The sequence below is a fragment of the Egretta garzetta genome, unplaced genomic scaffold (genome assembly GCF_000687185.1).
Source record: "Egretta garzetta isolate BGI_Z169 unplaced genomic scaffold, ASM68718v1 scaffold56, whole genome shotgun sequence".
NCBI lineage: Eukaryota > Metazoa > Chordata > Aves > Pelecaniformes > Ardeidae > Egretta > Egretta garzetta.
Genome location: NW_009260182.1, coordinates 10,549,525 through 10,621,613, shown reverse-complemented (window position 1 = coordinate 10,621,613; position 72,089 = coordinate 10,549,525).

Genomic DNA, 72,089 nt, shown 5'->3' with positions numbered 1-72,089 from the left:
ACCAAGACAGGACGATCTAGACCAATATGCTGAAAACTATTATTACAGAAGAATTCATACAAAACACTTTGGCGTTGTTTAATATATTATACCCATGTGGGAGGCTACTGGGAAAATATCAAATACAATCTAAACCACAGCTACTAAAAAGCAACTATAGAAGTGGGGTAAAATTCAGCAAATATTTTCATGATTCCGCTGTGCCACAACTTCAAATATTTAATTAAATTAAATTGCTTATGTTGAATATTCAATTTGTACTTCCATTTACTAGGTCTTGGAAGCATTTAAGTAGATATTAACTTTGCATTAAGCCAATGTATCGAGTAGAAATGTCACTGGCACAACAGAGATAATTTTCCTCTTTAACTTTGCCAGGACTACTTTTATCTGGACAGAGAGGAAGAGAGATTCATGGTAATGAATATCTGCCTGAGATTTGTATCTTAGTTTAGAGACTCTCACCAAAGCAAACAAGCGAAACCCAAAGCTAAATCAGTATCTTTTTTTGGTCATCTAAAGAGGGCAATTAATTCCTTATATTCCTTATCAGATAGTTAAGGCTATACAAATCTGCAAGTCCAAGTACTGCCCAGTTAGCCTACCATGTTCCACCTGTTAATTGAGTTTAATCAATTTGTTTACATATACTTAAATTCCTTCACTTTGAAGATGCAATTCTGTCATTCTTGCTTGAATGGAATATTAGATGGTTTTTTGAAACTACTTATTGTGCAGTCACACCTGCTTTCTAAAATGAATGTACAAAAAAAAAGTCAGTATTGGTTGGGATGCTCCATCCTAGATCAATACTCATTTAATCATTAATTTAACAGCATTATACAATGTAAACTTACTGGTGGGCTACCTGCAGCCTTAAACCCCATGAAACCGGCACATGATCCAACAGAGCTCTTGTTAACAAAAACCAAATGAGTGCAAATGCCCCCCTTCATTTCACTTCACTAGATCTTGGTAACTTCTCCTCTGCAAAGATCTTAACAGACAGGGATGCCAGCTTTTCAGGTACCAGTTCTGCTGCCCTCCGTGCCATGAGGAGGGCATGGGTTGATAGACACAGAGAACAGAACACTCGTACATTGACATCTGCACATGCAGCCTCTTAGTGGAAGAACAAAGGAGGGTCTGTTGTTAGTGGGTTTCAGCTGCTTTGTAAAACATGGGCTTACTGGATTGCCCTCCCAAAATCATAGAATCATAGAATGTTTTGGGTTGGAAGGGACCCCTAGAGGTCATCTAGTCCAACCCCCCTGCAGTGAGCAGGGACACCGCTAACCAGATCAGGTTGCTCAGAGCCCCGTCCAACCTGGTCTTGAATGTTTCCAGGGATGGGGCCTCCACTACCCCTCTGGGCAACCCGTTCCAGTGTTTCACCACCCTCATTGTAAAGAATTTCTTCCCTATATCTAGTCTAAACCTACCCTGGTTTAGTTTAAAGTCATTACCTTGACTTGTCACAGCTGTCCCTACAAACCAGAAAAAAAATCCCAAAGATCAAAGCAAAGTGAACAAATCCCCCAAAATCAACAAGAGAGGCAAAAGAACTCCCCCACCTCATTCTGAGCTTTCCCCTCCTCCCCTGGAGGCGGGCAGAGCAGCAGTATGCTTTGTCCTTGGGCTTCTGCGCTCCTTCGCTTTTATGCCACTGCTAACAGTGTGGGAATATACAGTCTGCATGGGACCCAGATACACAATCTAATTGAAAAGAATATCACTAGTGGCCACACTTTTCTTTTACAGAGAAACTGGTATTGAAGAGAGATTAATATACTGAACATCTGTGGGAGATTTAATCCACTCAGCCTGTTATTCTAAAGGGAGATTTATCCATGATTTATGATTTCTTTTTTAAACAAGCCTTATAAATATGCATAATAAAGCAAAGAAGAATTCAAAGTCTTTCTAGCAGCAAAAGTACGATTAGAAATAGATTTGTTGTTCAGAGATTCAAAAATACTGTTATAAATATTTTTTCAAATTTCAGAGCTTTCATAGCTGTGCAGAGAACAGTCTTGCCTCAAAACAGATTCCCAGGACCTGCGAAAGCTCTCAATAGATGGATAAATATTTTGAAACCTTGTATAAAAAGAACACATACACTCCTTTCAGTATTTAATAAGAATAAAAACACCCCACAAAACCAAAACCCAAACAAAACCCTAAGAATTTCAAGATGCAAAGAACTCCGCACTATTGTAGGTCTAAGCTGTTCTGGAGATCAAAGCTTAAAATAAACTAAATTATTTTACTGAGACACAGGGCACCAAAAATTCCCATCATAGCATGTAGGTAATGAAATCAGATCAACAATCTTAAGTAGGTATTAGCACTTGGTAGTATATTTAGTTTGGTTTAATATAGATATAAGAAAAAGTAAAATCTGCTGATTCAATAAAATGCCTTTAATATTGGTCATCCCAAAGTCTTTGAGTACAGAGAATTCCTCATTGCATGAAGTAGCTTCTACATAGTCTTTAAGAAAAAAGTTGAAGTAGGAAAAAAACCAAACCCAAACTAGACTTCCCAACCATCACGAAGCACAACTGCCCTATCCCGCCCATCAAAACTGGGTTTGAAAATCTGCTATAGAGCGAGTACAGAAGAGAATGGGGAACCACCAGTAAGATGCTTAAGAAAAATAGCTGAAATCATGATATTGTTCCATTATACACGAACGCATATGAGATCATTCACCCTGTAAATACATGAGCTCATGCCTGTAAATCATTAGCCATCTATTTGTACGAGGCAGGAAAGAAAGGGGAAAACCCATGGTATGATTTAGGTAACCATGTTATGGCTGGCAAATTATGAATAGCAAACACTTCAAGCAATAAACAGTGATTAGTTGCTGAGCAATTCAGAATTTGAAATATAGTGCTGCAGAACACAACATGAATATGAACTAGGAGAAAGCAAATAGTGGACTTGGGTACAGGAACAGATTAGCCCCATGCAAATCTGTAAAGTCAACCTTCTTTCCACCTGTCCTTGGCAAGGCTTCAATAGAAGCATCTTGTTGAATTTCAAGTACTACTTTCTAGGAAAGATTTGGACCAAGGATAGAAGAGCAGTAAGCGATCGGAGGCGCTAACCCCATGACCCATGAGAGGCAGTTGCCCAAACAATGCCTATGAAATCGGGGACAGACAAAACTAGATGCAGGGATAAGTTTTATCCTCCTTGAGATACTGCAACAAAGAAAAGGGAAATTAAAAGTTCTGAAAAGCAGTTGTAGATCAGTTCTGTTGTGAATGTAGAAGAAACAGCTGTATACGGCAGCAAGAAAAGCTTATGTTAAGTACAAACAGAACTTTTTAGCTGTAGTTAAATATAGAAAGAGGTTACCTAGGAGCTTTGTTAAGACCAGCTTGGACAAACATCTGTCAGAAGCAGTTTAGACTTCGCTGGTCTCCACCCTGGGGTAAGCAGGTGAACTAGCCAACTTTGACATCTGTCTTCTAAATTTATTTCATGACTTGCATGCAAAACCAGCAAGAATATTTAAAACACCTAGAAGTCATTATTCAGGTCAATCTATTCACAGGAATTTACAAGCTTGCTTTTATTTGAGTCAGACAAACAAATAGGTACAACTACAGAACTCCACTCCCTTCGTGGTGAACACGATTACTGTATGTAATGGTTCTCCAGATATTAGCATCAGACTGCTCTGAAAGTGCTTAGCTGTTGGCGACTGCATGTCAGGCAGAGGAATACACAAACTGCAATATGAACAATCCCTCAAAATCAGTTTTACAAACACTGTGGGTGTGACAGCAGCATGACGGGGAATCAAGGCAGAATTTTGACTGCGGCCAGATCTCGTATTTAATTCTGCGTCAGCAACACCGCTATGTGCAATTAAAATACTACATGCTGCCTGAAAAAAGAATCCTGCCTCCTTGTTGCTGTATCACCTCAGACAATAAATCACCATTTTAAGGCAAATAAACCACAGAATTATACTACAGCTACTTAAAAATACTTCTGCATGAATGTTTGTGAACCTAGATACTGTTGTTTCTGAGGACGATCGCTATGGTCTGTCTGTTGGTTAAGTGTATGATTACATGAATATCTGTTGTTTCTGAGGACGATCGCTATGGTCTGTCAGGCAGAAGTTGTTGGTTAAGTGTATGATTACATGAATACTGTATTTTAGGGTTGAGCCCGTGGGACATTTGTTTGCTGCTCCTGAGAAATCAGACTACGGGTGGTAGATGTAATGGGTATTGACATTAAATTACCATCATATGTAAACATTTTTAACTCTGTAAAAATAAGACAACATCATTAAGAACAGCTGGCCTTCTGAAAAATACGGTTTCAGCTATTCTCCTCTAGAAATATATAGAGTTTTAAGGATTAGCTTACCATAAAATAGACTTAAACTTTGATTTTTAAGTTATAATTATCCCTTTTCTATTCTACTATCTAAAAATCAGAGAATCTCAGAAGCATATTGTATATAACACTTTTATAGAGAATATTTACAGCACAGATACAAGGGAGTAGTAGAGTTACAGCTTATCCGTAGAACTGAGTCCAGGCCTCAGACTATTTGGATTCTACTCTAATGTGACTGATTAAATTGCTTATTCACATCAACTAATAAAAATCAGAGGAAGGTAACACCAGAATAATCAGATAAGCAGAAATATGAGGTAATCAAGCACCAGACTGAGTATTACACTTCAGTTCTAATTAAGTGCCAAAATCTTTCCTAACCAGACTGTCTGTTAATGTGATATTTTATACAAACTTTAAACTCATTTACCTGTTAATAATTAACACTTACTGCCAAGACATATGTTCTATTGCCTGAAATACAAACTTTAAACTCATTTACCTGTTAAGAATTAACACTTACTGCCAAGACATATGTTCTATTGCCTGAAATATTGTTTCCTTCTAGACCTAATATTTATTAGTATTTGTTATTTTTGACAGTTACTGAAATCTCATTAAAAGCATTTGAAAAGAAATGCTCTAAGCATTAGCAGGTTGCTATTTTAAGGCAGGAAATACTTAGTACTGTCTTACTTTTGTTCGGGATTACAAGATGCTTACTTCAGTTTTAACAATTACCCAAAGCATCTTGGTCCAGATTCTTGAAGATAAGGGCTTTTTTTTTTTTTTCTTTGCCAGTGAGGATAAACATCCATCAGGGGTCTATTCTTCTTTGCAAGATAGCATCATTTGATGTTCTTAAGCAACTGGAGTGCTTTATGCAAATTGAGATATTAACGGCTATTTTAAGGAGAACTTCCATCTACTATTTGTTTAATATTTATACTGTTTAAGTGCCCATCTCCCTGGATCATTAGCTGTACATGCTGCCTATCTATGAGACTTGGGAAAACATGAGTTTGGGCAAAAAATTTCAGGGAAAGTTTTGGGGGGTGGTTCTGTTCATTCTACATCCATTGAACTGCTTCTTCAAAACTTTGTCTTAGGAACTAGCTTACCAGGAAAGAATTGTATCCAAATAGCATCAATGCTGCAAACTTCAATATCGGCATTTTAACACAACCTGGTAGAGAGAAAAAAAATAAAGCAAGCCTAAACCACAACCTCTAGGAAAGGACAGAGGGTTTGGGGCAACATGTGGCTAAAGAGAGCGCTTTCTAATTTGTAGTTGATTAGAAGAGTTTTACATGTATTACCGTATTTTGATATTTACTCAAACAACAAATTACTCACCAAGCTTGTCCTTAAAAAGAAAAATGCAAGACAAATTAAGGTTTCTGGTTTATACCCTTAACTACTATTGGAATAAGTCTATTTCTTCAAGTTGAAAAGAAGTATTTCAATATTTTCACAGTTATTTATACATCTGCTTTTGCTTGATAAGAGATACACACATCAGTAAGAGGAAAGGCTATCCATTTGGCCCAGAAAGAACCATATCCTGCAATCCTTAAGAATCAGGTAGCACCACTCTTCAAAGTTAACTGTCCTACCTCAGACTTTCCAAAGGCTGCTCTCTAAAAAACTCCAAGTTAGAATGAAGAATGTGCCACTGTTTGACCCAAAATTCACCTTTTAGCATCATTTTGACACCAGCTTTCAGAATAAAGGGAAAGAAGAGGCGGCAGTATTTTCTCAGTTAAAAATAAGCTCTTTTAAGGATTTAAGTCCCTTAAAGTCACTATAGCTAAATATTTGGAACAGAAAAGTGTTTTGTTATAAGTGGTCCTTGCTATTACTTCCTCCTACCACAGGAGACGCTACTTTCCAGAGCCAGCGGGAATGATAGCCGTCCCCAAACCAGGCTCTGTGAGCATCACTGGTTTACTGCTACACAGCTACAAATGGTAAACATGCTCATGGCTAACTTATGAAACATATTAAATAATCACCGTAAACAAACATTTGAAGCCTCTTTCTAGTAACACTGCAATGACACTCTGTAAAAATAAGACAACATCATTAAGAACAGCTGGCCTTCTGAAAAATACGGTTTCAGCTATTCTCCTCTAGAAATATATAGAGTTTTAAGGATTAGCTTACCATAAAATAGACTTAAACTTTGATTTTTAAGTTATAATTATCCCTTTTCTATTCTACTATCTAAAAATCAGAGAATCTCAGAAGCATATAGTATATAACACTTTTATAGAGAATATTTACAGCACAGATACAAGGGAGTAGTAGAGTTACAGCTTATCCGTAGAACTGAGTCCAGGCCTCAGACTATTTGGATTCTGCTCTAATGTGACTGATTAGATTGCTTATTCACATCAACTAATAAAAATCAGAGGAAGGTAACACCAGAATAATCAGATAAGCAGAAATATGAGGTAATCAAGCACCAGACTGAGTATTACACTTCAGTTCTAATTAAGTGCTAAAATCTTTCCTAACCAGACTGTCTGTTAATGTGATATTTTATACAAACTTTAAACTCATTTACCTGTTAATAATTAACACTTACTGCCAAGACATATGTTCTATTGCCTGAAATATTGTTTCCTTCTAGACCTAATATTTATTAGTATTTGTTATTTTTGACAGTTACTGAAATCTCATTAAAAGCATTTGAAAAGAAATGCTCTAAGCATTAGCAGGTTGCTGTTTTAAGGCAGGAAATACTTAGTACTGTCTTACTTTTGTTCGGGATTACAAGATGCTTACTTCAGTTTTAACAATTACCCAAAGCATCTTGGTCCAGATTCTTGAAGATAAGGGCTTTTTTTTTATTATTTTGCCAGTGAGGATAAACATCCAGCAGGGGTCTATTCTTCTTTGCAAGATAGCATCTTTTGATGTTCTTAAGCAACTGCTTTATGCAAATTGAGATATTAATGGTCCAGATTCTTGAAGATAAGGGCTTTTTTTTTTTTTTCTTTGCCAGTGAGGATAAACATCCATCAGGGGTCTATTCTTCTTTGCAAGATAGCATCATTTGATGTTCTTAAGCAACTGGAGTGCTTTATGCAAATTGAGATATTAACGGCTATTTTAAGGAGAACTTCCATCTACTATTTGTTTAATATTTATACTGTTTAAGTGCCCATCTCCCTGGATCATTAGCTGTACATGCTGCCTATCTATGAGACTTGGGAAAACATGAGTTTGGGCAAAAAATTTCAGGGAAAGTTTTGGGGGGTGGTTCTGTTCATTCTACATCCATTGAACTGCTTCTTCAAAACTTTGTCTTAGGAACTAGCTTACCAGGAAAGAATTGTATCCAAATAGCATCAATGCTGCAAACTTCAATATCGGCATTTTAACACAACCTGGTAGAGAGAAAAAAAATAAAGCAAGCCTAAACCACAACCTCTAGGAAAGGACAGAGGGTTTGGGGCAACATGTGGCTAAAGAGAGCGCTTTCTAATTTGTAGTTGATTAGAAGAGTTTTACATGTATTACCGTATTTTGATATTTACTCAAACAACAAATTACTCACCAAGCTTGTCCTTAAAAAGAAAAATGCAAGACAAATTAAGGTTTCTGGTTTATACCCTTAACTACTATTGGAATAAGTCTATTTCTTCAAGTTGAAAAGAAGTATTTCAATATTTTCACAGTTATTTATACATCTGCTTTTGCTTGATAAGAGATACACACATCAGTAAGAGGAAAGGCTATCCATTTGGCCCAGAAAGAACCATATCCTGCAATCCTTAAGAATCAGGTAGCACCACTCTTCAAAGTTAACTGTCCTACCTCAGACTTTCCAAAGGCTGCTCTCTAAAAAACTCCAAGTTAGAATGAAGAATGTGCCACTGTTTGACCCAAAATTCACCTTTTAGCATCATTTTGACACCAGCTTTCAGAATAAAGGGAAAGAAGAGGCGGCAGTATTTTCTCAGTTAAAAATAAGCTCTTTTAAGGATTTAAGTCCCTTAAAGTCACTATAGCTAAATATTTGGAACAGAAAAGTGTTTTGTTATAAGTGGTCCTTGCTATTACTTCCTCCTACCACAGGAGACGCTACTTTCCAGAGCCAGCGGGAATGATAGCCGTCCCCAAACCAGGCTCTGTGAGCATCACTGGTTTACTGCTACACAGCTACAAATGGTAAACATGCTCATGGCTAACTTATGAAACATATTAAATAATCACCGTAAACAAACATTTGAAGCCTCTTTCTAGTAACACTGCAATGACAAATCACACGAGTGAAGTTAACATCTTTGACCTTTGAGACTCTGGTTCAGCAAGATATTTAAAGGAAGGTTACTGAAGGCTAGATTACATCATTAATTTTAACCTACTCACTGATATCAGCGGTGCTAACCCTAAATCCATGTGTTTATGATTAAATTACTTTCCCTTAGGCATATATAAAGTTTGCTATACTTAATGTTTTGCTAGCTGATGATAAATTCCTAGGAGCAAGAACTGCATGTGGATCCAAACAGTGCCCCCTGTGATGATGATCTCATCCTGCATGAACATTTGCCTTTTATTCTCTATGGTTTTCTAGCAAAAATTTTTAACAATATAAATTAAGAATGAAAGCACTCAAATGAGAAAAATCACTACTTTCTTTCATCCATACGCAAAATACACAACATTTTCCAGGAAAATACCCTTCACTAGCCTAAAAATAATGATGGCATTCTAGGATAAATTAATGACTCTCAAAAATATGAAGCAAATCTTTTGGGTTTGAGTTCTTGACTCCAATCATTTTGCAGGGCTTCAAAACTACCTCCCACTAATTTACTTAAAATAAGAGCTGACAAACAGGCAGGTTGGAAACCAAGAGAATCAGGTTTAACCCTAGACACTGAAGAACAAGCAGCAAAATAATTAAATAAAAAACCTAGAACACATTGTTTTAAAATAAAGCTGAGTCTCTTATTCTTTCCCCCCATTTATAAGTATTGTGAGACAAAGCACAGGAATCCTTTTTACCTAAAACAAGCCAAACGAGGCTTGCTGAGAAAGCAGCACCATTCGCAAGAGTGAAATCAGCACTGTAACCAGTGCTCCTTTAGAAGATGCTGCTGCTGAAGTCTCCAGCAGCGGTATTTCGTATAGAAAGCACTGCTAGAAAATCATGTGGTTCTGCTCAGCATTTGCCCAGAAAACCCTATGCCAGTTTAGAACAAGAGAAGTAAGTACGCATGAGTATTATCTCTTTAGGACCCCACATTCAGAAAATAGAAGTTTTTACATCTGAAGGACAATTTTTTTTCCCCTTTTTGCTTTCTTTGTGCTCTTCAAGTCTAGTAGGCTCCAGTCCCATTGTGCGTGATGGCAGCTACACTGAGCAGATGCAGGTGTCGACTTTCCTTCCAGAAAGATTCAGGTTGTAAAGGAGTAGGTTATCATCAGCACTGCTGTTCTCTGCCAGCTCTGCAACTTGAAGGGACATCAGTGAACCTTGCCAGTGCCTGCTCTTTGGAGCCATGATGATCAGCTGTCGTTCCCGCCATACTACCTTCTCAGTTTCTCAGCGATTCAGTAGCTCCCTTCTGGTAGAGACGAAAGCAGAGGCACCTCCCAGCACCACAATTGAGCCCTATATGAGGAAACCTACTTGGTCAAATCTACAGTAATGCATAGCTGAATTCATTCCAAGACCTGTTTCGAAAATAGGCAGAAGCACTGAGTGCATCTATTCATGAAGCACCTTCAGAGTAATCGGCAGGATTTATCTTTAGTGCTCAGGATCAGGAATTCACCTCTGTCTGCTCCAGGGACCTATTTATTGGCTTTGCTGTGCACCTGCTGCAGCTTTTGGGCCATTAGATCAGATATTTTTTCACTTCATTTCTTTCCTCAATTAAGCTAATAGCAAGTTTTGCTTAGAACTGCTGGCAGAAGGTATAATTACGATGACAAAACAATTTTAGAAAGTTACAGTAGCTGTACTGTATGTGGTTTGCAAATTAGTTATCTTGTACATCAGAGTGCCCATCAAGTGTTTCTGGATTGCCTACAGTGATTACCATTTTGTTCTTGCAGCGATTTTTTCTAAATATAAACTTTTGTCACTAGTGTTCTAATTATTAACATTGGGGGGTAAAACACGTGTTTTCTCCCAATTTATCATAGGAAATAACGAGTACTGAAAGTGTGAAAAGAAATAACTACTGGTAACAGCAACTATAGAGCCATAACAGCTTTCACTGGCTTCACAGCAAAACCAGAAATATTCTTTGGGACATTCTTAATTCAGTCCTCTGAATGTGATGTATTTAATGTTCAATTATACTTGCACAAAAATATCATAGTCCCAAGGAACCAACTGTGTCGTAAATATTCACAGACCAAGTCTCATCTGGAGCAAAGCAAAATCATTAACAGATTTCCAGTCTAATTTCTATTTTGTCTTTTCACTACTTGAAATTCTGTGGACTATGGAAACCAGTGAGGAGGAACTGAGCAGCAGATACAGCTCTGGTGCTCAATAGGTTAATTTATGAAAGGCATTCTCCTCTTCTAAACCAAAAATGTGTGCATTTCTTACAGACAAAGTGAAATCCTTGTCGGTGTGCTCATCATCCGTGAGCAGATCTAACAACATCCTTTCTGATGCTCATCCTAGATTATTATATAGATATACAGATTCTTTATTTGCCTCAGGATGCAGACAATGTATGCAGCTGAAGATTTGTGCTATGGAAGTCCATTGCCAACAGGATATTCAGGAGTCCCTCAACAGGGAGAATGCTAAAGTCTGAGGCAATTTTAGGGCCTGTTTTTGACAAAAGCGGTTGATCTTTCTTAGAATAATTTAGCTATTGAAAGATGAGAAACAAATTGCCTTTTGAAGAACAGTAGGATGAAGTCCTAAGAACAGGGGCTGTTTTCTTTCTGTATTTAGGGAGTGCCTGCATTCAAAGGATGCTATTACAAATAGCCAGAATTATAACAGTTGCAGAAAACTGCATTGGAATAGCTTTGTGATAGAAAACTTAATGCAAAAATCACATATCCTGGACCAGAAAAATTTCTATTTGCTGTCAAAACACACCCCCCAATTTACATTTTGGAGAGAAATTAAATGAATGGTTTAATGTATCTTGTCCCCTGGGAAGGGAAAAAAAAAAAAAAAAAAATCTTTCGAGGAAGTTGGTTGGGTTGTTTTATTTGTTGCTTGGTTTGTTTAGATTTAAAAACCAGACACACAACCACACCACCCGACAAAACACAAGCCTCTGTTCCAATTCAGAGGGGACAAAACTATTTTTTCAGCAAGAGTTTTCCCTTTTCTGGCCAGTTCCTACAGTCATCCAGTTACCTGTTTTATGAGGAAATTGAAAAGCAAAGTATCTAGTATTTCCATTCTTGGATTTCTTGACCATGGCAAGACACAGGAATCACATCAAGAACAAAAAGCTTTTGACTCTAACTTGCCCATCTACCCTAGTATAACCATGAAAACAAAAAGGAAAATTTATCCCTGTTATTTCCAAATACAGACCCAAATGCTCACAGAGTTTCTAACAGCTCAGCCAATCAGAAACAGCATTAGATTTCTTTCCAAGTTTATTCATTTAAAAATATTTCTTAGTGAGTTCAATACTCTGATTCTATTCAAATATCATCATTTGCAATCCACTAAAAGCCCTATTTAACTTTTAGTTAATCATTTGGAATACAATTCTTAAACAAAAATGTGCCCTTCATTTGAAAAAACTATTGTAGCTTTGAAAACAGAAGTTTGGAGTTCTGTGATAAAAGACAACCAATATGTAAGTTCTAGTCCATTAACCTCTTTAGGCCTATCTTGCTTGAAATAACTGGTATTCTTGAAGATAAACAAGCATAGAGAGAAAAACGTTTATTAGCAGAGGCTGAAATTAAAAATAAAATCTTCTATTATGAATCTAGATTGCATGTCAGCAAAATATTTATATATTTCATAATAACAGATATATCCCTGTCATAAAATGATCACCGTACAGTAAGAATTGCTGTGCAATAGCTGAAAGATTCAGTTCTTCCTTAGATGCAGATGGTGACTTCAAATAAGCTGCTTCAAACATAGTGCATCACTCAACCTGCTAGAAGTTATCCAAAATCCGTAACAGTGTTCCATGGCACAAAAGAAATTAATATTTACTGGTACTCTATTTTCTCTTAATGGTTTGCAAGTCTGATGGATCTCTGCTTATGGACCGAGTTCTCCAACACAGAATGGAAAAGAGGTTTTAATCAGATCATTTATTGTCCTTGGGTTTACTGTAGATGTCAAAGCCATCTATTATAAGGTTATTTAAAATAAATTGCCTATTTATTCTGTGGCAACGATATTCCATTGTTCTTTGATGTTACATATGTAAAACAAACCAACCAACGAGCCATACAGAATCTACAGAAAGACTTTTGTTGGTAGAAGAAAAAAAAATTGTTTCTAAAAACCAAAAAATTACTTCTTTACTTAACATTAGGAACCTCACATAATCTCTCAATAGTGCATCTAAATCTCTATTCTTCAATAGCTTTTCAGCAGCAGAATATATGTATATGTACATATATAAAGGTATTATATAAATAGAATTAGATGCATGTATATCTATCTAGGATATACGTGCATGTACACATGGATGTGTGTGTATGTCTGTACATACGATTGGATTTTCACCCCCAGGAAGTTCTTGCGTGCCCTTCCAGTGGTTCAAATCAAGCTCATGAGTAGCTCACACAGTCGAGCAGTAGCTTCCCAGCCCAGCATCAGCACAGGATACGCACAGCCCAAGCCAGGCTGAAACACTGGGCTGGTGTAGCTCATGTGTTGGAAAGGGGGTAGCAAAGATGCTGCCTGTACTGCAGTGTTACACGGCAACCTTTGTCATAGCTTTGGAAAGTTCCAGAGACAAATTTAAGGTAGATCGTCATAGAACTATTCTAATTTAGTACAAGACTGGCTATAGGTGTCGTTAAAGCTTGTCACACTCATTTCCACACAAAACTGTAGGTGAGGTCTGTAAAGCTGAGCTGCACTGCGTGTGCAGCTACACACGCACTGTTCATTCTGTAGTACACTGTCCATAACAAAACCTGCTCTTTAAGACTAACAATAATAGCTCTGTATTTAATGCCTTCATAATTATTCTCAATTAACCTAGTCAGGCCCAAACACTTACATACCTGCTGCTGGGAATGGCGAGTGCCAGAGAATTGGCTTAGTGGCATAGTAGAGGATTTCTTCCTTTAACATGCCTGACTATTTCAAGCCGTTCTTTGCCTCAGCAGATAACATTAGCAAATTCAACAGAAAATTCTCTAACACTGTCAAGGGGAAAAAAAAACTAATTATAACAGCAAAAGGGGTCAGAACAGATCTTGTACAAAGAGCAAGAATGCCTCTCCTTGTTCCTCCCCCAGGGAGCCCTAAGACCTATCAGTATCTGAAAGAACATGATTTTGGGCAAAGCAAATTGCAGCCAACTGGCTATCAGAGCCAGCCCCCCTCCCTCTGCTTCATTCTCTGAAATTCCCATTTTTCCTAGGGGGGAACAGACATAGAAACTCAAACCCCCAAAAAATCTGCATGCCAAGAAGAACTGAGTGTAATCTCAACACAAAAACCACATTTTGTTAAGACTGCAGTAGGACTGCAAACCACATCTCAAAGTGATATGATCAATAATGACATCATACAGTAAGTGTATTACAGTAATTGGCACAGCTCCCTCGGCAGTTTGAATTCGCAACCTTTTCAAGACATTGGCAGGTTGGCCAAAGCCCTCCCCCATCATTCTGCAGCAGACACCATTAAACTGATACCCTGCGGCTGTTTTCGGCCAGCTCTTATCTGACTGCTACACCAGGGCGCACGTCTCTGAGGATTTTTTTCATAGCTCTGATGCTAAGACACTCTCTAACTAATGCAGCGCTGCATCAGACTGCTCCCTTTTCAGCATTCCAGTTTTCAGGCATCTGGTGGGACACTGCAGGTTTTGTTTTATATTGGTAGGTCTAGGATGCGTGCTGCGCTTGGCATACCTGCCACATCTAGGGGACTTCAACCCACTTTCATTGTGCAGGTCCACAGGGACATTCCCTGCTCACGGTACACAACTGCTTTGCTACGGCTCATCAGATATGATACATATTTTGCAAAGAACATACTATACAAGTGCTTACTGATTTAGCACATCGCACACTTGCAGATTATTAATTCTGCTGATATGCCCATTCCTTCATAACTGCTTTCTTCCATTTTCACCACACTGAAGTTATTTTCACTTACTTTGAGATGTTAACCTGCCTGGTCTTTTTCCACCTCTGTAGGAGACAGAAAATTGTATCTCCTTCATAAAGGAGAAATCAATACTGCTGTGCCATTCCAGATGGGTGCATGGTGGCAATCTTCAAGAAGGTGTTACACCGTAGTGATTGAACAGTCTCCCTTGGCAGGTTATTGCAGCACCTTCCTCTTGTTCCTTAGAGCTTTTCCTGATGCCTAATAAACTATTTTATTTTTTTTTTTTTTTTTTAAAATGGAGAGGGAAGAGTTTAATCCTTCCTACCTTTCACTGAGAACTGTAGTGCCATGGTCTGAATTGTCCAGAGTCAAAAAGACAAATTCAGCATCAATTCCTGCAACCTTTCCTCATAGGGCAGTTTTTAGAAGTGGTGGTTCTCAACATCAGTCTGCTCAGGTCCCCTCTATTTGGTTCCTGTATTACCTAGTCTTATGGGACACAGACAACACCTTGAGCCCTATAACAGGAGAGCAGGAGAAATAATTCGGACGTCTTCTTAACAGTATTGCAGCGTCTATGCAGCCTTTGCCTGTCCCAACAGCACAACAGTGTAGATTCCCATTCAACTCATTATCCACTGTAAGCCTCAGCCCCTCTGCACCGGTACCATCAACCGGCCAGTTATTCTTCTCCCATAGCTGTGCAGCCACTTATTCCTGCTTATGGGCTCGGGGTGGGGAGGCAAAAGAGGCTGACCAGAACAGTTCATGAAATTGGTTCTATGCCAAATTTAGACTGCACATGTACAGATTTTTTGTCAAAGCTATTCTGAAAGTTTACCCAACAGAAACAAGAGATTTACTCACTGTCTTAACCTATTGAACAGCTTTTGCCTGATCATACCAGAAATTACATCTGAGCAAACAGAAATGAAGTTTTCACCCCAAAACATTTCTTGAACTATGATCACAGAAAGGTGGCACATCAGTAAAAGTCATTTTACACTTGCAGCATAGCAGTCACACCCGTTCCCTCAAGCTACTAAGGAAAGCAGCTTGTAAGGTACTGGTCTTTTTTCAAAAATGAATATTTGGCGAGTCAGTCAAGACAAGAATTTCACAGTGACTGCATGGCACATTATGAAGCTCTCTTGCCAGCTGTGGTTTGACAGTACTAAGCAATGGACAACAATTTCTCAAATCTGTATCCCTATTATTCATTCTCCTTTCCTACAGTACTAGCTCTTCAGTGGTGCTGATGCATCCATTCGCATGGATACAGCTTAAACTGGCAGAAGCTCAGGTAGGTATAAAAATAGGTTTATTTTTTTAAGCCAGAATGATTTCACAGTCCAGATGCTAGATGTGGCAGTAACAAAGGGCAGTATTACTGCCAAACCCTGTGCAACATCAAACCACAGCCACAGAGGGACACTGGCACCACTGATGGAGATGCTCCCAACCTGCCTTACCCTCACCAGCAGCAGGAGCAACACTGTTTGTCGGACTGGACCATGAATGCAAAACTGAAACAACCTATGGTAGAAATATGCTTCTCCCTAGTTTTAGAAATATTCACTAATTCTGTAGAAGGGAGAAGGAATGTTTAGGGATTTGTTTTTAAACCAAAGGTCATTCCAGTGATACCATTTTCATTGCAGCTCTGCGGCTCTACTGGCATAATTGAAGGTTGGTAGCCTGTGGCTCCAGGATGGAAGCCAGCTGTCAAGAGAAGGAACATCTGGAAGGCCCACAGCTAGCAGATGCACCCCGTGGTGCTGCACCCCAGCACTGGAGTGCACCATCCTCAGGCCCGCAGGGCTCAGCACCATCTCCACATGGGCTGCCATGACAATCCATCGAGTTAGTGTGAACAACCTTTGAAGTCAGAGTACAGACAATAACTTTTAGGTCTTGTTTCATACAACACTGAAAGTCTCAACCTTCACAGAAGAGTACAAGCTATAATAAATAAAGAACAGGCATTAGACTAACTCAAAACCAATCTACCTTTGTTGTGGACATCACCAGTGTGTCAGTCTTGCCTGTTTTCACTCAGCTTGGCCCGAGTATTCCTTCACAAGTTACAACTGTTGTTGATAATATCTGATATTACTTTCTAACATTTTGACTAACGCCGTGATTTCACTGTAGCGTGCTTGGCTCAATGTCCCTGTGTCATGACATTTAGGGACACATTTACACTGGCACCCTACTGCTGTCCACTAACACATTCCTAGCATTATCATCTCTTAAAACTTCAGCTACATACTTTCATTTATTAATCCAAGATTAGCAGTTCTTTTACCTATGACAATAATCTATGGTATAAGTTTGGTCTCTTTAGACTGATTGTAGGGGACAGGAGGAGATCAATTATAAATCAGTCAGGCAGAGACAATTCAAGAGTGCATTTTCAGCCACGCTGTATGATTAGGCTGAAAAAAAAAATCACTAGGAAGAAATAAACTGTAAAGAAAAAAAGAAATAACACCACCACCCCCTCCCCCCCAAAAAAATCAAGCTTGCTAATTAATGGCAAATAAGGAAACAACCGCAGATAAATGCTTAAGAGCAACCTCTGTTATTCTTCAAAATATCATAAAACAGTTATTTTGGCAATACTCAGTCCTCATGAGGATGAAGAAAACATTATTTCAAGACATTGTATGAACTCAAACAAACATACCCTGAACCATGGCACAGGGCAAAAAAGGATTTCAGATACAATGGTGGGAGCCAGGAAAACGTTTCACGGTGGTCTGAAAAGGTCCAGACCATTTGTTCACTGCCCGTCCTAACCTCTCAGTAGGAACAGCGTGCGAGGGCAAGGCAACAGGCAGTGCAGCAAAGGGAAGAGGGAAACACATGGATCCTATATGTTACAAGGTATTAGATGCTGTCCCTAGATTGTTCCTTTTAGCCCAGCTGTGTTTAGACAGTTTGTACACATTGCTTTCCAAGAAACTTCATTTTAGGCACCTACAGAATGGGGTGCTCAAAGTACACTTGGGACACACTAGAGAGTGAGAAAGCAGGTTTGTGTTCCAAGGAATATACAATACACTTCACACACACAAACCTCAAGAATATTAAAGTACAAAATAGAGAAAGCATTCAGGTACCTTACCTTGTAACTGAATAAACAAAAATAGGCATTTTCCAAGAAAAATATATGTTGTGAATATGATTTCAGAAACTAACTGAAGTGTAATGCAATTCTCAGGAAGAGAACTGTGAGATCTGCAGGCTCCCTGGCTACAGAAGGATTTTACCTATGAAAGGAAAGAGAATTGCACGTGCTCTGCTAAAGCATGGGGCATCTGTCATGGGCGTTTAGATTTTTCCTAATGAAACCCCTGTCACTTCCTCCTCCAGAATCAATAGACTGGAATGAAACAACTTGACCAAGAACACACAAAGAAAGCTTTCAGATCAGTTTAGAAGTGAACCAGGTCTCCTGAGCTCCAGAGGACCAGCTTCCCTGTAAAATGCTGCAGATTGAGCTTTGTAGGAAGTAGTAGCATGTGCCCTCGGCTTTGATGGCATTAATAAAATGCTGCAGATTGAGCTTTGTAGGAAGTAGCATGTGCCCTCGGCTTTGATGGCATTAGTGTTATAGACATTCAGCATTTGGCACAATCAAACTCCACCCAAGTTTTGCCAACTTATGCTTCTGAAAGATACACCCTGGAAAGGAAAATGTTCTTTGTTTCTTATCTGACAGCACACTGCATCATATGTCCCATTAAGCCTGACGAAAAAGAGTCTGTAATACTATCTGTGCTTCATATTATTGAAAAAGGGATGCTTCCTTAACATTTTAAAGTGAAAATCTAAGTTTAATGGAAAATTTACTGGTTGACAAAAAATAATCTCTAGCTACTTCAAGAGAAAAAAGTTGCACCCTCTGCATGCCTTAGAAAAATCTTTCTTGAGATTTAAGCACACTTTTACAATTGTTGCACTTTTTAGCCTTTGAGGCAGGGAGCGCAGTTAGCCTTCTCAGAAACACCGCACCTGACGGAAGTCATGGAACTTGCTAAGCTCACCATTTACTCGCGTTCTACTATGATTAAACTCCTCGCACATGCAAGGTGGAATGGGATTCCCCCCCCCCAAAGAAAATGCAAGAGACCATTACATCTGTGCCATTTGTGTGACACTGTTCTGGTCAGTGTGGGATCCAGTGGAAAAGAAAATGGGAGTGTGACTGGATCTCTGAACTGGACTGTGATATACATTCATTGGCAGTACACGTAATTATTACACTTAAGGGGATATTCTCTTCCCTGTGCACTGTGCCTACCACGGCTGTGTCTGGCTGTCAGCTACAAGGGCAATTACTGGGGTCACTGCCATTTGCAGAACATCATTTTCCCTTGTCTCCCAGAGTGTCTTTATATGTTTATTTCAATAAGAGTCATCTAGGATGAAAGTAAACAGCATTTTCTGTTTTATGTAGCGAAAACAGAGCAATTACAAGAATGAAACTGTCATAAATCAAAGTGTTTAGTAGCAAAGCAGCAGCTGGGGAAATATGCATATGCACACACACACAAATATTCCATTCCAAATACAAAAAGGTTCTTTAGCAAGGGAGAAAATGCTGAGCTATATTGAACTGATCAGCAGGAGTTGATATTGAATTGATCCGAGCAGAAGTTTTCTGCAAATTGGAGATACTGAAAATATTGAATTAGAAGTGTTGGGGTGAGAATACATTTTGCTTAATTATACTGAGACACTTTTGTAACAAAAAAAATTTTTTGACGGATAAATCTTAGAGCACGGAGTTCAAGGACATAAGGGAGAAACAGTCTCAAGAGATTCTTTTGCTAGCCAAAACCAAACAACTATCTTTATTTCTTCCTATTTTATAGGCACATATCAGGACAGATCTTGACAAAAAAGCATCCCAAAGAAATTTGATCAAGTGTACTAAAGCAAAGGGACACTGCAGGGTGCAAATGTGTTGCATTGCCCAGCACAGGGATCCCTTTTTGTCTTGTTTTTCAATCAGCTGCAGAAACTGTTAACCAAAAATGCTGCCCAAGCCTGTCAGATGTCACCCAGAGGAGAAAAGGATGTCTCAAGAGAGAGTCACTAATGCCTGCAGCCTTTTGTTTAGTCAAACAGCTGAATTCTTCCGAGATAAGTATCAGCGAGAGAGGCTTTGGCAATTTATCCCTCACATGCTCATATTGTGCTAGAAACTGTGCTGAAAATTCGGTAAAAGCTACAAAACCCCTCTGCACATGGTTTCAGCTTTGCACTGATAATAGTTATTAACTCCCCAGGCTACACAGCATCTGACAGAGTGATGCTCACCACTGCCTCACTGCCTTATATATCGATACATGCTTCATAAGGCAACATCTGCTATGCCCCATGGCTATACCATACATGCATTTATATTGAGGGTTTAAGGTATATAGCCTGGCTTGAAAATGCAATCAATTTACCACTCAAATCACAAGTACGTCTCATCATTTCAATCCTCTTCCTAAGTGCAACCCCTAAACAGTTTTTCTTTAGAGAGAAGAACAAAAGAGTCTTATACGGATCAATGCAAATTTATCAAACAGATAAAGAAACACTTCAGCCAAAAAGGTTATACCATGTTTCTAAAGTACATTGGCTATTAAATATTTCAATGATTGTTGATGTTCATTTCTGCAATATAAACTAGTCAGGAAATCCCTTACTTTTACACCAAAGCCTAGATACTTCTAGGCACTTGCCTAGATAGTTCTATACAAAAATCCCTATTTTTTCCTATATATTTTCTCCTGAATATATCTAAAGTTATAGTCTGATTGAAAGACCACTAGGAAGAGAATAATGACAAGAGGAAATGTTTTCACATGCCAGACATGTTCATAGGTTAACCTAATCAGTATTTCCCCAGTAGCGGGACACTTCAGCTTGCCCTCGTTAGGTTACCCTGGGCACACAGAGTTCACACTCAATACTGCGTGTCAAAAGAATAACTCTTAAGAAGCATCCACATCACACACCACATCGTTACTGGTTCTTGAACATCCAGTGACTCGCTTCACCACTTGCCATTTTTTATGCTTTCGGAGGCAGTGGTAAGTTCAGATAATGGAGAACAAGCCAAGGTACACACCTCCTGGCACTGAGCAGCTACTCTTTAAAAATAGCTCGTAAAACATAAAAGTGTAGTGTTTAGAATAAAGCCTGCATCATGCTTTTCTTATTCTTCCTCCTGTCAGCCTTTCAACTTGAAAACAGTTTCCAAAAGCATCTCCAAAACCACTTTAAAAGACCAGAATGCTGTAAAAGTGTTCAGTAAGCTGAGGGTCAATTATGTTCATCATCTCTCACTGAACACGTTGCATCCAACTCAATTTACATTGCATGCTGAAAACCAACTATTTTGGAAGGTGCTGCAGTGAGGAAAAATGCAAACAGCAAGTATAAACAGAGGAAGTTGAAGAGCTGTAGGAAGAAGAAAACCATAAGGGTATTTCAGAAAGCAGGCAGGCTTCCGCTCTCTGTTTTGCTATGGGCACACACATGGACAGATGAGGAGACTGACACATCCAGCCAACAAGTTCCAGATGAAGCCAAACACAGAGTCATAATCACAAGGACTGACACCCACACATCTGAAGAGTATTTTCAGTTGTCATAGTAAAACATTATTTGGATCTGGATTTTACAAATATTCTTCCACCACTAAACTCTGGAATATCGTTGGAGTAGCTACGAGGTTGGATGTTCTACTGAGGTTAGAGAAATACTTCAAAATGGACACAGGGAAACAAACCAGTGGAATACCTGGGGATTGAAACACAATCCAGAGCTCATGCAGATGCCGAGTTTTGCCTTCATAGTTTTCACAGTTTTAAGTTACTCTTATGAACTAACTCCTTCCTTTATTTACCTTTCACAGCTTTCCTCAACTACCAGACATCTTGCATTAGAACTTGCATATTAAAAAGTCTGAAAAACAACGGTGCTTTCAACATTACATCATAATATGTTGAAAAGTATATGTTAGTTGCACTTCTATAATCAAAGTCTTACCTTCTAGATAATTCTTAAGCTAGATCAAAACTAGCAATAAATTTAAAATTCTAGAAGTCCTATACAGTTGTATAAATGAACCTTAAGGAAGTTTCAGGTTTCGTTCCATGAATAACAAAGCACATACTTTTTTCTGCCCATTAAAAATATTACCAAACTATCGGAAAAACCCAAGATGCCCCCTTTCTTCTACACAGTGCTAGCATATTGATGCTGTTTCCAGGGCATTATAGAGCTGTTACATTTTCTTCTTTCTCCCGCAGAGGGAGAAGGGAGCACTGAAGAAATCTTTTTTTGCCTGCCTGCGTATCTTGGCCAGAATACCCAGCAGCACCATGAGCACCACCACTGAACTCCCCATGGACTTCTGTTTGCCAAAACACCTGTGGAAGAAGACCATAACTGCATGAAGCACTCTCCTTACCCAATCAGAACAACTGACACTTACCCTAGGTCTGGGAAAATTACTCTACGCTCTTATTTCACCAACAATTATTTGATTTTTAATACTTTAAGCTCACAACCATCAGTGTTGTTAGCACAGCTTCAGTCAGCTTCTCCTGAGATACACATCGTTTCCACACAAAGCAACTGTTTGTAGGAACAAGACCTTTGCTTGTATGAAGAACCCAAAGATAAACAGCTTGTTTAAAGCATACACGTAATGGTGTAGGATAACACTATAAAACTACCTCAGCCAGAGCCAGGGCTCCCCCAAGAGCCCTAAAAGCTTAAAATAAGAAGGATTTTGGTGCTTGGATCCTGAGAAGAGGACTTAGGGCTTCAGTTTTCACAGCTCCCTGTCGGTTTGCCAGACAGGCCTGTAAGAAATCAGCCAGGCCATGCTTTCTCTCATTATGCTAAAAGACTGCCAAGCAGGGGAGGGAAACGACAGCAAACCAGAGCTACCACCGCGATTTACACATTTCTACAGAACATGTAGAATTATAATAATTATCACAAACATTTTCATAATTAAAAAACATCCATAGAAAATATTTCACCTGGACAAATGGAATAATGGAGCTCAGCATTATCTTTTTTAAAATGTGAAGGTCAGTTGCAATAACCTTAGGAAATGTAAATCAGCTCTACACGTATGTCAGCTTATACAGCCTCAGATCCTCCCACTTTTCCTAAGCAACTAGAAAAATACAGTTATCTAAAGTATAAAAAAAGTTACTATTAGCATTAACTGTCCCCTGATGAAAAGTTTTCAAAAAATTTGATTTTACAATAGGATTGTTTGATAGAGAATTTATTCTGATGTTGTAGTCTAATTCATTTATATCATAGGATTTATTTAATACCTTGAAATAAACTGTGGAGAAACATTTTAAAAGATAACAGTAATAGAAAAATTTGCCTTACTTTTCTAGATATGTTGCCATAGATGCATATTTCATAAACACCAATTTGGTTCTTTTGAAGACATTTGGATAATATCACAGAATCACAGAATGGCAAGGGTTGAAAGGGACCTCCGGAGATCATCTAGTCCAACCCTCCACAAAAACTATACCATATTTTTAATACCCTTAAAAACAATATCTTCAGCTAAAAATAACAAACTAGAGGATGTCTACCACAACCTACTCTTGGAATTCTTAAATACCAAGGCATAACATTTAAAAATGGCATGTATTAAATTTTTTTTTTTTTTTAGAAAATTACTAATACAAATCTAGACCCCTGCATCATTAAATAGTGCACCTCAAATATAGCTGTATTTTACAAGAACCATTCATATTTATGTTTCTGTTTAAGTATATGCAGCCATCATAATTCTTTATAAGCAAAGTGATGACATTTATTAGAAAATCAACATTGCAGATAGTTCCTAGGATATGCAATATCAGATTAGCATAGGAGTCTTTAAATATTGCAGGAATACAGGAAGGTACTGCTGAGATAATGAAATTGAGATGGTATCAGCATTTTTTCAAGGGGACTAATACTTATTTCAAACGAACAGAAGATCTGTTCCATGCAGTGCGTACGCCGCTCTTTAACCAAACCACAAACACTTTGGTGGTTTACAAGACAGCTATTACAAAGCCAAACACCAAAGCAAATTTTTCTAGTATGAAGATACAGTATAAGCAAAGTGCAAGCAAACAGCCTAAAATAAGGCATGGGAATTCAATCGTTTCCTACAACCTTCCTTTTCCCATTAAAGGAATCGTTTTGATAAGTCGATATAAGGAGTTCAGGCACTTGAAAATAGAACGGTTAACACAGATCTATTACTTATACATTACATGACGCAATATTTTTAGGAATAAAACCATGAACTTAATGTTAGCTGCCTAAAAAAAAAAACCACACAAGTATCACTTTGACCCTACTTATTAATAGGGTCCCTTATAAGAGTCACTTTCAAAATCTTACTCTGTATTCTGGACTCCAGGACAGCTAGTCCAAGGAGGATCACACCTTGGAAGAAGAAGATCAAAGTCAGTAACTACACAACATTTGGGAAATACAATGCATTTTTTCCAATATACTAGGGGTTTTTTTCTGAATGAAACTATTTTATCGCTGAGTCCTGTATTGTTATAGTTATTTTAAATATATTTAACTTGAGTGGGGATAATTCAGTTTGGAACTGGCATTTTAGACATCAGTCCTGTATACACCTCTAGGCACAAAGCTGGTACTGTTTCTCTCTATCCCACCATGTCTTATTTCCACTGCAGAAAAACAAGCAAATGCAGATCTGAAGATGTGAGTAGGGCTGACACTTGACTGTTGGGACCTATCTCCACGATCATGTTCATATTGTTCATCACATTCGTCATTAACGTAGCAAACATGCTGCATTAACTTAGCATACATTAGCATCAGTTCAGAGCTTTCATCACCTAGACGGAAATTTAAATTATTGCCTGTCTTCCTTCTACTTCACTAAATACGAAGGCACCTGTCTGCCTTTCTCTAGAGGAAAGGAAGATGTAAGCACATTCAACTTTTCTAATCCTACATACTGTACGGTAGCAAGGATTTACCTTAAAATTTATCCAAGAAACAACAACTGATAGCAAATTTATGAACTAAGAATAGTTTGGCTTATACATCTCCATTTGCACTGAAGAGATGTTGCCACATGAGGTTTTGGCCAATATTGTCATTACCAGTCTCTTCATTAGTCACTGTTGTCTTTGACAGAGAATTATTATTCTCAATATTTATCCTAGTTAAGTCCAAAATATCAAAATAAGGTAACGTGATATCATTAACCAAGATATTTCCCCCAGTAATTTTATATATATACACACACACACAACATGCACTGTGATTAAAGATTTTTAAAATCCAACCAATCTTTAGTGATTTGAATCTAGCAACTCTTACTTGCAGTAACCTGACCAATCTTTACCAATGACAACACTATTAATAACAGTAATTTATAAACTGTCTCAGAGGAATGCTTGTTTTTTTACCAAACAGCTCAACGGAAGAGTTGGAAATATATATGTGTGTGTGCAAGCATGTGCATTATATGCATAGTTATAAAATACTGTACTACTGTCTTAGTAATGCATCATTTGATAATACACCAAGAATTTCAAGAGCGCTAAAGAGATTAGAAAAGCATTAAGTTCCTTGGGTGACCTAAGCTAGTCGTAGAGTCATAGGTCATGTTTGCAGTCTTGGGTCACCAGAGACCTGTCAGTACCTCAAAATGAATATTTCAAAGGAGTTATACAGGTGCCTCAAATGCAATCATGCTGCACATTCACCTGTCATTTTTATTCTTTCGGTGGCCATTCAGATGGTTGTGTTCAAAACTGACAGTAGTAAACAAGTCATGAACTGGTTGAAGAGTGGACAAGAGTTTTTGCTTCTGTTCATAGTGCATTATTTCTTATGTTGATGGATAGGAAGTAAAAAGAAAAAACGCTTTTGAAAGGCACTTGAAAATTTAAGGATGCCAGTGAAGCCATTCTTCATGGATTGAAGCCTTTGTCTTTTGCTGAGAGAGATTTAGTGATGTATTATCCAACTTTCTCTAGCTTTAGTACCAACAGTAAATCCAACATTATGCATTGTTAACACAGTAATTACACTTTCCACTTCATAAACCAGCATGTCGTCATCTCGAGATCTGTGCCATCTGGAGGGCCAGCTGACAGCACTGTCACCTGGGATCCAGCAGGAAGCTGAGCTTCAATTGCATGTCTCGCTCACATTGCGTTATACAGGCAAATTACAAATTTTGTCAAGCCATTCATAGTGCCTTGTATTGAAAACAAATTTTGTCAATTAAAATATAATTCTGAATGCTCATTCATTTAAAACAAGAAATGAATTATTCATAATTTGAACATTCCTTTTTCCAGACACTCTTTGTCTCTTCTCATCTAGAATGATTAGAAGTAGCCTCGACTCCCAGGCGAAGGAAGGCCTTGTATATTGTTATTATTTTAGTATTTTTGATGGAAAATAAGATTTTTCAAAAGGACCTGCACAATTTAGAAACAGAAGCCACTTCTGAAATTGGAACAGGGGCACACAGGCTGGATTATGTATTCTGGATTATTATGCTTCTGGTCAATATCAGATCTAGGAAATAACAATACATCAAAAAAGTTACACCCTGCCCTGAATCGCTCCCCATCTTCACAATCTTCGTGTCAATAACCAACAATTAACAAACCCTACTGACAAGTTTTGAAATCTGCTCTAAAACAGCTTGACACTTCTGTATTTTTAATAACTACATGAAAAGTTATCACCATAACATACTTCCCAGTAGGATAAATCAATTCATAACTAAAAATACAAAATCAGATTCAGAATTTGTCAACTGATGCCTCTGTGGAACCCACATGCTCTGCAAAATCAGCTGTTATTATGCATGTTCCGGTAAAGCAACTAGATTTCTCTGCATGTGCCTCAGCTGACTATATAGCTCCCTTTTTTTTGTCCTCCTATTCAAATTTTGCGTAAGACTACAAGAAAATTTCCAACGTGACTAGTTTTAACTGGCAAGTTCCGCAATATGTGAGGAAAAGTGTTTTTTCAGCCTTAGTTTACCCCTAATTCACAAAGTAATTTATACTTTGTATTTTTTTAGTAAGACAGAGAACAACCCTTATGACACTCTTAATGCCATTGAAAATTTGTGCCTTATCTAAAGGATGCTGTGACATAGGAAGAATCACCTTCCCAGCCACTGAAGGGACTTGAATACACTAATAACAATCCTGGAGTCAAAGTGACTTAGTTCAAACCATAACTATTTGCTCCTGTACCTTAACAGTTGCTGACCGTCTGTACTGAATAAGCACTATCTGTACTTACAAAATAATTGTGTGCACTGAGTCTTTGACCCAGACTATCAGTAAAACTACTCTTACTTTTTCAAGATTTACTGCAGACGAGCTGATTATTCTGGCCTCCAAAAGCCTGCAGAACATCTCAGCTCAGACTGTGCAGCTTAATTAGACATCAGGAACCATCACTACAAGTTAAATACTTGTGGATGAGAGCTTTCAGAGCCACGCAGGTCAGGATTGCGTTACAGAGGGAGCTCTTTGCTGGGACAGGAATAGTGCAGAATTAGACAAAGATGAGCACAAATTAATGGGTGGAGCCATGCTTTGTACAAACAAACCACCCAAAGCCATAGCAGTAAGTTTTGGCTGCATACCTGCAGCTTTGGTAGGACTTTTGTGAGCATAGCGATATTAATCATGATTTACTGAGTTTCCCCTAGGGAGGGGAAATTAAAAATGAATATGATTATGTTTTTCCAGCATCATTCACATAATACACAAACAATTCCCTTGGCCAAATCAGTAACACCTTTTTCTGCAGAGCTCACCACAGAAGGTTCAGGTAAGGCTACCTGCCGATATCTTGCATTCCCCTCTGATTCTCAGGGAGATGTCTTGGGTACAATTTTTTTTTCAGCCATTGAGCAACCCAAGGTCCAAGACTGCAAGTCCAAGAAAGAGGCAAGACTGATTACCTGTCCTCTTATACACAACCGCTCTGCAGCACAGAGCTCGCACTGTTTGCAAGGAAGAGTATTTCAACCTTTACCAACTCTGTGAGCAAGATTCCTGCATCATGATGTTATTTCTTACCGTATGGTTTTTCCTCCCTGGCATGTTACTGTGATTCAGATTCCTTTGGGGGGGGGTGGGGAAATCACTGGGGTGAAAAGCCAGTGCTCCATTTCATGAGTGGTCTCGCTTTCAGGTCTGCCTTCTATCCCTGCTATCATATACATGTATCACAACTTCTACAAATTGCTGGAAGCAAGCTGATGACTGTAGGACACTCTACCCAACACATCCACTACTGGCTGCTCTTACAGACAGCCCTAGGGAGCTATGTGGTCCTTTGCTCTGCCCCTGTAGTGTTACACTGAGAGCTTATTTTAAGAGCAAGATGTTTTCTGTTAAGCAGCTATTATCCCAGAAATCATTCTGCTCAATAACTCTTGAATACCAGACGTGCTTGCTGAATCTTTTTAACCTGAAGCTTTCCCTCAAAGAAAAAAAAAAAATAAAAATTGTGTGATCTATTATGTTTCATTCAATTTAGGCAGGAAATAAAAAGGACGTCTGTGAGAAACAGGGTGAATAAATGGTGATTTTTGTTTGCTTTTTTGATTTAGGGTTCTATAGAAGAATAAGATGAATTCTCTTAAAAAAAAAAAAAAGGGGCGGGGGGGGGGGCGGTGTGCACTCTGATCTTACCAAATAGACATCTATTTATTGCAGACTAGCACTCTGAATTAACAAGTCACAAAAAAGCTCTCAACTATAAGCTGCACGTTCAGAAAACATTCATTCAGTTGTAGGTATGATAGAAAATAAACAGGAGGGGAAAGTTTAGAGACCTCAGTCTTCCAATATATTTACCAATATTGACATTTCCTATAATATTTATTCTACCAGCTCAGAGCTTACTTTCCCAATAAATAGCTCTCATGTTCCTAAACTTTCTTTAGCAAGGTTACTCAGTTATTAAAAACAGAGAAAAGACTGCAATCTTGGGCAGAAAGCAGTCATTATATTATATTAAACATTTACTCAATATTCAAATCAAAAATAAGGCAGATAGCAAGGCAAGTCCTAAAGAAACATGAAATACCATTAAATTTCTTTAAAACTTCCTTAGAAGTTATTGATGCCCAACCTCCTCCTGTATGAATGAAAAATCTGAAGGGTTACAATAGACTGATTATTGACCCTGGATGTTCTGGGTACAGTACTTTTGAAGTTAGATTTGGTAAATTTTTATCAGTGAGAACCATGGTGAAAAGAGGTGGCTGGGGAGATTTAGAAGGAAGAGGTAGAGAGATGCTCTAGTAAAACCAGAAAGCCATTACATCTTTTCATAGGTTACCTTTTACATTGTAAATAAAGTCTTCCTAATGGAGTGTATCGCAGGGGGAAAAAAAAAGTAAAAAAAAAAAAAAAATCACATTATAGCCAGCTTCACATACTCCATTAATTAAGGCAGTCATTGCTTTACATTAATAGTCTCTTTTCAGAGAAATAACTGTTTGGATAATGGATGAAAACAGCCTTAAATTACACTGAAGGTTTTTTATAGGGCTGTGATTTGCCATGGTAATTTAATTTTACAAGAAAACCCCACTACGTTTTACAACAACTAGATGGCACTGTCCAAATAAATGGTTATGTTCATGCTCATTTATTTGCTCAATAGACCGAGTCTTCTATTTGTTTAAGCAATTAGTTATATTTAGAATAATAATTGCCAGCCTTCACGAGAAGAATTTAAAATAGGAAGTTCTGTAAAGAGAGATCCTTTGCTAAAACAAAGGCTAAAACAAATTTCCTTTAATTTCAAGTATTGGCATAGAAATTCCAGCCTGACAGAACTCAATGGCAAATTCCCAAGTGACTTGGGCAGAGCCAGTGTTCAACTCACGATGCCAAGTGTTCATTAGTGGGATTATATAAGTTTCCCCAGCATTTAGCTTCTTTTAGCCCCTCTCCCCACCACACTAACATGGAAATTATTGCAATATTCAAAGCGAGAAAACCATTGACATTGTCCAGAACATAGCAGAGTGATGATGTTCTCACGCCAGTATGAGTAGGCAAAGATTCCAGGTACGTTACTGGCAATACTGCTCAGCGTTTTGGAAACTGCCTGTTAGTAAGAAAGGAGACAACGTGGTGAATGAACCACGAGAGAAACAATTTTCAAAAGCCTTCAAGCAGTAATCTGTACAACGGGGTGGAATAAAGAAAAGCTGGTACTTCTGAAAGGGCTGAAGTTACCTGGTGGTAGAGGTATTTTTGAACAAGAAACATATTGTCTGTATTATTTTTTATGTTTTGCTTTTTTTATATATGCATATGCGCTTATGTAGAGCTTAAATTATTGCCTAGTGAGCAATACAGCAGATGTAAAGGACAGCATTTGGTGCCTATGCACTGGACTTGGGAGAGCATTCAACAGTAGATAGAGCCCCTTGGAGGCAGGCTGACCGGGTTGTTAAGTGTCTCTCATCTTAAGCAGGGAAGTTTTATTCTTTGTTAACTTTCAGCTGATGTGCTCGAAAGCACAATACACACAGGAGGTAACTAGCCTCATGTTTTACAAGTACTGAGGCACGGCCCACTAAAAAAGTTAAACTGCAGTTTAAAAAAAAACAAAACCAAACCAAAATCACACAAGATAAACCCTAGAAAGGTAAATGATGGTCTCAATCCAGTCTGTTTCTCAATAAAACCACTCTCCTGCTACAAGCCTGCTGCAGAGATGCACAGGCCAGGTCCCCAGAACAAGAGACAGATGAACAGGCTTTGTGCACAGCCCTGACTTTCAGGCACAAGGAGAAAACCCTTGCAGAGCCACAGGGAAGTGCCCATCTCCTACCATTGCAACCCTTGTGAGGAAAACACAGGGACAAACCATACCTAATTCAGTGAGATAAAGCAAATGGGAGAAACACAAGGGATTATAATGGTACAGGTATATTTATATGACCAATTTTTTCGCTCCATAGACAAGTATTGATCAATTTTGAGCAGACATACCTTGCTCCCCATACTTTTGCACTGATCACTGCTGGTTGCAAGTTTCCCAGAGACATGGAGTTGCTCTTTCTGAAGAGGCCACGAGTAGCAGTGCTAGCCCCAGGTAACTGAAAGTCCCTTGACTGGGGCAGCCATGGGTAGGGACAGAGGTAGGAGTTCAGTTCCCTCCTCTGCTTGACTGGATTTGGTCCCACACACTCCCCATTCTAGAAATGCCCTGACCACAGTGATGCAGTAAGGTGTCCTGGAAAAGTCCCCTTTCAGTATCAGTGCTTTGCCTTTACGCTTGCTTACCTTCCCCGAATGTACACAGTCTCATCTAATGAAAGGTGTTTTTTCTGTATGCAAGCCAAGGTCTCTAGAAAAAACATTAAATATTAAATAAAAATCACTGGAGCAGAGAGTAAAAGCCTTGTGTCCTATCTCAAGAGTGCATCCTTGCCAGCAGGCTGAAAGGTTATTCTTCTCTTATTCTATCTCATCAGCTATTTAATTCTTTTATACAAGATGGGACAGCTCTAACAGGAGGTTAGGGCATCCTCCTGGGCACTGGAAGGACATGACTTCAAGTCTCCCATGTGCCAGGTGGGTACCTTCACTACTGGTTTGTTACACGAGAGAGCAGCCCGTTCCTCCAGCACTGTGAACATAAATCTTAGTTATCTTTTCTTGCAAATGCACCCACATAAGTTGTTCCACATATCATGAAAACCGTTTGGTTTTTTTTAGACCAGCTCAGGACACAAAAATAGATTTATTCAACTCTGGTTTGAGTGACTGCCTTTGATTTCTTTTTCTTCACCCCACAACAGCTATAGGGGTGGGGGGAGGAAAATCAAGTCACTAATTCCCATAGCCCCACTCACAAGACCCAAAGAGGTTTCTCTAATGAAAGAAAACCCAGCTGGGTCTGCTGAGGTCTCACAGGAGAGCTGCGAGCCAAGGACTCCGAGTACAGTGAATACAATTTTATGGGAGAGAACAGGCACAGGACTGTGAGCTAAAAAGTTGTATCCACACAGAGGCTGTACAAAGGCTCAAAGAAACAGCTTGCCTTATACCAGACAAATTGCGTCGCTCCGCTTTGGTTCACTAATCCTTTCACAAACCATACGCTTTCAAATGCAAACACAGTGAATGTTTTAGGGGAACTCTGCTAAAAGTATCCATAAACCAAATACTTCAAGATATTATGCAGATTGCAAATCATTTGCATTTTGATTGACTAATCAGCTTCCTGAACAGTGCTCTGTATATACCATGATTGCTGTCTTGATTGGAATTCAGCTTTGCCAACCCCCTCTATTTTAGTAAATCCATACATTTATCTTGAATAACAAAGATTCTGGAGCTTTTTCTGTTGTCATGATTGCAGAGTTGTTTCTTTCCTTTAAACTAAGTTTAAAAAAAGCGTTGCCCAAGATCAGTAAAAGCTTTTATCTGATTGTGTTTAGAGTGAAACACGGTCGTGCTTAGGCTGGAAACTCTTGTGACACATTCACAGTTTGGAAAGCATCTGAAAGGTTTTATTTTCACTTCATACTTGCTTCTGCTCACAGCCCGATTCTGCGGTCCTTAGACTCAGCTCCTGTCAGAAAGAAGAGTGTGTTAATCTAGAAGCACTGTTTCCAAATGACCTTCTCTCCTTCTTGAAAAGCAATAGCTTTGAAGGAGCGGCAGGCGGAGCGACAAGTGTTCAAAGTAAAATGGAAGTAAAATGAGAGCTCCTACTAGCTCTAGGCATCAGGAGATGCAGAAACAGTCTGCGCTGAAGAGCTTCGCAGCTCTGGTAAACGTGCTCTTGTTGGTCTATCACCACGCTCCCTGCTGCTTGCGAGGATATTGATCATCTCCCTGAGAAAAGTTCCGATCATGCCAGGTGAATGCTACCTAAGCAAAGTGCACCAAGAAACACACACCGGATCTGTCCCCCAGCCATGATGGGCAAGAACCCATTCTCCTAATGGGAGGGAGATAACATCTATCATTTAATTTGCATCTGTGCAAAACTTTATGACATGTAGACTCCCTTTCATTTAGGGATCACCCAAGTTACAAATAAATAAATAGGTAGTTTAACAGTACCATTATCATCAGCTCTCACGGATCTTCAGATTGCCACTGGGCTCACCCAGATAAATCCCTGCACCCACGGAGCAGAATTGCACACCAAGGAGAACCAGTTGTGGGAACAGAATTGGGGATGTGCTCGTCTGATGTGCATCACCCTAAGCCTGAGCAAAGCAACAGAGGTGGACGTGACAAAGTGACTGCAGCGTTAGCAAAGGACAAACCCAGCCCTGCAATCTTCAGAAACGCAGAGAACAGAGAGGATGGGTGAAGGGCTCTCGGCACTTTTAGTTTTGCACAAAAGCATTCAAAAGAAAATTACTCTTTTCTTTGTTGTCAGTAAAGAATTAAATGGACACAGTCTGTCTACAGCTTGAAGGCAGGGGGAAGGAGAGTGTCTTCTACCTAGAAATTAAAAAAGCCACATTCAGAGTAAAGTAGCCTTTGTTCATAAAAGCCAGGCAAGATTTCATACTAATGAAGGAGAAACTTCATGGGTTTTTTTTCTGGATCTTATTTTGTAGGACACTGACAAACACAACCAAGTATGTGGAAAACATGGATCATTATCCAAGAAATAAATACATACCCAGATCAAATATCCCAGTATCACCAGTTCAAACCATTCTATCTATACACACTTCATCTCTCACATCACAGCCTACAGCCAGCAGCCCCTCACAGCTCTCCCCTGCATGCCACAAACCTGGCAAGCTCCAACTTTCAGGTTGCTACCAGCACCATCTCTCCCACTGGAAGCCCAAGTCTTATTCCTTTGGGATCCAAAAAATGGCTTATTTCTGTCCTGGCTTTGGTCATGCAGCTGTCCTGCTGCCAATGCAGTTGGGCTAACTTAACTAGCTCTTCTTCCTCCCTTAGACCTGCTACCTGCTGTTCTTAAGGGAAGTAGACAGATCCTCTTTCAGTCTTTGTTTTGCTAAGGAAAAAAAAAAGGGGGGGGTGGGGGGCAGGAAGGGAAGAAGTAGCTCATTTGCCAGGTTACAGCGGTAGCAACAGGGGAGACACCAAGCAGCTCCCGAAAGTTGTTTTATATCATGAAAATTTAGTTGCTGATTTTCACTGTGAGTGAAGCTTTTGTCCACATATTCTAAATGAAGTGGGTGGGAAAGGACAAAGCAGCGTAGAAAGGAAAGAATCGATCCTAACTACTATCCAATTGTTGTTTTAAGTCCTTTTGGGGTATCTCACAAAGAGCTAGGAAGACGAAAAAAAGCAATAAGCAAGCTAAAGTGTGGAAAGACAGAGACAACAGCTACATCACTGATCTATATCAGAGCAGGGCCAAGCGCCTCAGTGATAACACACAGATCAAGTGGAGAAAGAACAAAAAAAACCACTAGGCAAAATATTTTCATGAAAGTGAGAGCTTTCTATCCCCTTTTCTGTTAGTGAGGAACACATCTAGCCTTCCTCCCACAGTGTCGCTGTTGGTATAGGAGACAACAGTTAGAAGACACCATATTCTAGCAGACAGTTCAGAAGGGGAAGATATACACTGCCTGTAAAGAAAAGCCAATTAAGTGAAAACTGAGAAGAATAACAAAAGGTTCCATTCTCAGCAATCTGAAATACTGCATGTAACACTGAACAAATTAATCACAGAAGTAAGGGATGACCATTTTTGGTTGCAAGAGAGCTTTTAAAAACCCTCTCAACCATCTGTTCTCATTATATGATCACTAAGTGGGAGAAATTCCTTCCTTTCAGAACCATTTTGCTACATGGTAGTTAAATCACAGATGCTTCTTTAATTTTTACAGCATACCTGAATTCTAAGAGGAATGAAGTTGTCACTGAACTGTTTTGTGTTTGAGTTTTTTGTTAGTTTTTATTTTCATTATAAATATTTAAGTCTTTTTCCTTCCAAAAATTGATGAAAGTTTTCATAACCTTTGCCTGGCAGGTCTTCCAGGGGCCATGGCAAATTAAGTACAAAAAGCCTTTTTGGATGACACCAAGAATGACATGTAGAACCGAGCCAGCTGAGAACGCAAATAGAACACTAATTGTGAACAAAATGACAGATTTGTGTTTATTGACACTTGTCTACACTTGGAATTTTATCAGAATAGTTATCCCAGAATAAGTGTTTTGGCTGAAACTACCTATTGCAGAATAATTACTGAGAAGGTTTCCTTGGTGTATTTCAAATACAAGCAAAAATCTCAGCCCTCAGTTTCATAAAATAGAAGATATACAACTTTTATTTATTTTCTTTTTAATTTAATAAACACATTTGCACATCTCCCAGCACATTCTATCACAGCTTTTATTCATCCACTGATATAAAAAGTAGTGGGACTTTCTATTAAAGCTTACTAGCAGGCACAAGCCAAAAATATGAAACTGTAATTCCAACAGTAGAAAAAAGGCTGAATAAAGCTCAGTAAGAGTTAAAAAATATTTTATTTTACAACTGAGCTGCTGAGAGAACATATGCATTTGTTATCTCTACTCTCCCAACAGAGAAGCTATAACTAAAATAGCCTGATAAAATGAAATTGTTACAAATACTTATAGGAAAAAAATGCTTGTGTGACAGCAGGTGCTTCCCTGGCATGGGGCACTGCAGCACTCCTGAAACAAAGAAGGAAGGAAAGTTTCAGTCTTTCTTAGAACTTGCCTATGGTTTACCACAGCAACAACAAGGTCCGCCCCTGTGAAGGCATTTTTATGTCTTTATAAAAGAATTGTAATAAAGTGTGTACAGAATGACGCTTTGGCTTGTGTCTGGAAAGAAGAAAAGAGGAAAAAGTCAGTGCCACAGTAGTCTTTTTCAAGAGCAATAGCTTCAGATTAGCCCCCAGCAGAAGCATTAACACCTCAGTCACATATGCAGTCATTTTCCCCACCAGCTTTTAAATATTCTCTGAAGACGACCTGTTAAACAACAGAAGTTGTGGCAATGCAGGCACCTCTGAAAAGATTTACCGACAGTGACTCTGTTGGCAAACGATACCACAGCGCTAATATTACACTACACGATCCCGAAGCAAGAAAGAGGAACACCAGCTGACAACCCCTTTGGGTGTATTCTGCAGTCCAAAAAAGCGCCCACATAAAGAAAATTAGTATTACTTGCTAAATCAAGATGCCTTGAAAGACACCAAGATGAGAAATTCTGCCTTGTAATTCCACCCTAAAAATGCAATGTAGTCAGTGGTACGTACTCTGCTCAGTACAGGGTCAAAGCATTGCTGCCAATGAGGTGGAACAACACACCTTCCATACCATAACCTCTGTATTGTAACAATTTCTGGTATAATCTCCAAATGGAAAACAAGGGATGAACTAAGCAAGTAGACATTCCACAGTGAAGTAGTCTGATCCTTGAGAAGACAGGGGAAGAGGCAAGAGTATGAGAAATTTGGGGTTCAACTGTCTAGTCTGAAAAACTCGTGCCATCACATTGAGCAGTCAAATGTTGGAATGGCCCTTGAGGAATAGCACCTTGCATAAGGAGGCTTTAGCTCCGTCACAAATTGTCTGCAACTCATATGTCTATTCCCAGGGAGGTGTCCGCATGATGATCTGGGATTCCACAATTGATGACAGAAACAGTAAAAGGAGCAAGGCAAAAATTCATCAACAAATCTCAAAATATCAATGTATGATTAAGAGTTTCAAAATTATTTGAGCAGAAATACAAGCCTATTCAACAGATTTATGGAACCAGAAGCACTGCTCTCTTTTGTCTTCACTGTGGTCTTGACCTACTTTTAATATAAATATGCACATTTGAGTTCCAGTCTAATGGCAATAGGCAAGCAGGTTATTTCAGGCTTCAAGGCCAGGCTGAATTTGTCTGGGGCACTGGTGAAGGCCAGCTGGCCATCTTCCTCGTCTATTGTTGTGCTTCCTTTTGCAGTTCCCCCTTTACAGAGGGGGATAAAAAAAGAAAAAAAAAAAATGCATATTCATTGTCTAATGAACTATCCCCGCTCTGCTTCCCTCCAAAGCAGTGAATTATAAAAGAATCAAGATCACTGCCACTGGAACAGACCAACACTATTGCTCAGTAAATGGTTCCCTGAATAACTGAGGCCACTGTTGTTTAAAATAGAAAGTAACAGGCAAAGCACATGTACACCCATGAACATCTCTTATTTTGTGTGCCCATTTGTTTTGCTCACACCTGAGGCTGCCCTTGCTCTTAGCAGATTTTCTCCAGGTTCAACATACACATTTTAGAGGTGCAACCCTGAAGATATGTGAAGCGCTCCACCGTTGGGGTAGAAGAACAGGAAAAAAAAGTTACCACCAAAAGTACAAATAATCTGCAGTTATGTCAGGCCAAAGTCCAAAACTGAAAAGCGGTAATCCACTGGGAGATTTTAGTTTTGTAATTTCAATTGAAATATTTGTACGCTACTACACAAATTTAAATTAAAAAATATATTCTCAGAAAAAAACCAAAAAATGCTATTAGAAAACAAGAAAGCTCATAAGAAAACATTTATTTTGTAAAGCATAGCTATGAAAAGTAGTTTAAAAAAATTATAAGAAACAAACAAGTGAAATTATTTTGGAAGAGTTCAGTGTATTCTGTTTAAAGGGAGGGAAGATGATTGAAGCCAGCATGGTAAAGATATGCATTTTAACACATTTTTTTTGCCCTCTCACATCGTCCTATCTACGCTGTTTCTGCAGTTCTCTTTAAGGTATTCTTCTATTTAAGTGAAACTATATTTTTTGCTGCCTCTTTCCTATTAGTCTTCATTTCTATTCTAAACATGGCTAGGCAACCACAAATGGGACTATATTGTGCTAGGCATCACAGACAGAACAGCAGACAATCTAAATGCTCCCAGTGCAAGCATACGGGAGAAATACGACGTGAAGAACGGAACGTGGAGTAACAAGTGTACTGAAAAATGGCACACATAAAACTTGAGTTTGCTGAAGGGAGTGCAACCGAGTGGAAACGAAAGAGGAGGAAACACAAAGTGAAGCCAAGGTGAAACGTTCAATTCTTGGCAATTCTTCAGCTCATAAACATATGGGCTGTAAAACTGCAAATAGTGAATATAAACCCCGTTTGCATAGAGAAGCTAAATCTCAGTTGATCCAGAGTTCCTACTAATCTCACCTCATTCCATATCTGCGCGACACTACCTCTGCTCAACTGCCACTGAGACTCATACTAAGTCATACTCACACTCACAGTTTGGTTTTCAAAAGATTCCTAGTTTGAACAGTTTAAAAAACACTACTCTAGCAATTATTTTTCCTAGAGTTTTCACAAGTCTTTCCCCTCATCAAGACCGTTTTCTTATTGGAAACATACTGTCTGCCTCTCACCTTCACAGCTGCAGAACTGTTCTAAACAGGTTATAAGCATGTCGTCCTAAAAAGAGAGAAAGAATATTTTGCACCTAAGTTCTGAAGCTCAGAACATTGTGTTGTTGCCTTTGCCGAGGGGAAGAAAAACACAATAAAGTAAAAAATTAAAATTTAAAAACCACACACGCACACAAGAGCTAGAGAATGGAAACAGTGATTATAGCCTTTTCTGTGCCAATTTTAAAGCTTGAATGAGAACGGTACAAAATTCTTCCTGCAATCAACCTGCTATTCTACGGCTCCCTGTGAAGGGACTGGAATAATCCAACTAGTTTCACATCTGTGAGCAAGACCTGCTTGCCTGCGTTAGCCATTCCTCAGAAATAACACTTATCAGACTAGTCAGGAGAAAGTCATCTGAGGACATAAGACTCGCTCTGCCTACCTGGTAGGTAAATTACTCTTTAGATTTGACGCTTCCTGTTCCAGTGGGATGCCATCTACATGAAGTTACTGTCTACATCTACCTTTTCAAAGGAGGGAAGTTTTATAACTTAACTGGGGTTAACTGCTCTTCACATGCACGCACAAAACTGAGTAAGGGGCAAAGACCACATCATTCTCAGGCAGAAAACACTGAAGCTAAAATATAAATCAAGCAAGCAAGCGAGAAAACACCCTCACGTAATAAGCTACTTTTCAAACTAAAGAAATAATTCTAAAGATAAGATTTGCAAAAGCTAACTCTAAAGTTTGCCTCTCTTGCTTTTAATAAACTAAAGTCTCCCAGGATTACCTTGCTAAAGTGCACAAACTCTGCTCAAGCCTTCAGAGTTTATTATTTTGCTGTTTGGTTTGGCATCAGGTTGTTTTGTTTGATTGGTTTGGGGTTTGTTGCTGTTGTTTTTAATATATACATTTATGTATCCTTAAAATGTCTGCTATACATCCATGCCAAAATCCTCTAAGACTACAGCTACAAAAAGTCAATTTCTTCACATCAAAGATGTAAGGAATGAACGGTGTTCAAATGCCTCAGCTGCATCTGACTTAATTGAAAAAGTCACTTGGAAATAGCCCTATGTAACAGAGTTTGTGGTTATCAATTAATTTCATGGTGAGACACAGTAGAAAAAGTGCATTTGAACCAGAAAAGGAAGAATAATTTTCCAGTGGAATAGTGCATATCCAGACCAGACATCCAGACAGATATCCAGGCACAACAGCGAGTGATATTTGCTGATATTACAGTCCTATCTCCTTAGAGAAGATCCCAACAGAGCAGAAAATCACTTTGAGTAAATTCATCTTTAGGCAACACAGGTTAACTTTAATTACTAATTAATCCAGCAAGATCCTTCCTTCTTCTGCTCCACGAATAGGTAATCCATCATCATTCGTGATTCTTCGCTTGAATAAATGAGAGCCTTATTACAAACCAGGGTGAAATATTACGTAATATTTTTTCCAGTACTATATGACTGAAAAGGTTGATTCTTAAGTTAAAACTGTTCATTCTATTTTTCATTTATGAAATATTTCTTAAATTTACTCCTAATAATTTTATATAAGGTTAATGTCAGCCATTTTACAGTTTTTCATGCTCTTGCTTTGCCATGGACCAATGACTTGGAAAGCGTTTCAAACTTGCAAAGCACCTAAAATTATAAGTTAAACTATACAATATTATGGTATATTACATGTGAACTGATTTGTCTGTTTGTTTTTAAGCAGTATTAGTACTGCTTATACCTATTTTAAATGCTATGGTGTTTGAGCCAAAGCTCAATCATTTTGTCTTGATGGAAGCCTGATATAACTTTTTCATATTTTCATTTTGTGAACTACAAAGCATAACAGACTTGGGCAGCCTTTCTCATCAAACAGGGAAAGAGCAAAGGCCACATCCAGTCCCATTTAAGTCAGTCTTTTCACTGACATCAGTAGGTACTATTGGAGAGTAGTTTTGTAAAAAAACAAAAACACAAAAAAAAAAACCCAAAAACCAAACCACACCCCCCCCCAAAAAACCAACCCCCACCACACACATAAAAAGCCCAACCCCAGAAAACCACAAACAAAAACACACTACACCAAACCCCACAACACTCCACCCACCAAAAAAAAATAACACCCATGCCAAACAAGCATAATAGTCTTCACATCCAAAGGCGGAAAAATGTACTACTGCATAGAACCAAGCTTTCTGGGCACCAGTGAGTCAAGTCTCAGAAAAAAGCCAGTAGGCTACAATCCCCTTTCTTTTTTTCTTCAAATTCTTTATACAGATTTGACTCATTTTCCCAATATGTTTCCAAAGCAGTTTTTCTGCATGCTTGGAAGGGATACAATTGCTGAACCATTTGTTCAGCTCAGCTGTGCAGATCTATTGTATTTCACTGGTTATTTTCAGCAACAGAAATATTCTGTGTTTGTCTTCATAACTCCAGATAGGAAGCAGAGAAGCATTTGGCAAGGAATATTTGTCAAGACAATGACAAGCATAACATTGTCTTTTTCCACCTCCCAACTCTTGACCATTAAGCTCTCATCTGATAACACAGTTAATGAAAATCCTAAGTGCATTTCCTGTTCCATTACAAAGGAGTGACTTCATTTGCTAAAACAGTCTGAGCCATCAGGTTTAACTAAGCAGAGGGTGCATGCAGACAATTGTACTAATCTGACACCAAGATATCTGAGGTAGCAAATGTGTCATTATATTTTAGCATCAATCGTTTAAAAAATTCATCAGAGCTAAAGGCAAAACAATCATAAGAGAGTCTTGTGTCAAAATAGCTATTCAGAGCAGGATGGCATTATAGTTAGTTTGAAAACTATTTCGGGAGGCAATATGTTACAGCTTTATATACGTAATCTATAAAGCTGCAAGCTTTTCCTTTACAGTGTTGAGACCCACTGCTTTTCAATAGCCACTGGTTCAGAGAATGAGAAACAACCCAGAGAGATGCCTTTACTGCTGCCATCAATAGCCACGCATACTCATGTTTACTGACTCAGCAGGGCTCACGCCTGTAGAAGATGCACTATAGGCTCTATCCTCTACTGACGGCAGGCCCGGTTTTCTATACCCTGTGGAATATGAATGGCATCACCCTCTATTCATGAAGGACTGAGGGAAAAGAAAGCTAATAACAAAAACACAGGTAGAAAGATTTCTTTTAAGAGCACAGAGGAAAGTGTAAGTCCACTGTAGGGAGCCTACAACAGCAGCCACAACCCTATCAATATTTTCTTCAGGGTGAGTAACCTCAGAGACCTTTGGTCTCTTGTTATATGGATCACAGAGACTGAAGGCAGAAAGAAAGCAAGACTTAGAGTTTTGGGGTTTGACAGTCACTATTAGTAGATTCTTCAGGGAACTCTCCAGTTATCGGGCTATTTAATTAATACAGTCAACCAAAATCAGGAGAAAAAGCAGCAAAGGATTAGAGCAGAATTCTTCATTTCACTGTCTCCTGAGTGTAGGCATTTCCAGGCCTACTTCAAATAAAGCTGAGAAGGTGAAATCACAAAGTTTGTCACATTCTTCTGAGTTTTCAACTATTGTTTCCAAGGAAACATAAACCTAACCATCCAGGTAAATAGTCCCCAGGTCAGAGCTACCAGAGTGCAGCAAGAGAGCGCTAGCAATGGCAAAAATAACAGCAGCTTGTTTTGTCCCAAGTAGCGCAAGAGCTGCTCCACCACGAGACAGAGGAAAGGGAGCAGGAAGAGATAGGTGGAACAGCAGATGACTGAGCCCAGCAACTGGGAAGGGAAAGGAAACTCTTTAACACAAAAATAGAAGCAGAGAGATGAAAGAGCAAGGCAGATCATCGTCATTCAGATAGACAAGAAAGCAGACATATGAAGAGCTGGCTGTGGTAGAGATGAGAAGTGACCACAGTCAGAGTATGTTTCAGAGTATTAATAATCTCTAATACCTTAACACCATGATTTAAGTCATGGTTTACTTCTACAGCCTGGCCTAAACTCCCCATAGCTCATTAACACTTGAGGGATGCTAGCAAATAAAGTCATGTTGTGATAACGCAGGCCGTCACAACAGTAACTCACATCGCAGGTACCAGCTTCACAGCCAGCTTCGTTAGCTCTGCACAAAAATGGCTACTAGACTGCATAACAACTTAATAGTAAACCATTCCAATGAGACACAAGGGATACTGAGGGTTAAAAAAAAGCAACAACTAGCCAATTAGGGCTTTTTTTTTAATAAAAAAAAATAGGTACAACTGTGTTTTGGTTTCTTCTAAGTAATTGCCCATAACATGAGTCATGTGCTGCTCCCAGGTGGCAATTGTATGACCATTTCCACCTTTCAGGAGTTTTACAAATACTACATTTGCTGAAGGAAGACAGGTAAATATTAGCAAATCCTTTATTTTAAGATTAAGTGCTGAGATGTACAATACTGCTTGTTGTAGATGGAGGTACACTGGTTGAGTGGTTTCTTTTTCACATTTAACTTTCCCATCCATCAAGTGATGAATATATATTTTTAACTGTCTCTGGAACTAAAAAAGTTAATAAAAGACTTTGCCTTAATATCTGTGTCATAAGCTTGGAAAAATTTATCCATTTCTCCACAACAGAAACTTCATTCTCCTCAACCCTGAGTAGCACCCAGAAGCATACCATTCCCCGTTAATTTCTGTGGGGAGTTAGACAGCTAGAAGTTTGACCACTACACCAAAAAGGTTTGTTTTTTTTTTTTTCCTTATTATTAACACATTGGCTCATACCTGTTTACATTACAATTCGACCAAATAGAGCCAGCTGGCTCTGGGCTTTTCTACTCCAAATAAATTAAAGAAAAAAAAAAAAGAAAAAAGAGAAAGATTTCCATAATAACTTCCTACTATCTTGGAGTGACTCCTTATGCAGGCTTGGCACTAGTACTTTACTCATCTTTGATAGTATTCTTCTACTGAGTCATTTTGCAGTCGTTTTCCAGTTTTGATGGCCTATGGTCTATTTTTCCTTGAAGTGATAGAGCCACATCAAAGAGTTAACTCTTATTGCAAGGATTTAAGACTTAAAATAATGAGATGCGGAGGAGGGAGCTGAAAAGAAAGGGAGTCTGAAACAGCAATATGACAAATGCCTTAGAAGATCTCACTGGAATTGATACTTTATAACTTATTAAAAATAAGTACCAGACAACAACTATTTTTAATGCTACCCTTTATAGATGTGTACAACCATGGAAGTTTCTGTACTGTGGTGTTTTTACGACTTATTTATTGAGTCTCAAATCCCCTTTAAAAAGTACTTTAGAATAAGCTAAAAGAACAAAATAAAGGAGTATTCACACATGACGGTAATCAGTATGCAAGTTGGCTCTTCATGCTATCATCTCCTACACAAAAATGAAGCAGAGGTGGTGAAAATTTCTGGTGAGGTTAAGAGTGGAAAACATTCACAAAGTGGCAAAATGCTGACATTTCTGCATGCGAGTATCACCTTCTGGTCTCCACAGCATCATATCACCATAGTCTCCTGAAGGAAGGGCAATTAGCAGCTCTGCAGAACATTCAACGGGGGCACTGCAGTGGACAGAATTACTCCAAGGTAAGGGAGATTTGGGGAGGATTTTTTTGGTTTCATTTTTTGTTCACTTCTTTCTCAGAGAAGTTGAGAACAAAGCTCAGCAAGAAACATCCAAACCTACCAACCTGCTCAAACCACAGGCTACCGGCTGAGTCAGAACTGCATTTGCAGTGGTTTTCAGCCTGTGGGTCTTGCAGAGTGAAATGAACAGCAGTAATCCTTTTGCATGACAAAGGCACAAGGAACTACAGAAGAAAAGAGACAGGCCCTCAGCGTTCCATCTTACCATGGTACAAGTTGTTTCATTTGCTATTTAAATAGCATAAAGTAGTAATAATTCATCATTTACACAGCTGGAATAGAAAATGGCCTGTAAGAGATCAACCAAGACTTGAGACAGACCAATAGATAACCTCCATCTCGTCACCGGGACTATCCCTTCTCATGGCAATGAAACCATGGATTTTAAATGCTAGATTCAGACTGATTAAACACAGGATCACAAATAATGCACAATACAGCAAAAACTGGAGAAGTCAGAATAGAAATTCTGGGCCAAGAGGAAAGTGAACCGTCGTGTTATAAATAGATATTACTTGGCTGAGGGAGATGCACTTACTGGACAGGGCTAATTCCAGAGTTATGATAGTAAGCCACTGAATTGGCACGAGTCAAGCTAGTGTTCTACAGTTTAGGGAGCACCCTCCAGAGGGGGAGTGGATGGATACCACTACAGAGTCCCTCTGATAGGAGGTGTCTAGAGCCCAAAGGCTTGTAAGATTACACCTTGTGCTTGCTACTGGCAGGCAAAGAAGTATTTCTTCATACATACAGGGGTCCCAGGTTTAAGAATGCCTGAAAATATCAGGGCATGATACTAGGGAGAGGGACATCCAAGAAAGTGAGCTCTGGACACCAACAGGTGCCATGAGGTCATCGTTTTACCTAGCTGTACAGTCCCAGCCCTTCAGCTCCTTTGCTCTTTACCATCCCATTACTTTCTCCTGATGTACAGGAGACCTCAAACAGAAGTCCCCAAGAACGCAGGGGTGGAGCTGGTTTTGGCATGAAAGGAAAAGGAAGGATCTTATTTCCTCACTCATTTTGGTAAGACCAAAAGTCCACTTAGTTTACAATTAAAAAAAAAAAGCTTCCCAAATAAGACCCAGTTGAAGTTCTGTGATGGTTAAGTTAATATTAGAGAAGTCATTTCATAAGCTACTCTTGTGCAAAACTGCCAACGATTACAGCCATGCTCACAGTTCTACTGGGACTTATTTTTTACTTCAGCAGTTTTCATGAAACACCCCAAATTATGTTTTTTTTTCATAATAGGTTAAATTCATATATTATATACTGAGTACAAGGTGGTAAGTTTAATTTTACTAGATATTATTACTTAATATTAGTGTAAATGAAGTACAGGTCAGCAGCATTGCTTACACAGAATTCACCAGGCACCATGGCACGGATAAGGATGAAGAGAGCACAAAGAAAACCGGAGTTGTTGCCTGACCTGCAGGGCTAATAAAAACCCTAGTCTGTCAGTTTTGAGAGTTTAATTTTAGGGAAGAGACAGATGTTTAATGAGAAAGTTTTCAGGGGCATTACAGAGCTGTCGCACCTCAAAAGGGAGCAGCCCTGGTCTCTTGGCAGAAAAGCCCAGTGCTGCTGCAAAAGGGGTGTGGGGGGGGGAGGGTGTAGAATCACACTGGTGGATCCTCCACTGTTTTGTAGCTATTGAAACCTCACTATATTTCAGAGACACACATGACTGCAACAGATGATAGACACTTTCCCCGCCTCAGTATCAGCTGTGGCATACACAGACATAGTACAGCGATGGGACGCTCTTTAGGTAGTGACAAAGCAGGCCTGAGTGGTTCTAAATAGGCAGCTTACAGGATATAAGCAAAGGGATCACAGAGAAAAATTAGTGTGCTTCAATCAGCAATATCCAGGGAACATTATAAAACATACATTACCAACATTTCAGGCACAAATATAACAACTTCTGCTGAATGGTTTATACATTCAAATTATGAAACTTGTCACTTGATGGGCTATAAATATATATATATAGACACACTCTACATTAGCAGGCTACCCTACTCCCTGCGTCTGAGCAGCGACAGCGCTCTAAAAGCACAGTAGCAGTTATTTACTTTCACTTCAGTGAAAGTCTCCCCAAAACTCATTTGCCTGCTCACTTTCAATATGAGATTTTTGCTGAGGAAACAAAGTTTGGCTGAAATAGCTCAAGTAACCAAAACCTTAGCAGCAGCCTTGGCAGAGCTTTTCCCCCGCCACCCAGACCCAGCAGCCTGTTGCACCTACACACCACACTGGAGCACCAAGCCCTTTCTGCAAGCAGTGACTTCTCTCACCTCATGCTCCTACAAGTTCTTCAGCAGGCTAACACACATTTGCCATCTTCTGTGACGCAGCAGAGGACCAGAAAATACCGGCAATACACAAGCAGGAGAAACAAGATGTTCCTCTACACCCCAGTGACGGCACATTGAGTGTTCTTCATCATTCAGAAAGTTTCATACTTGCTCTGCTTCAGATCTTTACTGCCTGGCTATTACCAACCACCCAGCCTTCTTCTAGCTCCCTGTACATCACACAGCTGATAAACTTCATAGCTTTTTCTCCATCTATAATGCAAATGCTAATAGTGCTTAAGATGAAAAATGAGTGCTCTTAGGTAGTACCGATTTGCAGACAGAGAGAGTCAAGAAAGGAGTTATTGATATGGATCTGAGCAACTTCATCCCAAGAGGAAATGCAATCAATATAATTCCATTTCCTAAGCTCAATTAGATTAATTTCATGTTTAGTAAGAATATTTTTAAAAAAGCACCTGCTTCATTCTCTTGCTAACAATCCCCAGCAAAGCCATATGCGTAATAAATACACACATCAGTATACAGAAAGTTAAAGTGACGATGTTTCTACTTCAACCCCACCAGCCCACTTGAAGACACCTTTCTTTAGCCCATCAGTCATATTAGCACCAAAGTTACATATACAGGTGTCCAGGTGAAGAGATGACAGGACATAGGCAGAGAGATCAGGCTAACTTTGATGTTAAAAAAGGAAAGAAAAAACCCCAAAATACACACAAGAACCCCCAACCCATAAATGCTGATGTTAATAGTCAATTAGAAGTATAAATAAATACGTAGCAACAGTAAGGTCAGATATAATTTAGAATCAGAGCTGTGAATGCTGCAGTTTCCTAGGCAACATCTGCTTCTTTTTCTGTTTAGGTTTTCATCCATGTAAAGTGACAGAAAAAGTAACTGAGGGTTTTCAGAAATTATTCAAGTCTCTTTAATGGAAGCCATAATATATATATATATGTGTGTATATATGTATAAGTATTGTCTTAAGGGGCAAGGGTCAGATTTTATACACAAAAATGTGCATTAAAAAGTGAAATATTATTTCACAAATTGAGAATGACAACAGCTTTAACGCATCTGAAGTTAATTCCTAGGCCAAAATTGTTATTCCCTGCATTGAAATAATTTCAGTGACATCTGCACAATTTGTGTCTTGGATAACTAAAGCCAGTTCATGAATGAGTATTAGACATCTTGGCATTTTAGATTTCTCTGAAAGCAAAGAAAACCCAAACCAAGAACTAAAGATTACTGCATCATAAAAATCTGTTAAGAGCATCCAAGACAGAGTGACAAGAACTATCCAGTTTCTAAACCCAATGGGATCTGCACCGAAATATTTCAGAGTTAATGGAATGGCCAAATGAACCACCTCTTACAACTTGCGTAACAGAGTACCTTCAGCAGAGAAATGATACAATGGGATTCAGTTTCCATCAACAGTAATATTTACTACTGTTAAAATCTTTCAGCTTAAAAAGAAAGAAAGTGCTCAAAGGCAAACTTATACCCAGGAAGACAGATTACTGCATTAATTGGAATTCACTAATTTGCTCTTACTGCAAAATGAAAAGAACAGTTATCAGATTGGAGCAAAAAACAAAATGACATTTTTGAGACGTTAATCTTTACAAGATGTTAAATTACTTGTAAAACCTCGAGAAAAACAAAGGAATTAGTCAGACTATCATTTTCTCAAGGAATGAGAGTGACTGAGTTAATTGGATCATGAAACATACTGAGGACGTAATTCTTCAGTAAGTTTGGTGAATTAGTCAGTGAGGTTCAGTAAGGACAGCTGTCTTGTCATGGACACGTAATCAAGAAATAGGCAAAATTAACAGGTGACAGAGAAAATACTACTTAATTTCCAACCTGGCCTTAAGCAGTACCTTGTGACCCTGAAGAGAATGTGAACAGGACAGTGTCGTGGGATTTCAGAGCAGGGCAAGAGAAAGGAATTGACTGCATATATTTATAGAAAAGCCTCCCAAATTATGTGGAAAATAGAAGCAGCTAATTCCATAAGTGTATTAAAAGTGGATAAAAACTTGGCTCATAATTGTGCTGGTGATATCAGTCCATTTGGATAATCACTGTACATATCCTAAATCCAGGATAATCAATTTCATTGTACTTCTAAACTTTAATTATTCATAACATTCAAATTAGAGACTATTGAAATCTTATGAACTGGGTTCTATTTTGCCGTTATGAAGAGTTGGCACACCAGTCCTTTTTATCTCCTCAAAAATAAACCTTGCTTTTTGTTACCCAAGTGCAAATTATGGTTTGGAAATTGGCTTGCAATCATTTTCCAATAGCCTTGTTCCATGGTTTGCTGGTTGTTGACCAATGACTTATCTAGATTTGTTGGTGGGTTTTTTTGCTTGTGTTTTTTTTTAAAGCCCTTCCTCACCAGGTCTGTTCATTCTCTTGAAACCTTTAATTAAGCATTTTCCTCTCTTAACAGTGTCAACTGTTAAAACACCACTGGCCCAAACAGTAAGAGTTCTGCTTGGGGACAAACTGGTAACTTTAAGATTGGTTTTCATAGCATATCAGAGAGAAAGAGAGACTTGATAAAGGGTGGAGAGGGGAGGTAGGGAGCAACAGCTTTCCCTAGTTCTATGACCAAACAGCTACATGCAAGGAAGCATGAGCCTGGTGGTACCAGTACCCATCTGCCATCCTCTCCCCTCCTCGCATCAGCTGACAAAGGGTCAAAACCACCAGAAGCACAGCAACACCTGAAGACAGACACTTAGAGCCTTTCCTAACCTTCATCTGCTCAGCTACTCAGCTTAATCCCCCAGCCTAAGGACAAGCCATGGCTGCCTTGAAGAGTTCTGTCAAACCACCAGGCTCCACAGTTACTTTGAAAGAAAATTCAGTTCTTCAACTTGGGCAATCTGTTGGCATTTCAGAGACACAAACCATGTCTATGCAGACATAAACATCCAACTCTTGAGCTGCATCTGCACCCAAAATGATTTGTGCTCACATATAAAATTCTCCAGCCCTTGAGAATTAGCAGGGAGCACTCAGGACCAGCCAGGCATAACTAAGCCCGTTACAGTTCAGCATAGCCATTGTATAAGACTGTATTATTGTCAGAACACAGATGAGAGATGGTGTCAGCCACTTCTGTTAAAGGTGGGAGTGTGCATGAGCAAGGTGGGAAATCACATCATCATCATAGTTTTATTTTAACCTTATACACAGCAATGATTTACTGGATTTTTCTTATAAGATCTCCCCTTTTAAAGCACCTTTTCCCTGAAAAAGTTTAGATAAAAAGCTTTATTAACTAAAAATTAAGGCTGCCAAGTGATGTTTAGTAGTCTTCCAGGATGCCACATTAAGCAGTACTCAGGTAGAAAAACTGTATTTCCTTCTCTTAACTCTGGCCTCTCCAAGCCATGTCCAAGATCATTTCTATTGCCCACATCCCTCTACCCATGGAGATAAGCCCCCCTACAATAAGCTTCACAATCATATTGATCCCCATAATGCCATCGGCCCACTGTACACTAAAGCTTCCCACTGCCCTTCATTACATCTGGATCCCACCGAGCTCCACTTTAACCACTGAAGAGGAGCTACGGGAGGCTCACTTCCACATCTCAGCAGTGAGGACATGCAACCAGTGCTTAAGCAAGACATACTGCGTCCCCTCAGGCACAAAGCACACAAGCATAAAACCACTGAGAACCTGAAGCATCTTGTTTTATCCAAGTCTCACAGCACTGCCACACCACCCCAACCAGTCCGGCAGCACAGTTACACCACACGCAAACAGGATCACCTGCACGCACCACAAGCTTCAGACAGTGCAGATAAAGTTGGGCAAGTCCCTGTACACTTCAGGATTTTCAGTTGTTTGATTCTTGCTGAAACCCATATCACAAATAAATACAAGTTTCTACCAAATGACATTTACTACACTTAGTGACAGCTTAGGGCAGATCCAGTCAAACAACAAAGCCTTTTGCACACATGTGTAGGTAGAAACAACCTGCGGGCAAAGCCCTCCTTCTGTCAGATCCAGCTCTGTCCCCCCGCAGGAAGGTGGGTATTTCACAAAACAGATGCTGCAGCTCTTGGCTGTGTTTCCTTTTGTATCACTTTAGCTCAGGCAGGTTTTGCTTTAGCCATCTGCTGAAAGCACCATCCACAGGTGTCATGATGGAAACACAGCTAATGAAGTTGTCTGAATACAAACACCTGATTTTGCCCTGGCAGGGCTCCTACTGCCACAAATCAGACCTATAGAAAGCAATCGTGGCTTACCAAATGTGGCTGACTTACAGGCAGAGCTGTCCTTCCTTCCTCCCCACCCACCCACAGTTTTAATTCCAGCTCTTAGCTGCTAGTACTTTTGCAATTAAGTTCTTACAACACTTTGTGAGACAGGTGGCAGTGGAGTCATACCCTTCATGCAAGCCTCATGCGTTTCAACTAACTTGGTATTTCAGACTGTCTCATTTTAAGGAAAAATTGTTGTTACTGCCCCTCTCAGGCTGCTTGCAGTAAGAGTCAAACAAATTACAAAATTAAACAGGTTTGACACGAATCTTAACAGAAAACCACAGTCCAAGTCACCTATGGATCCTCCAATTCCCCAAGTCATTTACACTTCATGCAATTGTTTCAAGCACATTTCTCCCAAAGCAAAACACTGGATTCAAGTGTGTCCATACATTTTGTTGTTCCAAGCCAGACTTTATACAAAAGCAACCGCACAAGTCATTTGTCTGCTCAAAGTCGCCACAAAGAGCTTCAGCAAACCTCAAGGTCACCTTTGACATAAGCAGCCCATTGCTTGGCCTCACCCGGGCCACCTGCACAATATCAGGCCAGCCTGCCTACCCCTAAGCTCTCCTTCCAGCTTCTGCATTTGACCCCTTAGGAGCATGGGCACAACCATAAAAAAAAGTTATTTTATGCCACCTTCACCAGCAGTATTACAGATAAAAGCAAAAATCTGTGCAGGATACCCAAAAACTAACAGGCACTACACCTACATCAAACTCACCATCACAGAAATGGCGACCTGCACATCAACCTGATCGTGGCTGAGCCTCATAGTTTTAGAGTTAAAGGATATGCATGGAATACATGTTGTCACATATTACATGACTTGATTTTTACCTTTATAGTCAAGACAGAAGTTTTAAGTAATATAGAACTAATCCTTTAAACCTCCCAGTGTTCTGAATAGAAACATTGCAGTTATCAGGGGTGGGGAAACAACTATACAACCTGAGAGTGAGGCTACAAAACCATCACATTTTTCACAGGGAAATACAACGTGCCCAAGTTTTATTTGGAGCAACCCACAATTGGTTTTCAATTTCAATTATGCAGAAAAAAAGAAAAACAGAGTTTGGTTTAATATATATGCTTTTATGTCTTAGCAGCACCACAACATTTACCTACACATTTATTTAAAAGTCTGCTTGCTGAAATACAGACAAAAACAACATATTGCACTTGTGAAAGACCAAAGATGAACACAAACGGAGTTCTTCAGTCAAGTATTCACTTCCACGGCACTGAACACACAACCTGGCATGCTAGGAAAAGCATTAGGTCTTTTCATCTGTTGCAGAAATAACTGTTCTTTAAAACCCCTCACTTGAGTTCTTATGTAAGCAGAGCACTCTTTGAAGTGAAATAAAGTTTTACAAAATGCAGGCTAAATAAAGATCATAGAACCTGAAAAATCTGTGGTATTTTTATCTTTTTCTGCACCACAGAAGATAAAGCCTCTATCAGAAGTCTCTTCAACAACCTCCCAGACAAACAGCAGAAACACTTTACAGTGGGGGAAAAAATATTAAACACAAGAGAAAAAGATAATTTAAAAAAAAAAAAAAAAAAAAGAAAAGAAGCACCCAGCTCTTACCTACCAGAGGACTGAAGTTGCACTGCAGGTCAGATCAAGTCACCTCCCTTCTCTCCAGGCCCAGAGGATCTATCTAGCTATTGCCTTCAGCTGTCCTTAATATCTCCCTGGCCAGATCTCATCACCAATGCCTGAGCAACTTCTCAGGCATCAACCTACCCCTGCAGAGACACCTGTGAACCCTCACATCTTTAATGAATTTAGCTCAGCAAATAATTCTGCTGAGAGTCCATTAGCATTACCAGAGCCTTGCTTACTCTCTGTCTGCTACAAGGCCCAGTATTTGCCTCCAGAAATTAGTGAGGAATGTCTTTTTTTGTCTTGGAGTGGGAAAGGGACTTTTTCAGCTTTTATATGTTTTTCCACTTTAAAATGGAACAGAAAGACTCTGAAATCACACCTTCATCTCTAAATAAGCTGCACTTTAAGGCAGTTGAGCTGTTTATTTTGTCTATATTCTGTTAATGTTTTGATCCAGAAATTTATTGATTAAACAAAAAGAATATTGAAATAAAAAAAAGAAAATATCAAAATATTTCTTCCCCACAAGATCGATTGAGCAAATCGCATCTACCAACAGTTTTCTTGTCTTTGGCAAAGTTCAGGTTTAGAGCTGAGGTTTGGGATTGTTTATACTAATCATAGAATGTTTGGGGTTGGAAGGGACCCCTAGAGGTCATCTAGTCCAACCCTCCTGCAGTGAGCAGGGACACCGCTGACTAGATCAGTTTGCTCAGAGCCCCGTCCAACCTGGTCTTGAATAATAACAACATATTTATTGTTACCACTAACCCTTAGCAGTAATAAGTAGTGTTCTACCTCTTGCCACTAATGAATTGCCAGAAGCAATGGCAAAAGGTTATGTCACTTCATGATGTTGATTCAAAACAGTGGTTCTACTGAAGAAGCTAAAAGTAAAACTGAGCCTAGAGAAGAATTCAGTCTATGCTATTCCATGCCTTCCAAGCCATGGGACAGAGGAGGACGAATGTCTTTAGCAGAGATATGGCACTTGCTTCATTTAGTGTTTGAAACATGTTTCACATAACACAGAACTCCTTAAAGTACAATTTCTCTGTGAGCAAACCCCAATATTTATACAAATCAAGCACCTCTAACTAATTGCCTATTCTTACTAACCTTCAAAGTCCTGTGCACCACTGTTTGGACTTAAAGATTTCCTAAAGTTACTGCCATCATTGTTGGCAGAAGTTGGTAAATCCTTTTGTTCTGACATGAGATTTAATAGTCTTCATTCTTTTTTGTGACTGCTGCTTGTATGAGATCCTATAAAGTAATCTGCCTATTCCATACCCTTACTCAGTCCAGTGATCTCCCCTGAAACACTTTTCCTGATACCAGTTAATTTTCACTTACCAAATCTCATCATCTACATCACCCTAGGGATGTGGGCAAATAGCCACAGCTGGAGCTGCATCTGTCCCGAATCCAAGCATTGCCCCATACACCCAAAAATCAGCCTTTCCAGCTCTTCTACTTGTAGAACTCTGGCAGGTTTGAGAGACACATGACACTTCCATTTAAAGCATGGGTTTCCTAGACCATCCCCTTAGAAGAACTTCAATTCCCACTTTACAGAAAACCAGAGCCTGAACAGGTAGGTAGGCATTGCAGTGTGCACAGTTGTTTTGTAAACTTTCTACATACATAAGAAGACACTTTTAGTGTCTTGTGTTCTCTTCAAATGCAATCTCTATGTAATTCACACCTACTAGAGCTTCAGCACTTGGTCCTAAAGAAACTGCCTCACTGAATTTCTGTTAAACATTTCTAGTTCTAATATAAACCAAACACTTCAAATTGTGCTGTGTCAATTCGTTTTTATTCCTTAGTGCAAAAGTCAAATTTTCTTTTTATTTCTTACATTTCAGTTAAAAACAAACAAACCCCTGTAAGTTCTAAGTAGTTATTGTGAATTGAAGGTTTGTCGTTATCAGTCTTCAGCAAAAGACTGATACTTAAAGCAAAAAAAGTGGCTCATCTGTGTCTAATTGCCATTAAATTACATCTTGCCCACAACAAGTCCTCAATGAGAAAGACTCATAGGTAACTACGTAGAAAAGCAAGCTCTGAACACAGCACATCAGTAACTCTAAGAAGGAAAAACATCTAGCATGAGACTAGGGAAGAGTCTTACCTTCAGCTGTGGTAAAACCACATTGTACCTTCCTGAATTAAATCATCTTTAAATGTTCTCACAAACCTACTGAAGCATTTCATTCATGATGGCAAGGTTACAGTATAGAAATGTATAGCAATATTTTGTAGTTACTCTTCATGTCATTATTTCTAATGTAAGCCATTATTTGAGCTAACCTATAGTCTAATGGGTATGAAGCCCATTTTCTCCATTAAAAGCTGTATGGCTGTCTTATTACCAAGATAATTTTTACTCAAGTATTATCAATAAGATTGGTATGATTTATCACATGGTGACTTTCATCAGTGTGGATTATCTGGTAAGGAATGAGATCATTCTGCAGTCTTTTCCTCTCTCCCCTGCCTGGCTACCTACTTTCATGACACCTGTGGAGGCGTAATAATTTTGACATGTCTGCCTATCTTCTAAACCTGGCTGAAATTGGCCAAGGGATTGAACAGTTAAGGTGTGGACAAACTCACACAGAATGGTTGGAAGTCTTGTCTCTTCAGGAAACCAAGAAAAACCAGCCACCAGCTGCTGTACCAGGCTGCAGAAGTCATAACTTACCTACAGCTGATCTTTGCCATGACTGTATGCCAGAAGAGCTGTGGGTAACACCTGCAGGACCATCTTCTTAATGCTATGCATCTTCCCAAAATGCAGTTCTGTGAATCTACTCACCAGGCGAATGGATGTGACTGTCACAGTCACTGAGCACCCTTCTCCTGAATGTTCCCCTGCTACTGGTCTGCCCTCCAAGCCACCAGGCACCTCTTTTTAAATTTTGAGTCTAAAGAAAGTCCAGGAGTGGTCCCTGACATGGTGCCCTAGATGTACTGTCAAGGTACAACATTTTTTATGTGTCACAAGAAATGCACAGATCTGAATGCATTAACTTGCAAATAGTGGAACTTTCCACACTACAGCTTACTTTGCTTACTGAAGAAAATGAGGATTTTGTTATTTTTTAGGCAGTTGTCAACACATCTTATGCTGTTTATTCCTTCTGATGAAAATATTTTTGAAATATTTTTGATTCAAAAGGAAAACTAAGCTTTCAGGCAAAGACAGAGAAAAAGATCTTGACAAGAAAATGTAAATTATGGTTGAGTTTCATGTTCACGAAATTTCAGCAGTTTGAAGCATCTCTGGATTTGTCTGGACAGACCTGCTGGAAGCTTTGCCTTCCTCTCTTTCGGGGTACCAGATGCTGTCTCACAGTACTCCCCACCCGTAAGCCTACACCCTCCTGCAAGCAGATATTCAGTCACAAATCACCCTGTAAGAAGCAGTAGCACAGAGACCGAAACATTTTCTTTTAACATCTAATTCGGTCAAAAGGTGAAGGTTCAGCCCCAGAGGTGAGAGGCTCTTGAGTAAACTCACAATAACTGCAAACCCAATTTTTAAAAAAAAACTTACTTTGCTTTAATAAAAGCCACCTGCCAATGGCAATTACTAATTATTGATATCTATTGGTAGTAAATAAGGAACAGACTAACCATCTTGCAACCTGGAAAAACATGCCTTCACCCTACACTTGGTGGAACTTTTATAATGAAACTCCCTTTAGGACATCTTTTTCTGTCCTCTCTGTACCTTTGTTTGAAAAGAAGGAAAAAAAATTAAAAATCAAAGAAAAAACTTTGGTTTTAGTCTTGCAGTTTCTTTAAGGAGAGAGAGAAAGATATAGGATCTTCCTGTGCAGTCCTCTTGTAATTTGGCAATCTCTGCAAGCATTGCTGACCCCCTTCAGCCCTTTCAAGAACAGATGGCACTTTGTGAAGCATTACAATTACATGTCTTTCAGATAAACATGTCACAAAGAAAAAAAAATAATAATAAAAAAATCTCAGAGTGGCATCTGAAGCCAAAGAAAGAAGCACTAAATGAAAGTGGGAAATTCACTGGAACCTTGTTAAAAAGCCTCAGCTCTTTTTCTCTTTATGGAGGAGAATCAGACTGTTATATTGTACCCAATTAAATTGTTTTCAGCCAGAGTGAAAGCTCAGCCTCTTATAAAAAAACCCCACCCTTTCATAGCTGCACAAAACCTTCTGAAAAGAAGCCAGGATCAGTTGAGATAAGGAAAAGCAAACATTTCCTCCTGTGTTTTTCACCATTTCCCAGAATACTAAAGCCTGGTTCTCCATTGGATTACACAGTAAACCAGTTCTGGACTGGTTCTTATTTGCCCTGGGTTAAAAAAAGTGCCTGCGAGGGCGCTGCAGGCTCTGACAGCCCCTACGGCCCTGCCCAGCCTCCCCAGGACCCACTCCCAGCCCAGGCTGTGGGATGGACCCTCCTGGCATCCACGGGATCTCCCCCAGCTCCCCAGGCCTCTCTGCACCCCGACAGAGCCAGCGGGGAGAGGAGAGAAAACCGTCGCTCTGCTCTGGAAAAGAAAATGATAATGACGGCTGCCGTCTTTCTGGTTGTGAGAATACAGGCTCCGAGAGCACTGATACCGACCAGGTAGCAGCTGCTATTTCAGACACATCCAAAGACATTCTTCATTCAAACTACAGTTCAGAGAATTCTTAATATGAAATGATGCCTCTCCGGAGAACCTTACCACCCAATGCTTACCGTACTTGTTAACACAGTTAAGCCTGTATTTTCCAGACAAAATATATTTTACAAATAATATCTGTATACCATGGCAATTTAAACCAGTTTCTGATTTGTATGAGAAAGATCGAAAAGCCTTGGGAGAGCAGAAATTTGGATGAGGAAAATGGAAAATGTTGCTGCTCAGAAGCTAACAGAGAACGTCAGAGATAAGGTGCAGACTGCTTCTGTAATTTGCCATTGTTTCCCCGTATTTGATAGATTATAGTGTTAAGAAGTATAATGCTAATCGGTTTAAGTTTCAGATACTCCCCCAAAAGAGTCGACAACTCCTTGGTGTTCAGGACGGAGACAGAATGGAACAGCCTTCCACAGCCTGAGCCCCACTCAGGGCTTCAGTGGAAGAAAGCACGTCCCCTCCCCATGTGGAAAAGCATGAGTGGCACACAGGACGACAGCCATTTCGGACATTTCCTTATGGACAGGAGTCATTGTGCAGACTTTCTGTGGCCTTCAGAGAAAGATACACAGCAATGGGCTAAAATCCTGAAGGGGTCAGTGCAGAAAATACAGAACAAACCCAACAGTATATGTCTTCTGCAAATCCAAAAGCATCAAGGGATTGGTTGAAGAAGAGGCAACAAAACCAGTTTCACACTATGGAGAAAAATCATGCACTGTTTGTGGCTTCCAACAGCCGCTCTTTTTCATAAAAATTCTGTCTACTGTTCCTTGCATTTGTGTTTGGTTTGAATTGTACTTTGCCTGTTTAAATTGCATGTGAGGAAAATTTCACTTAATTCTCTGATCCCCATTTCCAACAGCACCAAGACCCTGTCAGAGACAACTCTTGCAAGAAAAATACACCTTGCAATAAGGCACTTTGAAGTGAAGGAAAGAAGCTTTTTTCCTTTCCATGTACATGTATCACGCTGAGAAGACGTTCAAGACTCCTTTGTAACCAGCTTTGGCCAAAGGCTCCATAGGACAGTGTCTGTAGTTCTGACATTAAGGCCAGCTGAAGTCTGCATGAGGAATATCATACCAACATTCACCTTCCCTCTCCTGTAGGGGACTCACTTCTTCCATGCAGGTTCAAATCTAATTATTTTCCAGAAAAAAATCCAGTTGTACCTGGAATTGTTGGTGTAAGGCCAACTCAGTTCCATTCTCAAATTCACTAGTAAACAGTGAAATACCATAAAACATGATTTCATGTTGCAAAAAAAAAAAAAAAAAAAAGAGCATTAAGTTTGGAAAGAATCTATCATTTTCAGACTCTTAAAGTAAATTATAACACATAGTTACAGCCCCTTTCTAATCGTTTCCACCTGATTTTGAGTTCAGACTGCTTCTTCCTATCCTCCATGACAGAGGGAAATTCTCCTTAAGATCCAATTACACCATATAGTGTAGCAACTATAATTAAATGAGAGGAAGCTTGATCTGTGCTCCGTGACACTGGGTTGTTTAAAAGATTTGTGAGTAATTGGCTTAACTGAGAACAGCTGTAAAATTATGCTAACAAATCAGACAGAGCAAAGATTTGGCTACCGTAATGGAATTTGGAGTTTAAAAGACCTTCCCCAAATGCACACACACGTACACTTTAGTTTATTTCCCTTTTTTTTTTATGCTGAAACATCCTGAAAGGTATAAGTGAGTTCCATAAAATCTGAATTTAAAGAAGAATGCAATAAACCTTACCCATAAACTGCCTCAGATTATCTCCTTTTGACACATCAACATTTTCCAAGAACGCTTTCTTCCACTCATTAATGTAAATCAGGACACCAAACTCTGTGAAAGAGAAAGTTTAGCTGAGAGTTGGGACTTTCCCAGATTCTTCAAAGATAGACTCGTGTGTTTTTTCTAGGAGTTTTAATTAACACAGTTAAGATAAATCCAAATACTGCCAAAGATAACAAATGATGCTATACTACACCACACTTTTTATCTATTTTTTGAATTAAAGATAGATTTTCTCCTATGTTTTTTATAAGTTTTCTAAGAGAAATGTGTTTACCAAGGCGCACACCTCAGCACGCATCAGACTGTAAGGGAATCCAAGCCAGAAAAATGCTTCCTACATAAATTGTGTGAAGACAGAGATAAAGTGAGCTGCAAATTCTTTATCAGTGCAGGGCTTTGCATCATAATTTTGTTTTGTTTATTTGTTAATGCAAGCTTATAAAAGGGAGCTCAAATGGGCTGAAATGAAGGCAGAGCCATAGGATCTCTTCTGGAATATTTTTGCTTGAAGAGTTAAGTGACCAAGGTCCACATCAGGGATGGTTGTTAGTGCCATGTGAGCCCCTGTTCCACGGGCACTAATATATTTGCCTTTTAAGTCCTCAGCTCAAGTAAACCAGCAACCACCAGTGTCTGGGTAGAGTGGATGGTTCTTGGCTTAACCTTGGAGTAAGGCCACAGTAAGGGACTTCAGCGGTCCATTCCACCACTCCAGCTACCTGTCAGTACTACCAAGGAGAAGCAAAGCCTGTAACCAGCTATAAAAAGGGGGATAACTATGCCATCCCTGAACAGGGTAATAGAGCAACCACTCAGCCAAGCGTTCTCAGGCAGTGTCAGCAGGAGCTTCCTTGCTTTGTTTACACTTTCAACATCAACTAAAGCAAAAACTGCATTTTCAGGAAAGGCTTTTCTTTGCAAAGCTTGATGCAATTTCTCCCTTCTTCTGCATGGTTGTGTAGAAGGTAGCTCAGGAGACAGCTCTTGATTTACAGCCACTATAAATCAAAGAAGGGGCCACTGATAGGCTGCACACAATCTGATTTGTCTGGGATCCCCAAAAGAGTTTGCCAAGTGCTGTAAGATTAGCAGTTCTCACTTACCCTAGTGACAAGAATGTGCCTTCAGCACTGATAAATATTCAGAGACTATCAGCTGCTGACTGCTTGCTGGGTGTCTGCAGAAACGTGCAGATTAACTCCACGGGGGGTCTGAGAGGGACACAAGCTTAAGCTATATAAATTCTGAGATTTCAGCATGCTGCAGGGACTGAGCAAGCCACAAGTTTGTGAATTCAGGGAGACTTCTCTGAAAGCCCAAGAACTTTCTCAAGTAAACATAAACTGCCTGAAGAATATTCAGAGGTACCCTTTACCACAAATCTACAGCTTTCATTTGTTCATAGTTACATTTCTATGTATATAATGTTTCTATAGACTTATCAATATGTCAATGCTTATTCTGAAAAACGTAAGAACAGATGCTGTTGTCCGCCTCCACCTCAGAAACAGTGTTATAGGGCATCAGCTCTTCCAAGTAAGCCAAGAGCACATTAACTCTTCAGAAACATTAATTTTATTAACCGCTTCAGCACTGAGTGCTTTTTACCATCCAGTTAGAATTCTTTTCCATAATCCCAACCCTCTTCCTATAACTCCTGAGACAGCAGGGGCACAAGTAGTCATCTACCACTGAGAAGTTACCAGGGAAAATTTTTGCTGCCTTTTTTATGTGAAGCTGTAACTGAAATTCTAGTATGAGTCAATTCAGATGTCTAGATAGAGGCATACAGACAGAAAAATAAAAGCAGAACTGCAAAGTTAAGCTTAGCCTGGTGAAAAGGGAAAGGGGACAGGTAACAGGCAGGTCATATAATAATGTTCCAGGGGAAGGTTATTTCCACTATCTTTCAACACAGTTAGTGCGCGCTAAGAAATGGCTGGTAACACTGCAGAGGGGAGTGTTAGTTTTCACAGAAAACATGACTGGTACAGGGTAATCCCCGCATTCCTCCTCCACTCTGGCTTTTTCATCCTCTTTGCATTTCAAACCATTTGCTCCCTCACCAGACTGATTAAATTTGGCTAGATGTGCCTTTGCTGTTGGCTGTAACTGTCCTTGCGAGACTCCAGCCTCAGCTCAGAAGCAGAGCCCAGTACTGATGGCCAGGAGAAGACACCTTGCCCTTTTTCCCCCTCCTCCTGGCTGTGTCCCTCTGCTCTCCTATATCACCTCCTCACTAAATCAGCAGAGACCCACACATCTCACGCAACAGCACCCGCAGCAGACAATTACCTGGCACATCTTGAATCTCAGGTGTGGCAAAACAAGATTTGCTTTGTAGGAGCACACTACAGCTGCCCCGAAACACCCGCAGGAGCTAGCAGTAAGTTCTGTGTTTGAAAGCAGCGATGTGCGGTTTGTAACGCTGCTCCATCACTCGTCTGCAGCTGACGCCGTTCACTGAGGTGGAATCTTGTGGATCAAGAGTTTGACATTAGTAAGACAAGTGACCAGAACTATAATTAATAGAATAACCTTGTGCTGTCTTAGAAGAGTCTGGTAACAACGTTTGCTGAGAGCTGATCTTTTTTCTAGTGAAAAGATTTACCTTAAGTTTTGTCTGCTAATACTGGAAAACTATGGCTGGAGCACATCTTGCAACAATTCTTTTTTATTTTCTCTACAGAGTAAAATTATGCTCTGGTTTACACAAAGTAAAAATTCACCACTTGATCAAGAGAATTTTTATGGTCATTTATAGATTTTATTTACTGTTATGTATCCCTGGAGAGCCTGGAATCTCATGGTAAAAAACAGATGAAAATTACTTTCTCGGCTTTTTCCTTACAGTCACATAAATCTCCTTCCAATGTAGCAAACACTTGTCTCTAGAGAAAATACATTTAAACTTCCCCAGAGACTTCAAAAGCTCCACTAAAGGAAGAAGCTATTCTGTCACATCCAAAATGACATCTAAGCCCAACCCAGTCCCCTATGAAGTGGCCGATGCTTCTCACGCCCCTGCATTTGGCCAGTGCCCCTGTTGCACCACAGGGCACGGCATTGCCTCAGAGCTGAGACCCCTGCCCCTACTCACCCCTTCTAGCCCACAGTGTCAGGCAAGGGATTAGAGGACTCTGGGAAGAAAGATGCTGGCAGTCACCTCTAAATCAATCACCAGTGTGTCTGGTCTCCAGCAAGAGCCAGTAACAAGCTGTTGACAGCTATCACTGTTAAATATTTATGTCAGCTACGCCCGCTGAAGTCCAGGCTGAGAGCGAGCAGAGGGTACCGACTGTTCATCAGCACGGCCAAGCTGATGGAGAGGCTCAGGGCGCCATGGACCACTCCTGCTCCGCACGGGCGCTGCACCCAGCCACATCCTCCCGCTCTTCTCTGCTCCCGCTGCAGCCATGGCAGCTGTCGCCCCCTCTCCAAGCCAATCCCCCTTCCTCAAACCACAGAAAAATCCATTTGCTTTGTTCCTGGGGCAGTTTTGTCTGGCTCCCCAAATGGTCTGTGGAGTGCTGGTATTGGCACTATACGCACAACAGGAGCAAGAAGAGGGACAGCAGGGGCACAGGACTTCTGTGTCTGACAGCAACACACCACTAGATCAGCTCACCTTCGTCACGGAATCCTATCCCCTGGCACAGTCAAGCAGAGTGACCGTGAAGCATGCATTGGATCAGCAGAGGAGCTGTATCCCTTTCACACCCAAGGATTTGTTCCTTGGCCATTAAAGAATGAGAGATGACCCCTGGCCAGTGAAGAGATATCGGCACTGCTGAGAAAATGTCAGGGACGTTCACTCCCATGTCAGGGAAAAAACCTGCAACCAGTTCCTCAGTAATGGAGGTTCGGCAACTTCTGATTTAATTACAGGTAGATCAGGTCTATCTTTTCTATTTAGGGTGTTTTATTTACATTTTACCTTAACTTTGCCTGAGTTAAGAGTGATTTCAATGTAACTGAATAACAAGAAGCCATTCCCCAACCGTGGATCTGGTAAATTTATGAAGTGGCTACAACAGGGCACAAAAGTTCTAAATTCTCATGCAGGACAAGGATTACAAACAGAAGAGATGCCACTTATTAGACTAACTTGTTACAGAGGGAAGAATTAGACAAGCCTTTAGACATGTAAGCCCTCCTTGATCTTATAAGGACAATTACATCCTTAGACCACCATGGCTACCACAAATTTTGTATGTTGGATGGTATATGTGCTATATCTATATCTCTGCATGAGGTGATATAGCACAGATGATAAAAAAATGTGTTGTATGAAGTAGTAACAAAAAGGAGGACCTGAGTCCCTGTGGGCACAAGCTTGTCTGATCTTTCCAGAAATGTCTGTCAGTCTAAAAAAAAATCTCAAAGGTATGGCCTCTATTTACAGATCTTGTTCTGCCTGTGTCTTTGGTCCATCATAGCTACAGCAAAATATGACAAGTTTTAGCACAGGCTCCAGACGCCCCAGAACATAAGATGCCATGAAGACCTGAAGGAGGTGGAGATGGGGCATGGCTAGGAGAGAGAGGTGCCTCTTCTGCCAAATGGGGATAACCAAAAGAGAGCACAGGGAACGAGCAGAGATGTAGAAAACACGACCTTTCAAGAAAGACTGAACATCAGAGAACACTAAAGGCCATCTTTAAATACATAAAAGCAGTTATAAAGGGTTATATCCTATGAGGACAGCACAAGGAATAATGAACTGATATCGCAACAGGGAGATCTAAGGGTAAAGAGGATGAGCTCTTGGACTAGAGATTTCCAGAAAGGCCTGGACTCCCAGGCTGGAGGGCTTTGACATTGTCTGTCACAGATACAGCAGAGGGACCTGATTCTTGGAAAACTCATCCAGTCCAACCCTCTTCCAGTCTCTTATTCCTATAGATTTTTCTTTTTCTTTTATCTTATTTCTAGTTCTACATGCTGCCATTCTTCAGGCCATTTTGACTCCATTCAGTAATCCTTTCCTTAACGTTTCACGGAGATAATCCACCCTGTTTTTCCCTTAATTTTCTGTTGTTAAGTTTACTGAAAATACAAAAACCACATGAAAGGCAGTTGAAGTCAGCAAGATCAAAACAAATATGAAATGTTTACGCCTAGATATTTTCTGAAGTTTGTGTTGTTTAAAAGGGAAAAATAAATTTCACAGAGGCATGCAATGTAGGATATTTGCTGAAGATTGTTTCCTGCAAAGGTAGACTGCGGCTACTGTTGAAGTTAAGAATTAGCTTTATCCTTTCCAGAGGTTGTGCTATTCCTCTGAGCTTTTGTTGTGCCCCTCTAACAGAGATCACACCTGAGCAGCCTGTGGACACCGCTAATCTCCATTACGGGAAAATTACATCATTGACTGTAGAAAGTATCTTTGCTGATGGGCAACAGATAATACCACCTCAGAGTTTTAGCCTCAAGTTCCTCCCTTTCCTAATTTCATGGATAAATTCACCGCTTTCAGGTAAAGACTTTGACAGAGTACAGATCAGACCAGGGAGAAGTAGGAATTTGGATTTCTGCCATGCTGATTTTTGTTCTCACTGGCCACCGATGGAGCTCCATGAGGTTTCTCTGATCCTCTTAGTGCTGAGACCATAACTGCGAGCAAGAGAAAGTTGATGCCAAATTGTGGAGACAGACTTTGTCTTGCTTTTTGTCAAAAGTTTGTGGTGTTCCCAAAGGCAGGAGGCTAGAAATGTGGCAGTTCTGTTTAATTCATTTGGTTTTCATCCCTTCAGTGTCTGGAGTGCTACAAAGCAGCACTGCAGACTTGTTGATGAAAAACTATTTAAAACACCTGAGGAAGTCTGACCTTTATGCTTCTGCTAATTCTGAGGCTGTGCTTTTAGTAGCAATGGCTAACAGTTTCTCCAGCTCCTCATTTAAACAAAAATCCACTTATCATCATTTGCTTGTCAACAACTCTCTGATAGCACCAGCGAGTAATGCAGTGGTTTAGGAGCTTTTGTTTGATCAGTGTCTGTGAAAAGGTCACTTTTTGGGGTTTTTGGCAGGCTGTAAGCCACAGATTCATTACTTTTCACTCAGAACTCAGGGGTTGTACCTCCTAAAGTATTTGCTCCTGAATGCAGTCCCTCATGAAGCCCCAGGGCTAAATTCTGCTTGCAGGCAAACTTCCAGGGAAGCCAACACAATCACATACAGCTGCATTTAAGGACAGGTTTTGGCACACTGACACTGAGAAGTCAATTAGGACAGCTTGAATAATATAGCAGCTAATACAGGCATTTTATTTATCACACAGGCAATTTGTTCCAATTCAATTTACAAACTAAATCACCTTCCAAGCTGGGCTAGGACGCTCTAAGAAAAAGGTGTGCATGTTCCCAGCATAACGACAGTCTCCTCTTTCTGCTTTAGTCCTTTGCATTCATATCTTTGAATCGCAGCTTTGGAAAGCAAAGCCGTGAGCTATGAAAAAAATATTTCCATTACCTAAAATTGGTACCTTCTCATATCAGCATTCTCTGCGGTTCCAGTGTGCTAGTCTGTTATCCAAGTACCTGATGTTCTGGAGTGTCTCAGTTCTGAATGTATTTTGGGGGTTTTGTCCATCACTGCATCCATCATCAGCTCTTCCAAATCATCTGCAATTAGTCTTACTATTACATGGACTCATGTTTCAAGTCTCTTTAGTTAATGCAAGAAAAACTGACAGCAACAGAGAGAAAAATATGCCAAAAGAAAAATAAAGTGAAAGGTAGTTTTGAAATTCTCTGCCCACAGTTTTAATTTAATTCACTTGTTGTCCATGTGGTGATAAATTAATTCCTTTTCAGTCATCTGAATGTTGACATTAAAAAAAATACTATTAAGTGACTCATTGCATCTGGAACACAGTTTTTTTATTTAAACAATAAGATTTTGTTAACTAACAGAGTTTATAATCTCAAAAAAATTGTATGTTAAAAGGTGTGAGAAGTGCTATTGTGCTTTTCACTAGCAATAAGATCTCTGTCAGTAAAGTTAAAAACAAAACCAAAATTGATATTTTGATTCCCCAAGAATCAGAGAAGAAAATAAGAAGAAAAACAAAAAAGAGTGAAAGAGTGGAAGTGGAAGGAAAAAAAAAAGAGTGAAGAATGGAAGAAAAAGAGTGAAGTGAATTAACATTAGATGCAAAGAGAACTGAAAGTCATCAGCCCATTCTAACCGTAGTAAACAGGACCCTCAAGTGCTCTTTTACTGTAGATGATATTTTATTGAACTACAAACCCAAAATACTCATGAAGAGCATAAATCTTTATAAGAGAACAGAATGAGCTGTGGAATAACACTGCCACTATTTCAAAAGCTGTGGCGTATTAGGAAAAAAAGTCCAGGGTGGAGGGAAGAAGGAAGGGTAGAGAAGATTTTTACCAAGCCACTTGTTTCCTCTCAAGATAGCATGGCTTCAGTACTCCAGAGGCATCTTCCCTTCTCCCTGTCCACAGGAGCAGAACAGCCTCAACGCTGCGGAGTTAGTTAGCCTCTCTGCAGCAAGTAAAGATGCTAGTCAAACAAATTAGCCCTGGCTGGGAGCTGTGTTTGGTGAGACACCTACTCCTTAAGGTGCAGGACAGATCTAAAGAGGGGAGGCTCAGCAGATGCAGTTGTTCAGACCTGGCAAACGTATGGGTCTGGGGCGCTGCGTGCAGCTCCGAGCAGGCGGCAGGTACGGCTTAGCAGCGTAAGTTCATCAGTACAGCTATAACCTAGCTGAACATGGGCTGACCCAAATGTTCAGCTGGCAAAAATTCAGGTACTGAGCATGCTGTAGCTACTTGGATTTATGTAAGTTGAAGCCCCATGCCCAGAAAAGAGTAGAAGTAAAAAGCTAAGATTCAAGGATAATTCCAGACATTCTTCCCAATGGCTTAAAGGAGAAATGCCTAACTGCCTTTACCTGGGGTTTGCATACACCAAAATAATCTTCTCCAAGTCAGTGTCACCACTGAGTAGCATACACAGTTTGTAGTGTACTTCCTTTAGCAGCTCCTAGCACCCCTCTCCCTAAAGCCTACTGAAATGGGCTGCTTAATGCTGTTCCATCAGCTCTTTAGAAATCTATTTTACTAATTTCCACAAATAACGCCATTACTATGCATTCCCATAAAATCTTAATGCAAGAAATGGGCCCTTACTGACAACACTAAGATAAAGTAACATTCAATAGGAAAAGCTATCTGAAGATCCAGCTTCTGCTCCTGGTGTCAGATTGGCAGATTACTTCAAATTCTTGCTGATAGAAGCACAATTGCTGGTACAAACTCAAGAGCTACTAATATGGTCAAAACAGTAAGTAACTGCACACTCCCGTCACGCTATAAAGCGGCACAAAGTATCTCTAAACCAGGCACCTTATCCTTGAATTCTACACAGAAGTTACTCAGGGGGTCTGGATGATGATGAAGAATGTGAGAGTAAAACCATGTGAAAACAGTGCACAGCACAGCACTTTTAATCTCTAGAAAAGGGAGAACAAATTGAATGATGGACATTAAAAAAAGAAAAAAAACGTGTAACATCAAGGCTTAACAGGTAACCATAAAAGTGGCATGAGATACAAAACAGAAAGTCAGAATGGAAGGCAGTGGGACAGAGGTAGATATCAATGCTTCTAAAAGGCATTCAAAAGAGACATATTTAGATAGCATTTGATATAAAATATAATCTTTAACATAGCATTCTTGGCTAGATTGAAACACGCCATGTTTATAGAGTCCTTTTTTTCCCCTAACTTTGTCTTGTTTGCTGAGAGGTTAGGGAGTCTATAACCATACTGGTTAGTGTCCATCTTGCTTTTTATCTGTAGAGCATTGACCTATAAACAAAATATTTTCCCTAATGGCTATAACATTAAAACAATGCAGAGAAAGGTCATTTTACACAGGATTTCGAAGTGTTTTTCCTAACATTAAAATGAAATTTCAAAATTCTTTGGGAATGGAATATTATAAATGTGCTTAAGTCAAGCAGAACACTTCATTTCTGTAGATCACAAATAATCCAACATGACTTGCATATATCTATATCTCTCTATCGCGTACTGGAACATAGATTTCTATGTCCCAGAACACTGAAATATTCAAGTTATGAAGTACTTCATCTTTTGGCAATATCTGTATAATGAAAATTTCCTCTTTCATTGGTTATGTTTACTGTATTAGCAAGCAGGAGTCACTCCTTAAATGAAATTCAACTTCATGGTTCTTCTTTGAAAAGCTACCATGAGAGTTGAAGAGACTGACTGTGCTTGCTATTTCATTTTGTATTACTCATTTGCATCCCTCGAGTCTGACTATGTTTATGAAGTTTAATGTACAAGGAAGAGAAAACTTTCTTTGTGCGAGATCGTCCAAGAGATTTCCTGCTGGGAACTTGGTGTTCCAGCTTTGCCTAAGCAGCGTCTGCAGGAGCAAGCACTTCACTGGGCCTTTTTTCATAAGCAAGGAGTTTAACTGTCAATATTAGTGATAAGAGCGTCTATCTAATCATCTTAACATTATTAATAGACACTAGAGGAAAATTAATGCCATTAATGCATTTCCCACCTTGATATCATATGCTTAAAAAAATGAAATAAATTAAGCTCAAAGTAATTTCTCCAGAATTTGTTTCAAATTGTTTGAAATCCTTCTTTGAAAAACAACGCTTATTGAAATTTATTATTTGGATAAAATGTTTTAGCTGCCTAAACTGCTTGGAAAGGCAGACACCCAGAGCACCTTGCACACTGACTTCCCACAAAGCAATCACTTCCCTAATTTCAGAATGAATTCATCGAACCACTGAAAGCAAGCAAATCATGACTGTTCCTCAGCAGCTGTAGAGTGCTTAGTGCTCCAAAAGCTGGGTACTACACTTCGTAAGGGGAAAACAAACAGGTGACTGGGGAGTAGACTCTTTCTCCTGACCTCCCATCACAGTTAAGGAATGATGGAAAAGCTTCAACAGGAGAGAAGCTGGAATGTGTCCGAGTGAAGCATTTCCTGGGATGTTTCCATTGTTTTTTCCTAAGAGGGATTAATCATATTTAAATACCTACACAAGCCTCACATTTAAAGATATCAAATCAGGGCTAGTGAGTTTCCACCCTGGCAAGAGAGGAATAAGTGACTTGTCGAAATACCTGTGAGCACAGAGATGTCTCTGTAAAACCACTTTCCTCGGGAACTCAGTCATTGCCTTCACTTCACCACCTAGCTATGCTCAAAGCCTAAGGTTACTTCAAAGCCGCTTTTCAAAGACTTCCCTATTACAGAAGCAATGTGTTCCTTCTGTGGGAAGCAGAGGCACAGGCTTTTTCATCTTTTCCCCAAATGTCTCTTCCTCATCAACATCTTAAATCCTGAATACAAAGATATGGATAAAACATGTCCAAATTGGCATGGGTCATAAAGCCAGAGTTTCTTGTGGGAGAAAAGGAGGATGTCAAGCTTTGCAGCAGCTTCTGAAACCTATCTGCTCCCACAGATGATCACAAAGCTTTCTTCCAATATAGAAACACTTTGGATTTGTAATCGTAACACCTGTTTCAGAGGAGGAGGTTGTGAACCTGTGTGTGGAGCAAAGTCTGAGCCCTCCAAACACCTCTTGTATTTAGACATCAAATCCCAGTCCCACTGAAGTCGGTGACATGGCTGCAATAATTCATTAAAAACATGAAAAGTAACATCATGTTAAATGCTGAGAGGCTGGTGGAGCTGGGAGGAAGTGCAGGTAACTTCATTCCACTTACATCTGGGCAACAGGGAGCTCAGAGACTTTGCAGAAGTGAAGCCAGCGAGTTTATCCGTTCCTCAGCCGACTGCTATGTGGTGCCCGTGGCCTGGCTCTGGAGGACAAGACCGTAGCATCCTGGAGCATTGCAGAGAGAAAGGAGCCGGCCCTGCCTAGTTTGCCAGGCACCTCCAGTAGCGAGAGTGCAGAACTGCAAAGGAGTTGTGTAGCGCTAACTTCTCTCTTGCCTTCTTCACCTCGCAAAGCCTCTGCTCAGATTGAACCCCCTGACAACACTGTGTCTTAAAAAGTTTTCAATAGCTTTGTAAGATACCCCATTAAGTCACAGCAGTTAAATGTCAGAGGTTGTCAAACTGGCAAAACCGCTATGTTAAATGTTTCAATTAAAAAAAAAAAAGCAACTTCTTTTCCCTGCCTGTTGTACATTATGAAAATGCACGCAAATAAGGCTGCGACTCACCAAACACTAAGTGACATTTTAGAAAAGGTCAATTTTGTAGCAGCAAAGCACAAGCCCAGCACACTAACTGCACTACCGTGGGGTTTTTTTATACAGTGGAAGCTAGCAAATTAGGCTGTTCTCATGATTAAAATGCTATTAAAAAAAAAAAAAGTGGTTCTGTCATGTAATTGTGTATTATGAAATGTTTGGTACAGATGAAATCTCTGCTAACATCTCTTGTTCCAAGTTGTTCACTCTCCCCCCTAGGATGCCTTTGCCTCTAATGTCACGTGGCCAGTAACTTGCACATTTCTGGAATGGAAATTTTTGCCTAAGTAATTTGCAGATTGCAGTTTAATCAGTCAGCTTCAATGGCCTCACCGATCATTTCAAGCGATCGTGTTTCATTTTGCAATCTGGTCCTGAGGCATTCTGCTGCCTGCTGGAAGCATTTGCCCAGGTCTCATTAACACTGGAAAGAGATAACAGTTTTTATCTGATTGGATTCCTTTTTTCTAGGTACTTTTGCCTCCCATGTTAATACTGTTTGTTTGTTGTTTGGGTTTTTTTTCCTTTCCCATCCTATCCTGAAACCCAAACCAAAATAAGTAATATGGGACAGATGTATTACACATATTTCCCTGTGGGGTAAGACATTGCATGCATCCCACCAAATAAAACTTTTAAAACTGTTTTTTTTGCCAAAGTGTTGTCTTGTAACTGTTGTATGTGGAACAGGTTAAAAAATGCTAAGGACAATGATTTCAAACGCATCTACTTCTGTAAGTTCCTTGTTTAGGTACTTGTGTCGGAGCTGCCTGTCTCTCCTGGGAGTCACAGCTGTTGTGTCCCTCCAGAGATCAGTGCTAACCTCCACGTTGGCATCCACATGCAGATGTGCCTGGCTAACACCGAGCAAGTTCAAGTTTTTAACAAGGTAATTAAATATAATCATATAATTTCTGTGATTTTTTTCCACCAATCATTCTCTCCAGAACACAAACCGAGATATCACAAGACTACAAGCAAGGAAAATGCTTATTTGCACAGCAAACACTATGCTTCTGTCTTCTTCAGAAAATAAAACCATATCATTCTATTGCCAGCTGCTTTTAAGGCAATTCATTCCTGTCAAACACTCTCAAGTACTCGTTCATGTCAGCTTCCTTCCACGCTTCTATCCTTCAAACAACTGAATCCATAGGAACTGCTGGACCTAGGAGATTGCACGGGGACAAATTGCCAGCCAAGAACATTTCAACTGCCTCCTTGGACTACACCCAAAGTTTTAAAGCTCACTGAGAGGAGGATTAGTACTTGGAATTTTGCACAGAACCTGTGTAAAACCCCTTTTTTACTGTTGCTTTGAGGCATTAGCACATGTCAGAGCAGAGATACTATTTAAGGGCTATTGACCACAGGTGACAAGGAAAGAACATCCAAGTCTTTCTTGGTTAGTCATGCACACAGAAGCATAGCTAGATTGCTTTCTCCAAACATACAGTCAGAATTATTTATTTTATATGAAGTCTCCAAGATGAAGAAGTATACCTGCTCATAAGGTACACTACATTAAGGAGCTCTAAAATAGACACGCTGTTTAATGTACTCAGGTTTTCTGTCTACACAAGCCACCTCTCCTTTATCCGCAGGGTTTTTTTTAGCCAGAATCTTCTGTTTCCTCCATGCTGTCATGAAACAACATTGATGCTGATGCATCGCATTAGCGTTTCATCTATGATTAAAAGGGCTCCTTTTTAAGAGCAAACACACTTTGAACAGTTGGAAATGAACTGAAAGAGGCGTAAGCTCATTTTACCCAGTTCTTCTAGTTATTTAATGAATTGAAAAAGCCATCTTTTCAGTTAAAATCCACGGAAATCTGTCGCTGTTCCCAGATAAGAGTTTCAGAACTCATCTTTCCGCAGCAATTTGAGAGCGCACGGACACTTCAGTGCACAGCAGGAAAGGTACCAAACTAAGCCAAGGCTTGCCCCTCAGAAGATTCATTATTCTCCTAGATCATTCAAAAATAAAACAATGTTATAGTGCTTACACAAAATACATTTTAAGTCCTTACAGCAGAACACTGGTTTTGTTTAGTGTCAACATCTCTAAGAAGAAAAAAAAAAAAAAGCCTGACATCAATACAAAGGTCTGTAAATATCAAATCCAGCAACTTTGGAAACAAACTCTTCCTTAATGAATCTGATCTCATACATTTTCTTAAGCCTTGGAGGCCATCTAGTTCTGCCTAATGAAGTCTTCAATGGAAATACCCTTTCTCGTTGTTAAAAGTAGATAATCTCCTGTGAAATGTCAGTGTGCTGCAAGGGATGAGCAGGTTACAGTAGACATCCGTGTGTATAAACTGATACTTTGCTTCTGAATCCTGAC